This window comes from Helianthus annuus, chromosome 14, assembly GCF_002127325.2.
Source record: "Helianthus annuus cultivar XRQ/B chromosome 14, HanXRQr2.0-SUNRISE, whole genome shotgun sequence".
Classification (NCBI taxonomy): domain Eukaryota; kingdom Viridiplantae; phylum Streptophyta; class Magnoliopsida; order Asterales; family Asteraceae; genus Helianthus; species Helianthus annuus.
The window spans coordinates 100093622-100165710 of NC_035446.2; the positions used below are offsets into that span (position 1 = coordinate 100093622).

The 72089-nt window shown below is 37.2% G+C and overlaps 3 protein-coding genes and 1 long non-coding RNA gene across 4 annotated transcripts; 2 read left to right on the forward strand and 2 right to left on the reverse strand.

Moving 5' to 3' along the window:
* The first annotated feature begins 22861 nt into the window (after positions 1 to 22861).
* Positions 22862 to 24752, forward strand: LOC110903541. Its single transcript, XR_002572044.2, has 3 exons — positions 22862 to 23275; positions 24465 to 24520; positions 24610 to 24752. It is a non-coding gene; the product is annotated as an uncharacterized LOC110903541 (long non-coding RNA).
* Positions 24753 to 24917: 165 nt separating this feature from the next.
* On the forward strand, positions 24918 to 25778 carry LOC110902291. Its single transcript, XM_022148989.2, has 2 exons — positions 24918 to 25453; positions 25551 to 25778. The coding sequence occupies exons 1-2, from the start codon at positions 24998 to 25000 to the stop codon at positions 25776 to 25778; spliced, it is 684 nt and encodes a 227-aa protein (XP_022004681.2). The 5' UTR covers positions 24918 to 24997.
* A 471-nt stretch (positions 25779 to 26249) lies between these two features.
* Positions 26250 to 30214, reverse strand: LOC110902292. Its single transcript, XM_022148990.1, has 4 exons — positions 29353 to 30214; positions 28008 to 29273; positions 27198 to 27910; positions 26250 to 27092 (listed from the first exon to the last, which is right to left on the reverse strand). The coding sequence occupies exons 1-4, from the start codon at positions 30212 to 30214 to the stop codon at positions 26250 to 26252; spliced, it is 3684 nt and encodes a 1227-aa protein (XP_022004682.1).
* A 4376-nt stretch (positions 30215 to 34590) lies between these two features.
* Positions 34591 to 49721, reverse strand: LOC118486524. The gene is made up of 8 exons (XM_035983024.1): positions 49563 to 49721; positions 49445 to 49516; positions 47026 to 47044; positions 46776 to 46955; positions 46607 to 46694; positions 35000 to 35127; positions 34819 to 34903; positions 34591 to 34735 (listed from the first exon to the last, which is right to left on the reverse strand). The coding sequence occupies exons 1-8, from the start codon at positions 49719 to 49721 to the stop codon at positions 34591 to 34593; spliced, it is 876 nt and encodes a 291-aa protein (XP_035838917.1).
* Between the last annotated feature and the right edge of the window lie 22368 nt (positions 49722 to 72089).

The window sequence follows — 72089 nt, forward strand, 5'->3', positions numbered from 1 at the left end:
GGGCCACGTAAAACCCAAATTTTTGCTAAAAATTGAGCAATGCATGGGCTTTCGTTTGTGCTCGAAATTTTCTTTCAAAAACGAAGTTTGCTGCTCAAAATCATAATTTCCATTAGGGGGACGCTGCTATGATACAGGGTATTAACTCGATCGCTGCTACGATTCAATGTCCGATCGATTAAAAATATCCGATGGATGTTTAAGTGCTGCCCATATTAGGGCTATACTTTGTCATTCGTCGTAAATTCGATGGACGTTTATGTGTTGCACTTTGTCATTTGTTGTGAAGGTTTTAATCTCGTGAGTTATCGTAAATGATGTATTAGTTACTGACCTAGTTCGTGTGCATTGTTGTTTAAATTAGGTTATCAGGCTTATTAGTAGGCTAAACTCTGCCCGTTTAAACTTGCAATGTGAGTCATTCTCTTTTATTAACAATGTTTTACAATACTCAAATTGTTTTCAAAAGTTATAATTACAGGGAGTAAGTCTTGGTTATCTTGAATCACTGGCAAGTGGGGTATTGTGCACATTACAAATTTCTCATGGTTAGGCTTATAAATCCTAACAGTGATAATCATTACTACTTGGGTGAAAGGACCCAATAGTGGTATGACCATCGTCACCAGGAGGTGACACGGCGCTAGATAAAAATAAGATAAAAGTCATTGTAATCGCTCTTATGTTGTAATTAATACCTATGTGTCGTTTTATCAAATTTGAGTGAACCACCAGTATTTCCCCGCTGACAAAAATATTTTAAAACATGTTTCAGGTGACTTGCTGTGAAGCAAGGAAAAGTTCTACGGAGCACTAACAAAGCTTGAAGTAGTGGCTCAATTAAATAAATAAACATGTTTTGTAAAACAGGGAATTTTCTCGTGAAATTCCTCTATTGTAAATTACGGGGTTCGTCCCAAATTATGAAATAAAATAATTGGGCGTTTTCAAGTTTAAACAATCCTGCTAGACTTCTGCTGTAAACTTAAATACCACGGGTTTCTGTCCCGCGGCTTCTTGACCGGGTAAAACCGGGGCAGGGGCCGTGACAGAAAAAGGTGGTATCAGAGCCACTGGTTTAAGCCAATTAAGTATTTAGAAATACTTAATTTTTCTGATTGCCATTCTGTGATTTTTGTGAAATTTTTAATTTACAAAATTTTAACTTAAGATTGTTTGCGTCTTCGTGTGTGCTAACAGCATGAATGAACTATCAGAAGTTCTTCAAAATTTTACTATCCATAGCACATATATGGATACTACCGACACTGTCACTGGCTACCAGGCTGATGTTGAAGAGCCGATGGTGTTCCGGGCACAACCGCCGGAAAAACCAAAGGCGAAAAAGACGAGAAGGTTTGTAGGCTGGAGGCGTGTGCATAGGAAGAGACCAACGGTACAGAAAGTTGTAAAAACTAAAGACCCCAAGGATAAGGGAAAAGAAATAGAGATTGGGGAAAGTTCCAAACAAGCCCAGGAAATGCCGTCATGAGAGGATTTAGATCGTAAACTGGCACTTAGTGATCTCATCGGACCTGCCGATGAAAACCTCTTCAATTACCCAATTGAATCACTACTTCCAGTTAACCTAGAGCCTGCTATCCCAGATCCCATTGTCCACCCCCAACCTCTACCAGGAGAGCTGGAAGAATACTGGACCACTGACTGGCAATTTCAGAACCTTATAAATAACCCTAATACCTTTTTCCCTCAGTTCGACACAGAGCCTGCACCAAACCCACCAATGAGTAATGAAAACTTGGCTGAACTCCGCCGTTATGGTGAGGAGCTGGTAGGCGCAGGAAATAGAATCCGAGAAATGGGAGAACAGATCTCCTGGAAGTACGACGAGAGGGAACGTCGTTTCTGAAGTGCCAGCTAACGGGGATCGTATGTGGTTATAGGGACGTGTGTTTAATAATAATAAAATAATAAATAATATAATCTTGTAAAATAACTTAAAATAAAACTTTTGTAAGATAACGGGTGTGTACGGAGGCATATTAAAAATATATAAAATCTGATAGTCGCAAAGTCGACAATTTTGACTATACGTGTTAGTGTGATTATGTGTTTTCTGTGTTATTTGACTATTTGTTAATTTACAGTATGGGTAAGCAAAGAATTTCGGACATCTATCGTCAACTAGATAATTCACCAAAAGATAAGGGAACCTCCTCTCAATCAAATTCCTGAAGATACTCAGCAGATACTAGGGAAGGAATATTTATTCCTAAAGCACAGTTTGAGAAACCACTTACCGCTAAGAAAAGAAGTTGGATTATTAGAAAAATTCAAGAGAAAATAGGGAAGTCACAATCAAAAGGAGTGAGAATTAATAAGGAAACTCAAGAAATAGGTAATAAACCGCCATGGGAAGATGAATTGGATGAAAAATGGGCAGATCTCTATATGTTAGCCACTACAGCAGTAAATCTTGACTCTTAATTAAGATAAACTGCCAAACCTGGACCAACCAATGAAATTAGATCTCAACACCCTGACCCAGTACTAGCACCCATATCATCTATGAGCCAGAAACTTTGCCCATTAGATAAACAACTTAGTAAAAAGAATAAACCTTATATAAAAGCATGTTGAGCATAATATTCCTAGCTAGACTAAAATAATAAATGCAGCCCTTAGTATATTTTGAATTTCAGTTGTAATTTGTAATAAGACATATATATATATATATATATATATATATATATATATATATATATATATATATATAAGTCGCAATGTTCGTTATATTTTTATCCGGTTGTACCTAAATATTTGTACTAAATATTAGCCTGTGATAATTACTAATTGATTAATATTCAGATGGAACACGCTGTAAATGAACCAGTTAGTGAAGTTAATAAATCGGAACACAATAATGAAGATCACTTTCTAAATCGGCAAGATATAGAAAATATCGTCGCTCAGAGAATAGCCAATGCTATCCCAGCAATCATTGCTGCTGTTAAAAGCCCTGTTGAGCCTTCACAAGCTCACCCCAGTAAACACACGCGCGACGATAATTTCAGTAATAGTATTAACGGAGGCGGCAATAACGACAATTTAATTCAGGCCCCAATACTCAAGAGAATGAAAGCTGCAACACTTGGTTGCACTTACAAGGAATTTCTTGCCTGTAAACCAGCTGAATTTGCAGGCAATGAAGGGGCGACAGCCGCACTACGTTGGTTAGAGAAAACTGAAGCAGTAATTAAAATAAGTAAATGCGCGGAGGAAGACAAAGTCATGTATGCTTCTCACCTTTTCAAGGAAGAGGCATTAGAATGGTGGAATACGGTATTGTAAGCCAAGGGAAGTGACATGGCTTATGCCATGAATTGGGAAGAATTTAGGCAATTGGTGGAAAGAAAATTTTGTCCCGAATATGAAAAAGAACTAATGGCAAACAAGTTCCTGAGCCACCGAATGGTGGATGTTGACTGTCGAGGGTATACTTCGAATCTTCGAGTATGCCAGAATTGTCCCAACTCTGGCATCACCAGAGCCAATACTTATTTCTCGCTATATTTGGGGTTTGATTAGGGAGATTCGTGATATCGTCAAAGCTGCTAGACCCCGCACGATTGACGATGCGGTGGAATTAGCCAACACATTGACCGACAGACTGGTGCGCACACGAGAAGAAAATAGAAAGAAGGAAGTGGCCCAAAAGATTACTCAAGGATTTCGTGTGGGTAATAGTAGCAATTTTAAGAAAAGGGGAACTGGGCGATCTTCCACTGCTCCATTCTGCGGTACCTGCAAAAGAAAGCATTTTGGAAAATGCAAAGGGTATTGCAATTTCTGCAAAATTCCAGGACATCAAGAAGAAGATTGCAGGAAGAAGAAAGCAACAATCTACTACAACTGCGGAGAAGCTGGACATTTTAGGCCAGACTGCCGAAATTAGTTAAACCAGCTGATAACAAAGTCAAACCTGCAGAAGGAACTACCAAGAAAAACGTAAGAGCCTTCCAGTTGACTACTCAGGAAGCAGAACTAATCCCTGACGTGATAGCTGGTACGTTCCTAGTTCACAACGTTTATGCAAAAGTATTATTTGACTCTGGTGCAAACCAAAGTTTTATAAATACTTCATTCTGCCAAGCTCTTAACTTACCCTTAACCAACCTTAGGCAGATTTTTACAGTTGAAACGGCAGATGGTAATACTCTTAAAATAGATAAGGTTTTGCGAGAAGTAAAGATAGAGCTCTTAGGTCATAAATTTTCTGCAAACTTTTTACCTATGGATTTAGCTGGATTCGATGTAGTGTTAGGAATAGATTGGTTAGTAGCCAACCATGCTCGAATTCTCTATGATAAAAATTCCATAGAAATTCAAACACCCACAGGAGAATTAGTGGTGATTACAGGAGATAAGCCACGAAAGCCACTGATTCATTTCAGTAATGAAGTTGGCCAGTTATTCAAGTAAACAAGGAATAGCATATATGGTTTTGGTAGTTGTTAATACCAAAAGTAAGGAACTTAAGGACATTCCAGTAGTATTAGAATACTCGGATGTATTTCCAGAAGACCTACATGGGTTACCACCCGATAGGGAAGTAGAATTTAGAATTCATCTAATTCCTGGAACTACACCAATAGCCAAGGCACCTTATCGGTTAGCACCCACTGAAATGCTAGAATTGAAAAAGCAGTTAGATGAATTACTAAGCAAAGGGTTTATACAACCTAGTTCATCCCCTTGGGGAGCACCAGTGTTGTTTGTGAAAAAGAAAGATGGTTCGATGCGAATGTATATCGATTATAGGGAATTGAATAAAGTTACAATTAAGAAACGATACCCATTACCTAGGATTGATGATCTTTTTGATCAGCTTCAGGGAGCTAGATATTTCTCTAAGATAGATTTACGCTCCGGATACCATCAATTGAAGGTACAAGAAGAAGACATACCTAAAACCTCTTTCAGGACTAGGTATGGTCATTACGAGTTTACAGTTATGCCCTTTGGATTAACAAATGCTCCTGCAGCATTTATGGATATGATGAATAGGATCTGTAAACCATAATTGGATAAATTTGTAATTGTCTTCATCGATGATATACTTATTTATTCCAAAAGCCAGGACGAGCACTGTGAACATCTACATGCCCTCTTAACTTTGTTAAGAAAAGAGAAGCTTTACGCCAAATTCTCCAACTGTGAAGTTTGGCTCCAGGAAGTGCAATTTTTAGGGCACATGGTGAATCACGAAGGTATTCACGTAGACCCTTCCAAAATAGAAGCAATCACCAAATGGACGGTCCCACAATCAGCTATGGAAGTTAGAAGCTTTCTAGGGTTAGCTGGGTACTATAGATGATTCATTAAGGATTTTTCTAAGATAGTTGTGCCATTGACTAAGCTAACCTGTAAAGCAATAAAATTTGAGTGGGGGCTTAAGCAAGAAGAGGCATTCAAGATTTTAAAGCAAAGATTGACAAACGCCCCGATTCTTGCCTTACCAGAAGGAACAGAAGATTTTGAAGTTTACTGTGATGCCTCTAAATTAGGATTAGGATGTGTGCTAACGCAACGCAAAAAGGTAATTGCGTATGCCTCAAGACAATTGAAAAAGCACGAAGAAAACTATACGACTCATGATTTAGAATTAGGATCAATAATTTTTGCCCTTAAGATTTGGAGACATTATCTGTATGGAAGTAAGTTTACTGTCTATACGGATCATAAAAGTTTAAGGTACATATTTGGGCAAAAAGAATTAAATATGAGGCAAAGAAGATGGATGGAAATTCTAAGTGACTACGACTGTGATATCCAATATCATGAAGGAAAGGCAAATGTAGTCGCAGATGCTCTAAGTCGTAAGTATCATGAAAAGCAAAAGCGAGTCCGTGCTCTTAGATTAAATCTTCAAATAGATTTAATGGAACAATTAAAGAATGTTCAAGAAACAGCAATCAAGGATGATCCTGAAGGAATGAAAGGAAGAATAAAGGAGCTAGAGCAAGGTACCGATGGAATTTGGAGATTCCAGAAGAAAAGAATTTGGGTACCTAAACAAGGAAACTTAAGAAATAAGATTTTAGAGGAAGCTCATAAATCTAGGTATACCATACACCTAGGAAACAATAAGATGTACCAAGATTTAAGAAATAATTTCTGGTGGATAGGAATGAAAAAGGACATAGCTAGATATGTATCTAAGTGTCTAACTTGTTTACAAGTTTAGGCAGAACACCAGAAACCTTCAGGATTACTCCAGCAATTAGAAATGCCTGTGTGGAAATGGGAAATAATAACATTGGATTTTGTTACTAAGTTACCCAAAACTAGAAAAAGGTAACGACACGATTTGGGTGATTGTGGATCGATTAACCAAATCTGCTCACTTTCTGCCAATGAAAGAAACCTTTAGCATGGAAAGATTAGCCAAGTTATACGTAGACGAAGTAGTATCCTTACATGGGAGTCCCACTCTCCATTGTATTGGATAGGGATAGTCGTTTCACTTCACATTTCTGGATGAGTTTTCAAGAAGCAAAGGGGACCCGATTGAATTTAAGTACTGCCTACCATCCCCAAACAGACGGACAAAGTTAAAGGACGATCCGAACCCTGGAAGACATGCTCAGGGCATGTGTGATAGATTTTGGTGGAAACTGGGATAACCACCTACCCTTAATTGAATTCTCCTATAACAATAGTTATCATTCAAGCATCGAGGCTGCCCCGTTCGAAGCACTGTATGGGCGCAAGTGTAGAACTCCAGTTTGCTGGGCAGAAATAGGAGAAAGCCAATTATCAGGTCCTGAGATTGTACAAGAGACCACCGACAAGATCACTCAAATCAAGGAAAGACTGAAAACGGCTCGAGATCGCCAGAAGAGTTATGCAGACAATCGACGCAAGCCGTTAGAATTCCAAGTTGGAGATAGAGTACTCTTGAAAGTTTCTCCTTGGAAAGGAGTAGTTCGGTTCGGTAAGAAAGGAAAGTTAAGTCCAAGGTATGTAGGACCCTTTCCAGTAATCCAACGCATAGGACCAGTTGCCTATCGCTTAAAACTACCAGAAGAATTAACCAGGGTACATGACGTATTTCATGTATCCAACCTTAAAAAGTGTTTATCTGACGAATCCTTGGTAGTACCTCTTCAAGACATAGAGGTAAATGAAAAGCTAAAGTTTGTGGAGAAACCGCTTCAAATAGAAGACCGAAAAGTCAAGTTTCTCAAACACAAAAGACTCGTACTGGTCAAAGTCAAGTGGGAGTCGAATAGAGGACCTGAATACACCTGGGAACTGGAATCAGAAATGAAGCGAAAATATCCGCACTTATTCCAGTAAATCTCGAGGACGAGATTTTAAATAAGGGGGGAGGATGTAAGGACCTTCAAAAATGTCCATAAACGACCCGTAAGTGAAAACCCGGATCCTTAAAACCCTAATGTGCATGAAAAACCAAGAAATCAAGATTTCTTGGTTTCACGCGGGCCGCGTAAGAATAAGCATAGGCTTACGCGGGCCGCGTCAAAGTGGTCTTGACCGGATAAGCGTCCAAGGTCACCTATCGCACACGTGGCAGGCCTACCGATGACACGCTAGCCCTAGTCTACGCCTAGGTGGCCCTCGCGGGCCGCGTATGTTTTTATGAGGGTTTACGCGGGCCGCGTAAAACCCAAATTTTTGCTATAAATTGAGCAATGCATGAGCTTTCGTCTGTGCTCGAAATTTTCTTTCAAAAACGAAGTTTGTTGCTCAAAATCATAATTTCCATTAGGGAGACGCTGCTACGATACAGGGTATTAACTCGATCGATGCTACGATTCAATGTCCGATCGATTAAAACTATCCGATGGATGTTTCAGTGCTGCCCACATTAGGGCTATACTTTGTCATTCGTCATAAATTCGATGGATGTTTAAGTGTTGCACTTTGTCATTTGTTGTGAAGGTTTTAATCTCGTGAGTTATCGTAAATGCTGTATTAGTTACTGACCTAGTTCATGTGCATTGTTGTTTAAATTAGGTTATCAGGCTTATCAGTAGGCTAAACTCTGCCCGTTTAAACTTGCAATGTGAGTCATTCTCTTTTATTAACTATGTTTTACAATACTCAAATTGTTTTCAAAAGTTATAATTACAGGGATTAAGTCTTGGTTATCTTGAATCACTGGGAAGTGGGGTATTGTGCACATTACTAATTTCTCACGGTTAGGCTAATAAATCCTAACAGTATAATCATCACTACTTGGGTGAAAGGACCCAATAGTGGTATGACCATCGTCACCAGGAGGTGACACGGCGCCCGATAAAAATAAGATAAAAGCCATTGTAATCGCTCTTATGTTGTAATTAATAGCTATGTGTCGTTTTATCAAATTTGAGTGACCCACCAGTATTTCCTCGCTGATAAAAATATTTTAAAACATGTTTAAGGTGACCTACTGTGAAGCAAGGAAAATGTTGGTGCACTTCATCTGTCAACTTCGTCTTGGATCGAGTCATATGTTGTATTGTATAGATTAGGGCACAATACACGAGAAAATAGGCGAGTGTATGTTGTTAGCAAGATAGTTTCGCTTATGTGGTCATTTGTAAAAGTTTCGCTTATATGGTCCAAGGTAGTTTCGCTTATACGTACACAAGAGGTTTCGCTCTTGTGGACATGTACGTATAAGCGGAACATTCATCCCTATATAAACCACATAAGCGAACTCAGTTAAAAACTTTGACGATTTCCATACCGAGGTGCTGCCGGTGTGACGTTTGAGCTGTAATCATTGTCAAATCAATAAAACAGTAGATTAAGTGAAGAACAAGCTATTTCTACCTACGTTTCTTGTTGTTCCGCACCTGAAACATAGAAGAACGCCTCTGAACGACTCATTCGGGTCAATTCTTGATCCTACAAGTGGTATCAGAGCTTCAGGAAGAGGAGTTCTACAGAGATTTGCTGGATTTCATCAAAAATTCTTACTTCTACACATTCTTTCTTCATCAGAACGAGATTTTACGGTCGAAATTCGCTCAAAATTTCACAGATTGTGTGTTATTGATCATAGACAAATCCTTGAAAGTTTGGCATTGAAATTCGAATTAAAAATGGTAAAAATTGGGTAAAAACCAGGTTTCGCTTATTCGGACAACACAAGTTTCGCTCGAAATACATAGGTTTCGCTCGAAATAACTTGATAGTTTCGCTTATTTGAACAAATTAGTTCCGCTTATTTGAACAAATTAGTTCCGCTAATTCGAACAAATTAGTTCCGCTTATTCGAACAAGTTAGTTCCGCTTATTTGAACAATTCCGCTTATTCGAACAAGTTAGTTCCGCTTATTTGAACAAGTTAGTTCCGCTTATTCGGACACTGATAGTTCCACTTATTCGGACACTGATAGTTCCACTTATTCGGACACTGATAGTTCCACTTATTCGGACAAACACTTGTTTCGCTTATCTGAACATTAGTAGTTTTGCTCCAGTGGACATCAAGGGTTTCGCTCATTGTGCACTATCATTTAGTTTCGCTTATCTGTCACTGAAATTGAAAAACGTGCTAAGTCATCATGGATACCGAATTCTACAACGCGTTTGCAACACCGTCTGCTCCAGCTGCGATTGCTCAGGCCATGAACTTAGAGAACGAGACAGGAACCACCCAAAAGCCCCCGAAATTGATGAGTATAGAAGAATATTACGGGTGGAAAGATCGATTCGAGAACTGGGTTCAGGCAAATCATCTCAGGTCTTGGGAATGTATATTGAAGAAGTACGTGTTGCCTAGAACAGAGTTGCAAGTTCTTAAAGAGTTATCCGAGTTTACAGATCAAGAACGGGTTATGTATAAGGATGAGAAGATGGTGATCAGTTTACTGCAACAAGCGATCGAAGAAGACATCTTCATTTTGCTACAGCACGATAAAACTGCAAAGTCAATTTGGGATGCACTTAAAGTCAAATTCGAGGGTAGAGAGAATATGATAAAGAGCAAAAAGGCACTGCTTAAGAAAGAGTTTGATCTGTTCAGCAGTCTACCAGGTGAAGATACAAAGAAGTTGATTGAGAGATACTGTCATCTTGTGCGATCAATGTCAATGTTGAGTATTACCAAAGATCGTGAAGAGTGGGTAGACAAGCTGGCTGATGCCCTACCACAGAAAGAGTGGGGAACATATCTGATGATTTTAAAAAACACGGGTGTTTATGATGGGTTAACGATTTCTCAGTTTATCGAAAAGATCGAGAGTCAGGATCTGGAACAGCAGAAGATCGCCAGGATGAATAGTCCGAGTGGTCAACAGGATGTGAATATGTACTACAAGGGTAGCATTCCAATTCCAGAATCTGATAGAAGTCCGAAAATCCAAACTGCATTCAGTGCGGGTGATTCAACAGAAAAAGCTGATCAGAGTTCAACCAAAAGCAGCAGCGGATTCTCATCATTTCCGAGTGTTAATCCTAAAGAGTCAAACACAAGTTTTCAGTCTCAGAGCACAACAACAGGAAATGGTTATGTGATTCAGTGCAACATCGCTCTGAATCTTCCAGAAGGTCAAAGTTTTTCAGAAGACACTGCAAAAGACCACATGGCTCTACTTGGTTCTGTATTGTTATCATATGAGGGTCTTGTAGCTGGTCGGATCGGAAATCCTATGCTCACCAAAGAGGATTACGATCAAATAGACGCTGAAGAGATGGAACTAATGGATATCAAATGGTGTCTTGCTAGTGTTCTTAGGCGTGCTGAAAAATTCAAGACTATTACCGGGAGAAATGACTTTCTTGATGATCATGTATCTACTTTAGGTTTTGATAAATCTAAAGTTACTTGTTTTCGATGCAGGGAGAAAGGCCATTTTAAACGGGAATGCAAGAACAGAGAAGCTAGTGGTGCTCAGAATCCGTTCGGAAAAGACGACTATTACCGGAAAGCCATTTATCAGCAGGTTGGTCAATCACAAGATTCACAGACGGCTCATGGTAGAAAGATTGAGGATTCAAAGAGAGCATGTTTGGTGAACTTCAACTGGAGCAACTACATATCTCCTGATAGCAAAGCCTGTTTAGTTGATCAAGATGATGAACAACTACCTGAAGGTTTCAGCTGGGATATGTTTGTTGATGAAAAAGCAGACTTCAAAGCTTTCATTGCAAAGATTGTCAGAGAACCAGATATGTTTACTACTTGGATGAAGTTATTGGTGAGAATGTGAAGAGTGAGGAAGAGGAGTATGTCATGTCTGATGAAAATTTAGAAAGTACTGATAAAGGTTCACAAATTTCAGATGAGAGTGAACAAAATGTTGCTAGTTCAGAAAAGGAAGTTGTATTTGATCAAACACCGTCAGATTCTAGTTTATCGGATGCTGATTCTGAAAATCTGTACAGTTTGATCAGTCACCAGTTGATAGTAGCAGTGATGATGAGGAAGAAAAACATATAAATGTTGCAAAATCTCAACTTTCACCTGAAACTTTTCATTTCTATTTTGCAGATCGCTTGGAGAAATTGAAGGAGAAAAGAGCTGCTAAAGAACAACCAAAGAAATCTGAAGACGATGTTCAGAATGTTGAAAGTGTTGCTGAGAAGATTGCTGAAGATGAGAAAGTAATTGAAGCTGAGAAAGTGAAAGAAGAAGAAAAAGTGATAGAAGTGGTGAAAACAATCGAGGTTGAGAAGATTATTGAAATTGTCAAGCCTTGCACGAAGTGTTTGGAAGTTTGCAAGGGATGTGCAGCAAAAGATGAGATAATTACTGAGTATGAGAAGAAGAAGGAGCAGTTACTGCTCAACCTCAACTATGTGAAAGAATCCTATGATGTCTTGAACAAAACAGTAACTGGTCTCCAAAAGACAAACTCAGAGAGAGAACAAGCACTAACGATGATGAATGCTGTGATGATGACAAAGCAGAAAGCCATCAACTTTTACATCGAAGAAAGTGCTAAGTGGAAGCAAGAGTTGGAGACAGAAAAGATTGAGAATGAGAGAATTAGACGTTTATTACAAAGTTATTCAAGTTCTGATTATCTCATTGATCGTATTTACCCAACTGTTGCAGGAATGGAAGCTTTTCAAGACGAAAAGCAAAAGAAGAAGAAAGACTGTGGTAAGAAACCGACTGTTAGCTATAACAAGTGTCCGCTTCCAATTTGGGAAGGGTACTCTCCTAGAAAACCAAACGAGGAGAAATTGGAAAAAGCAGTCAATATAAAGCTTAAAACCGACACAACTGATGTATTACCAGATAACATTGATGTCACATTTTCCTCGTCCGATACTGATCATGAGTCTGAGTTAATCAAAAAGGTGGTCGATCAAGTGTTGGATACTGATGAGGAGTCCGAGTCAAAGTCTGAGTCTGGAAAGTCAAATTCGTCAGTCAACAGGGAAAATTCGTCGGTTAAACGATCTTACAATAAAGAATTTTTGTTATCAAAAGCAAATTTGAATGATGAAACATTCGAAGTTGTTTATACTTTGAATGGTTCTGACAAATTATATTACAATAAAGAGTTTCCAATAATGAGTATTAAAACAGAATTGATTAACAAAACTTTCAAACTAATGGAAATTAATATTCCTGAATTGAAAGTTTTGAAGAGTTTTGAAAAATCTAAAAAATATACTTCAAGAGTTCAACAACGGTTAAACAAGAAAAAAGGTTACAATTCTGGTTCCGGTTTTCAAAAGAAACCTAACCAAAATCGTAGCTACAAAAAGAAAGGTCTTGGTTTTATTCCACCAGAAAATTATAAAAATGATAAAAATTCTAATACAAAAACAGAATTTGTGTCAGGTGGAAGCTCAGAAGATGAACAGAAGAAACCATTTTGGAGACAGTCAAACCAAGAGTTTCTTGCTGAGAAGAGAAAGAATGAAACTGAAGTGTGGCAACCAAAACAAACTCGTACCTGTTACAAGTGCAATGAAGCTGGTCACATTGCATGGAATTGTTCAAAGAATGCAAAAACAAAACAGGGAGTTTCTCAGAAATTAAAAGAAAAAGTTGTTGATGTTGAACCACCAATCAATAGACTTAAAATTTTTGAAAACTCAACGTATGAGGTTGGTGAATGTTCGAAGAGGAATTTGTATGAAAAGAAAGGAAAAGACAACCAAATGTAGGTTGTTAAGAGAGTTGATGTGAATGTCGACGATGAATCTGGTTCCACAAAGCCAGAAGAGCCACAGGTTGAGGAGAAAATTTCAATGAATGATGATGATTTTCCATCATTGAAATTTGAAGAAGTTAAAAAGAAAGTTGGGAATGTTGAAATCTCAAATCAATTTTACAATGAGAAAACTAAATTTGATGTCGAGAAAACTTTTAATGGAAGTGTAAAGAAAATTTTTGGTAAAATGTTGAATGGGAAAGCAAAGGGGGTTAAAGATTTTTATGCGACTAAAAAGGCAACATACAACCCCACTGCTCAAGAGTTGAAAGCCATCAAGACTTAGAAGACTTGGATGGAAGTCTGTTTTCCTTAAAGTCTAAGGACTATGCCGGAGATGAATCGGCATCATTCATGTTTTGATGATTGTGAATGAAATTTTTTGATAAGTGTTTGAATGTTTACAGGTTGAATGACTACGCCGGAGCTTCCAGATTGGTAAGTGTGAAGCAGGAATCGGCATCTTGATTGGTAACATGATACATGTAGACGTAATAGTCCTACAAGTGGTATTGGTTGTGATCTTACAAGTGGTTATTTTTTACAAGTGGTACAAAGGTTTGTGAACTATGAATGGTAAATCAGGGACATTAAGTTGTACTTGATTTACTAAATATGGTTAAAATAGACAAGATAATGAACCACATCCCTGAATATGATGCTAACTTACAAGTGGTAAAAACAAACTCATTTTCCGGAAAAGTCATTTTGATTAAAACAAACTTAAGTGTTTTGAGATCTAAATGAGAAAATGGTTTGTGATAGGGGGAGTTCAGATTGTTTATGCTGAGTGAATAGAGATTTGATGCGATTCGATGTCAGTTGTCAAGTTTCTGTATAGTTTGTGTTGTTTTCTATGTTTACAAGTGGGTCAAGAGTCTAGTAGTTTTCAAATTTCCTTTGAAATGTGTTTGCATTTTAGGGGGAGTAGGGAAATTTCAGAAAATCCAAAAATATTAGAAAATTTGAAAAAGCCAAAAACATGATAAAATTCAAAAATGAGTTTTGTTGTGAAAAGAGGAAATGATAGTACATCAGTAGGCTGTCACAACATGCTAAAGAAATGTAAAGATAAAATGTGATAAACAATCTCACTGAGGATGTGCCAGTAGGTTTTTACACACTTAGTAAATTGTGACGAGATATAAACTAAATTTCAAACTTGCTTATTCTGTGGGTTAACACAAACTTTGATATATAGGTAACCCCTGAAATCTTGTTTGAAAGGTCCCTTATTCTGAGATACTAGGTCTTTATGCTCAGTGATATCTGGGGTATTATCCTGGGACTTCTGTTGTATGGAAGTACTGACCTAGTCCCCGGATAATGCTTCCTGCAAAAGCTTGAAACATAGCTTCGCCCTCAGCATGCTGATGAAACAATAAAATTGATAGTCGCTGCTGTTGAAATAAAAAGATCCTCTAAAAGGGACACACCAAAAGTCGAAGTCGTCATCTCTCTGCGTATACGGAAGTATCGACCTGAGCTCTCACGGCCCTCGTATCTAACCCCTATACAGATATCAGCTGTGGTATACTCACCTGTAAGACTGAATATTGGGATCTGGATACTGGAGTATATTCAAGTAGTGAGACACACGAATAAGTCAGTATCTAAGACATTAATATTGTATCTCGGATCAATTGAACTTTGTGTGAAAATTTCAGTGGACCGATATACTGACAATCTAAGTGAATTGTTTAGAACTTAAAATGTAATAAGCTTAACGGTGTTGGTGACATGTCTCATAAACTGATATGATCCTCTTACACGAACTCACAAAAATACTGCCTGTATATAATTCATTTCTGCTTCATTCTATTTTTACAAGTGGTGTCATTTACTTTCCTTTAGAAAAATCCAAAAAGATTTTCAGTGTGTTTTAGCATAAAGTTTAAAAATCCAAAAAGATTTTTGACAACTGATATTGGAAAGCTGATTTTCAAAATTCCGAGTGCTAGACATGATGATCTTGTTGTGAGGGGGAGTGTGTATTGAACAATCAAATGTACTTTGAAAATCAACAAGTGGTTCATTATGTGTGAATTTTTGAGGGAGAGTGTTGTTGATGCATGTGTTATGAGAGGAAGTTATCTGATTATATCAGACTGTTGGTGAATTAAATTTGTTAAATTCTAGAAAACTTATTACTGGGTTGAGTCTTTGGAGGTTAAGTTGTGTCAGGTCGATTCAGAGACTCAAGCTAGAAGATAGCAAAGTTTTGATCTCGAAACTGAACAAAAGTCAGGTTGCGATATATGAGGATTTTGATTGATGAAAAGTCAGACAACGACCCTGATTCAGATTTTGCTGAAGAACAAAGGAATGCCAGCAAATCGAGAGGGAGAGTCTGAAGATAGAGAGAAAGAAAAGCCCAGAGACTGATCAAGACTGAAGATGTGAAGACACAGTATTGTCGTGACTCGATGGACGACTCCGTCAACATCTGAGGGGGAGTCTGTTGGTGCACTTCATCTGTCGACTTCGTCTTGGATCGAGTCATATGTTGTATTGTATAGATTAGGGCACAATATACGAGAAAATAGGCGAGTGTATGTTGTTAGCAAGATAGTTTCTCTTATGTGGTCATTTGTAAAAGTTTCGCTTATATGGTCCAAGGTAGTTTCGCTTATACGTACACAAGAGGTTTCGCTCTTGTGGACATGTACGTATAAGCGGAACCTTCATCCCTATATAAACCACATAAGCGAACTCAGTTAAAAACTTTGACGATTTCCATACCGAGGTGCTGCCGGTGTGACGTTTGAGCTGTAATCATTGTCAAATCAATAAAACAGTAGATTAAGTGAAGAACAAGCTATTTCTACCTACGTTTCTTGTTATTCCGCACCTGAAACATAGAAGAACGCCTCTGAACGACTCATTCGGGTCAATTCTCGATCCTACAGAAAATTGCTACGGAGCACTAACAAAGCTTGAAGTAGTGGCTGAGTTAAATAAATAAACATGTTTTGTAAAACAGGGAATTTCCTCGTGAAATTCCTCTATTGTAAATTACGGGGTTCGTCCCAAATTATTAAATAAAATAATCGGGCGTTTTCAAGTTTAAACGATCCTGCTAGACTTCCGCTGTAAACTTAAATACCATGGGTTTCTGTCCCGCGGCTCCTTGACCGGGTAAAACCGGGGCGGGGGCCGTGACACACCCACAATAATATTGCGATTTTCATGCTCATCTCAGTTCCTCTTAACTCATGTCAAATGGTTCCTCCAACTCGAATGCCAATCAGAGGTTATCAAAATGATAAAACCATAGAAATCCAAGAACTATGACAAACTATCAATGCATCATAATGTAAGCTAGTAGTTCAGGTAATCATGCTATAACGACGAGTGTGTGTTTGTATGTTACGTCATAATCAAATGTGTACTAGTCATGTAATGTATGCAACAAGTGAGAAAGACGAACCTTGCAATCTGGAGCTGAGTGTCATGGTCGTATTCACGTATTCAGAACTGTTCGGTTATAGTCTGGTATTATAAAAACGTTTTAAAACCAAGTTCACTATAACCAGTGGCTCTGATACCAAACTGTCACACCCCCAAAATACCACATGCGGAAATCCCCGCGAGGCGTGTGACATACCAGGATCCAAGACACCAATCACATTGAATTCATAAATATATTTAAATAAAACTTTCATTCATTAACATAAAGGGTTACAAACGTTACATATCATTCATTGTGTACAGCGGAAGAAAAACTCATTTGTTAAGTGTTTAGTAAACCATGTGTACATAAATCATTTAGCTTGTGTTGAGATTCCATGTATCACGACCCATGACCACTCCAGCATCCCAGACAGCAAGTCCCAATGATATAAACCTACAATCCTGCAAGCATGCAGACAAGTGTGTCAGACGATGTTGGTGAGTTCAAAGTTTTGTTAACGTGTTTAGATACCAGTTACCAGATTAAAATGTTGCATAGTTTCGATGATTTGATTTGATTTTGTTATTAACTCGATTACCGCAATAGCTGCAAGATGTATTTGCCTAACCCCGATGTCTATATCAAAACATTGGTCATGCTTTAACGTAATTAGTTCACGCCCGTCCTCCCCGGTACGGTGTGAGGGTGCCAAACCTAATAACGCTATCAACTAATAACCTCGTTGCCTCCCCGGCAACTGTCGGTAGATGTAAGGGGTCTTATATGATAGAAATGAGTAATAACAAACATCCCATTAACCTGACATTCCTCCCCGGAACGTTACCCGATATCCCTCCCCGGGATGCATGCTTGGAAAAAGAGCAGTGAACTCACCTTTGGTTTGCTCGGTAAGATTAAAGTACGTGTTCCCAGTTGGTTAATTAATCCCTACTGTGGTTATCAATAACAGTTAGTTCTGTACACACGTGATATATGTGTTCTTTGTATTTATTACATAGACTACAAATAAGCAGAAAGCACATCATTACGCAAGTCTTAGCAAGTATATGGATCCTATTTACAATCACAATACTAGTTCATATCATACCTTATCACAAATAGCTCAGTTGACATTTACGTACACACGTTAATTGTGACAAGAAATCATGCATTGTAATTAGCCGGTTATCCTTGTGTAATCATCTAGCGATTGCCTGGGCCTCACTCGTGTTCACTAAAAAGGTGCAGCCCATGATTCAGATAAACAGTTAACAACTCAACATGTAATTCTCATAAGAATGTGGCCCATGTAATTCTTTTTGTTATGCAGCCCAATTATCAAAGGCCTAACCAAATTGTATGATAACAATTCATCCTAATAGTCCAAAACAGATTGTATGCCACTATTTCAATTCCGCCATTACCCTACCTATTCTAATCTATTTTCAGTTTAATCACGCATGCATAATTATTATCAAATAATCCTAACATCAAGAGTAAATTCTTATTACACATGCATATCTAATCGCACAAACAGTTTAATCATATCATCATGGTAGCTTTCTATCCTACAATCACATAACAATTTCTATGTATGAACCTATCACCCAACATCAGCGATTTAATACTAAACTTTAATAACCAACCCTCATGACCATGCACATGTTCAAACCCCATCCGATTAAGACTCACACATACGCATCTTCGACCGTCCCTTATGATAGTGGCTATGCACTATAACCATTAACTATTAACCTTACAATCAACCAGTTATAACAATAACAACAAAACAATTAACTAGATCCCCAACAACAAGAAGTACACGTTAAATCACGGGTTCGCACATCACTTGATAAACCGGGTCAGAATCACAAATATTAACAAGTAATACTAACCGTATTTAGGGTAGACTCAAAGTGTCTAGATCAGGAGGCTTCAAGAACAGGAGAAGAGCAGTCGTCGACCAAGAATAGGGAGGATAGGGTTCAGAGTTTGTTGTGTTTACAAGTTTGGAAGATTCATATTTGCCATATGAATGTATACGCATAATAAGGACACCTCGGCTCACTAATGGGCTCTAAATGGGTTGTGTTCCATATTCGAAAATCGCCCCACCATACAATCACGTGCACCCCTTTACTTTAATGATGATGATGATTCATTAAAATAATATTACCGCCCACTCTTATGCTGCCAATATTTCGAATGAATTAATTAATGTCTGTTGATAAGTTCCATCAACCCTCAAGTCTGCATGTCTTTAAGATGATGATGCTATCGGTTGACTTGTGATGATCAGTTGATTTTTGAGAGCCCTAGGTAATTAAATTGGCTGTGGACCAAAGTATGAACAGCAAGGGTTTTTGGGCTGGTGATATTCCATTCGGTCAGGGAGTAGAAGGTGATATGCGACCTTAATACTTGATGTGAAGGGTCTACATAACTCCCTAATACTCGTAGTTATTCATTACTACCTTAATACACTGGTCCCTTCAAGCGAGGCTCACGTAGACTATAATACACAACATCGTCCACAGGATACGAGTTCAAAAATAACCCATAAGCATTCAGTTAAGGGTTCCAGTCAAGCATTGCACATGTAGGTTATGAGGAGGGGTGACGCATGTGACGCAAGAAGTGTACAACTAGGCTTAACGAATTGTGAAACAACTTACACTTGCCTAATAATAACAATCTCATAGAGCCATCATATGGTTAACGTAACATACGCTCGGTCAGTATGTAGTGAGACATAAAATGTAATCATGCAAACTAGCAGTCAAGAAGTCAAGAAATACTAACCTTGAAGATTCGGGTTGTCACATCATCCCCAACTTGAAAGAAATTTCGTCCCGAAATTTGACAAGTAAGCCTAGAGGAGTGAAGTGAGAAATCAAGATTGTTGCGAATTTTGCTCAGGTACCACATCATCCCCAACTTGAAATGGAATTTCATCCCCGAAATTCACCAGTTGCATTGGAATTGATTCAGCAGATTCGTACGATTGCGGATACTTAGTCTTGAGTTCCAACGAACTCTCATAATTGGAATTTGACAGTGCTCGCAAACCTTAACCTCCTGGGGCATGATTTCAATAGGCACCTTGACAATTGCAACTTGACGTTAGACTCAGACTCTAAGAAGGTATCACAAGCGTTTCGTCGGAAAAACACTGCTTTAGACTCGCGACATAAATGACATCATGAACGTTACCCAATTCGTTGGGTAACTCGAGTTTTAGGCGACGTGGCCGATTCTTTCCAGAATTCCGAATAACCCAACGTAACGTAAATTAAGCTTGCCACGCTTCCCAAGCGTACCACACCCTCCCAGGGTGAGATTTTTAACATGATACGACCATCTACACGGACTCCCAGTGTTTGCTAAGCTTATCATCTTTCCTGGCGGTCCCTCGATGCCGCCAAACAATTTGGGATCCCAGCGATCTTCCCAAGAGTTTCGAGTACAAGTCCTGGACCCATGCCTAGGTGGTCATCCACCTCAATCCACGAAGAGGTTGGCATTATCATCCATGCGATGCCCCACACACAGCTACGGTAGAATTCAGCCAAAAGTATACGTCCTTTCAATTTACACTAAGTTAATCCCACACATGCTCGCATCATGTTTTCGAGTGTCAGGAGAGTTTGTTTTCTCTGATCGTTTGCCCAACGGCGATAAGCAATGTTCTGGTCCTGACGTGAGCCAAAGGTGTTGTGTATCGCCTGACATAAACCATGCGTAGATCAAACTCAGAGGTAACAGGAGTTGGCACCTCGTGCCTAAAAGCCGCCTCTCCTAGAGAAACATTCACAACTGTGAAAACTCGTCTGTTTTCTTGATTGCAAGAAAGTGTGCTGGTAACGTGAGTCCATCAACGATTACCCAGGTGATAATGTTTCCGTTTCGAGTTGTAAGTAGACCAGTGACAAAATCCATCGCAGTTTGTTCTCATTTCCATATATGTGTTTCTGGTTGCCAATATCGAGGCCCGTGTGCTTCGCCTGCACCAGTTCCCTAAGGTTGCTGTATAGTGAGGTCCATATTTGTTCCATGAAGTAGCAAATATCGTCCGACCTGCCAAAGGTTGCTTCCTCATGCCCCGCATGGGTCAATCTTGAGAAATCTATTCCTTCAGTTCTTCAATTTGAACAAGGCGAGACTGATCAGGTATGTTAAAGTCGATAGCGAGCTGCAAAGCTCGTGCACGTCCAGGTTTCACGATCGTATTCATTCAAAAGTTCCACCCAGCGTTGCTATCACATGTTTAGCTCTTTTGAAACAAGGGTACACGGGAGGCCCTTGTGATCGGTCTAAGTGGTGCATTCGGTACCATCCAAGTAATGCCTCCGATTTACATCCAAAGACTACGGTCTTCGCCGCAGGTTGTGACTCATGCCATTCTTCTTGTGACTTCACTATGTAAGCCATCACCATCTCATGTTGCATCGGCGGGTAACTGGAACTCTGAGTCATACCATAATGGTACACCACCAGATCATCAGTACTCTCGGGTAGAAGCGATATTCAATGCATTGCAGAGTTGGGTTTCCAAAAGTGGAAAAGATGCTAGTCTGTTCTATCACTCACAAGTACACAGCACCCTGCTGTGCTAAAGAGGTTAAAATTGCGCAATCTTTGAAAATTCCACGATGTATCTACGATAGTATCTAACTAGACCAAGAAGTTATCGTATCCCCGATGGATTCTTTGGTGCTGATCAATATCTAATAAAATGGATCCTTAGCGAGATCCACGCGTATTCCCAATTCGTTGACTATGTGACCAAGAAAGTGTACTCCCGAGGTCACACCTTGGTAGACTTCGTGTAGAGTTGCTCCTCCCCTAGAAGCCCTAAGATAAGTTACACACGCCGCCCATGATGTTCCTTTCTCCTGGAAACGATTGGAAACGTTATCACTAAACACGGTCGATTCATGTGGTCCATAAAGCTGTTGGTGTGTTGATTAACTCAATAGTCATGGTGTACAAAGTTGCAATGGTCGTATTGCGTTCGATATGTCGTTTCAGGAACATTCTCCTCTTGGTCTTTCGTCAATACATGGTTGAGGCAAACAGTTCTTGATTGTCGCCTTTCTGAGTTCTGGATAATCGGTACACATACGAAAAGGCTTTATCTTCCCGAATATAGCTGGGACTCCCCAAAGCGAACAAAAACTATGTCCAATAAAACTCATGTCCAACAGTTCCTGTGTTAGTGCATACATCTGTCGACTTCGTCTTGTATCGAGTCTTACACTAGATATGTTAGATCGAGTCACGTAGTTCAGGAAAATAGAGTTTTAGAGTTGATTTCCCACGAAATGTTGATTTCCCACGAAATGTTGATTTCCCACGAAATGTTGATTTCCTACGAAATAGACATGACACTTTCATGGGGAATTAGAAATATTGCACTTTCATGGGGAATCAGAAACACTATAACTAGGCTAGTGATCTTTTCATTTGGTGGGGAATCAGGATATTGTACCGAAGTGCTGTCGGTATTTCTTGTAACTGTAAACTCTGTCATTTCAATATACAAGAAGGTTAAAGTGATATTCAAGCTGTTTCGAGTCTATACGTCTGTTTCCGCCTTTCGTATAGTCTAAGAACTCTTCTGAACGACTCGGTTGGGTCACAAATCGATCCTACATCCTGTAGATAGTCCTTGCAACCCTCCTGGTGCAAGACGGTATGTAGCACGAGTAATCAGGGCTGCCCCTGTCGTGAGATCAAACCTGAAAGTTCCTCGTGTAGCACACCGAGAGGAATCATGAACAATTTGGCGGATCCTCGATCCTCTTCTTTTTTTTCCTAGCCTTAACATTGGTAACGGTTGTTAACATAGTGGAGTAGTCCCTCCGTAGACGCTCCTGGCTTTCATTGCTGAAATGATATTATCCTTTACACCACACTGATGCTTTAGAACAGATAAGGATTCTCCACTAAGGAGAGGGATACGCAAAATCTTCTCCTCACAAGGTATATCTGCACAACACCTGGATAACCAATCCATACTGTCTACTGCATCGAAACTATCAAGAATAGCAGAAGGAAGGTCGATATCGATCACTTGTCCCACAAGGTCGAGTTTGCATCCCAATGAACATAGGAGGTTTCCTTTGACTTGCCATCAGTCGGTTCCACAACAGGTTTGGTTTCAAGAAGCATCAGGGTCAAACAAAACAGAGATGAAGCGATTAGCTACCATACAAGCTACCATGTTGCTATAACTAGGTGTACACCCGTGTGAACACACGGGTTTGTTCTAATAACAATCGGAATCAAAGGCTAAAAAAATATTATAACATATTATTTAAATTTTTGTGTTTAGTTACATATCTTTATAAAACAATGTTAAAGATAGTTTGTTTTAGTCTACATGTTTGATAAGCATGACCTAATTTTATGTTGTGTAATAACTTCTTATATATGACATTAATTTATTTTGACACATTGTTAGTGTAAAATTCAGTAAAAGTCCATTGTTATTGTATAATTCAATAAAAGGCCTATTCATTTTAGGTTGTAAATAATCAAATTTCAAAATGGGCCAAAGAATTTGTATCCAATTAGAAGCTGTTAATGGGCTTGTGGGTTGAAGGCCCTGTGTTTGAAATATAGCCCTAAAGACATTTTGAATGGAACATTTACGTCTTTCGGAACTAACTTGCGAGAACGAAGAGAGAGCTTTCTTCAAGATCTTTGGCAAACGAATCCACAGGTAATCATCTATATGCATCAATCGAAGAGTTTGTTGTTGTAAAATCTTCTCTTCTGGTAATTTATTATACCACGGTAGTATATATTCGGCTCTTGGGTGTTTATTCTATGACTTATACTTCTGATTTTCATATTGATGAACGATTGAAGTTAATAGTTGTAGGCATTGATGATCGATTGAAGTTAATAATTTTAGTATTTGTCAAATTATTTTATTTCACCTCAATTAGGGCAATGTTAAAAAGGACTGTTTATTAGACTTTGTATGAAGATTTTGTACGATTATGTATGGAATGATATTTGCTGAACTGGACCAAGTTACCGCAAGTCTAGACTAATAACAGATTATGCTCGAGTAACAATATGTATTTTAATAGAATTTTGATTTGATTTTCTAAAAAATAGTGTAATTCTGAAATGCTTTTTGACTGTAATTCTGAAATGTCAGCTACTTGTGGATTCTAAAATCGTTCTAAATCGTATCAAGTTACATGGGAATTATAGTGCAAATTTAATATACATTTTATGGATGTATGATTGAAGATTTGTAATGTACATATGACTGGCTGTTATGTAATGGTCTAAATTTTGTTAGTTGACCTTTTAAAACAACATATATCAGAAATCAAATATGTAGAAATAATGAAAATCTGCAAGTTTATGTTGTTTAGTCTTCAAATTTTGTATAAAGATTTTGTATAAAATTTTGTATAAAAATTTTGTAACACTATGTTGTTTATTATAATTTTAGTTTGTGTTTTTGATATTGAAATAGTGCGGATATATACTTTTGGGTTGGAACAGTATATTGTATTATTGCTTAGCAACAGGGTTTTATATCAACAGTTGATTGTATTAAACAGTAGATTGAGTGTGCGTTAGGAACAGTAAATTGCACTCAATAGTAGATTGAATGTCATTTAGGAACAGTAGATCGGCTTCCTGGGTAGCAACAGGAGTTTTGGTTGATTATTCAATCAATGAGCTAGATGATACATTTATGTTTTCAAGTCTTTTTTTTCGTCATTCATATTCAACAGTTATTGGCACTATTTCAGTTTAGATGATACATTTATGTTTTCAAGTCTTTTTTTTTTTTTGTATTCTTAACATTTTTTTGAATAATCTTTTAATATTTTATTCTTTTATTTATTAATGATATTAATACAATTTTATTTGATACTTCAAAGTTATAAGGATGTATGGTTTTGCATGTTACATGGAGGACAACCAAAGAAAATGTTTGGTTAGTACCCTGCTCTCGGTTATGGTAAATTTAGTTTTCTTTATAATATCATATTACACAATTTCTAATTTTAATTTATTTATGCATAGGTTCTCCCAAAAAAATATAAAGAATGGATAACAGACTTTAACTATCCATTGGGCTTTGTGAAAATGCGGACAACGAATGGGCAGGTCTTTGAAGTGAAGGTATATGAGTTAGCAAACTTCTGTTATTTTTACAATGGGTGGTATTCTGTTGTTAAAACTTTGAAGCTACAATCTGGATCCTGGCTTGTATTTCAGTATGAAGAAGCATTATCAAGTTTCCGAATATTTTATTTCTATGACAATATTGAATTTGCTCCATCTGATTATTTTTACTACAGACCCAATGGTGCTTTTGATAAACTGGATGCTATGGTATGTAGTTCACAATCTGAATTCATTATATTGATTATGGTTTGTTATTTATTTATTGTTAGTATATATATTACTAATGTCTAACTTTTTTTCATTGAAGCATATCAATCGTTTATTTGTACATCACAAGATGGACAATACCATCCCAAACTATCCAGTAGTTATTAGAGGTCCTGGAAAGCTTAAAGTGTTTGTTCGAATGGAAGTTTTTGACAATCAGCTTTACATAACAACTGGATGGGATCGGATTAAGAAGAAATTGTCAATAACTGATGAGCATATGCTTGTGTTTGAAATGATTGATCTTCACAATTTTGATATGTTCGTTTTCAATTGTTCAAAGAATGCTGATTTAGTGTTGCCGCCGGAATTATATGCTGCTGCTGTTAAGGAAGAAATTGAAGAAGACGTTATTAGTATTTCTGATGCTGAAGATGTGGATGAGGTTAGTAATCGCACAGAAGCTAATATGCTCCCTGTAGCCAGGAATGAGGAAACTATTCCAATAGTTTTCCGTGTGGACAATCATTTTGTAAGTTTATGTAACCAAAAAGTACTTACGATCTTTAGGATGTATTAATGATATCATTATATTATCTTTGTTAACATAATTTGTTTTTTTGTTACAGCGCATTAAAAAACATCTTGCTAAAAAAATTGTCTTGGATAGGAAGAGGTGTTTAAAGATTGTAGATGCTGAAGGTAATGTTTGGGATGTTCAAGTGGGAATCGAGGCTCCGGATGGTCGGTTTTACATAAAAAACATGAAGAATTTTGTGAAGGACAAAAAGATGGTTCCTCGTGAAGAATTTACCCTTAAGTTCGTGATGGGTAAAGGTATTTTCTTGTTTGACTAAATGCTTGTATGGCTGTTGGAGTTGATGTTATGATGTATGGAAACAATGTTTTTTGTATATGGTTTTTGGTTTTTGGTTTACTTAAAACTGTTTTGTAATAGTTGAAACCGACAGTTTTGACCCTGTGGTACGAAGGGTGTACATACAGATCAGTTTTTTTTTGGTTAATCAAATACTAAAATTTCAATGTATTAAAAGCATGTATTCTTCCTAATGACTAATGAATGGAAGTATTACTCGCATTAGTGATTCCTTGTGTTTTGTATATATTATTATTATTATTTGGCTTTTATTGTCTTATAACTATTAAATCTATCACAGTTTAAACATGTCTACTTTTTGTTAAAACAATATTAATAACAATCATTATTATTAGATAAAAGAAACATGTTGATAGGATATTCAAAAGATTATAACATATTCATTCATACATGAAAAAGAGTTTTATACAAAATGATATTTTTACGAGCACTACAGATTTTGTAGAACTTCTTTGTAGACCACATTAGTTGTGGTTTTAGATACTTGTTTTTCGCTGTCACATATCAAAATCTTCAAACCACTCCTGCTCTTTACTCGAGATACAGCTACGTATAGTTGCCCGTGACTAAAAACTGGACGTGGAAGATATAGTCCTACACATTCAAGTGATTGTCCCTGGCTTTTGTTGATGGTCATTGCAAAGCACAGGGATAGTGGGAACTGTCTTCGAGCAATTTTCACTGGTAATCTTTTATCACTTGGTGTCATTTTCAATCTTGAAATCAAAGTATGGTGACCTATATTAGTTCCGGTAATAATCTTTGCTTCAATTACAAGTTTTCTAAGTTTTGTTACTTGAAGCCGTGTACCGTTACACAAACCATTTGTTTGATCAATGTTTCTAAGTAACATTACCGGAGCTCCAACCTTAAGAACCAATTTATGGTTAGGTAATCCTGACAAATGAATTTTGTTTAGCACATCCGGAGGAAACAATGCCATGTCAAGGTCAGAATGTTGTTCAGTATCACATAAAGAATCCGAACTTAGATATATCTTCTCTTGACCAACGATACTATTTAACAGTTCTGTGTTTATTAAATCAACAACATCATTTGTGGGAGCAAGAATGGCTCTTTGTTGAAAGTAATTTGAATCCCACATAAAGTTTTGCATATCCGGATATGTGAATGAGATCAATGAAGATATAGGATTGACTTCATCTAATATAAGTAGATCATCTGGAATTTCAATCTCCACCTCTCCATCATTTGGATCACCAAGTAGACCATCACCAAGGCGTAAAATCCATTCAGCAAATTCCTTGATCTCCTAAAGATTACTTGCTTTTGTACCGACTCTTAACCTCATGTTTTGAGTTAGTTTGAGTAATTGACAATCATGCCATATATAAGAAAAATTCAATGAAGAATTTACAATCATGCTTCTAGTACCTTTTGGAATGACCGGAAGGATTTGTCTAAAATCACCGCCAAAAAGGACTATCTTTCCGCCAAAAGGCTTGGACTGCAAGGACGAATTATTGGAACGGACTATATCTCTCATTGTTCTATCCAAAGCTTCAAAACAATGCTTATGTGTCATTGGCGCTTCATCCCAAATTATCATCTTAGTTTCTTTTATTAAGCCTCCTAGCTCACTGTTCGGTTCTATAGAACATATAGAATCCTCGTTAACGTTTATCGGAATAACAAATCTGGAATGAGCTATTCTACCGCCATCTAATAGGAGTGATGCAATACCACTGGATGCAACATTCAAAACAATTTCACCCTTGGAGCGTAACGCAGCTGCAAATGTTTTCCATAGAAATGTTTTCCCAGTTCCACCGTAACCATATAGAAAAAAAACACCTCCATTTCCTTTAGCAACTGCATTCATGACAGTTTGATACACTTTGTGCTGTTCATCAGTTAAAGATTTTAAGAAAGATGCAAGTTCCTTTTTTAAGCTACTCCGATCATAGGAAAGTTCTTTCATTATCATTTGATTGTTCAATGCTGAAATGTAGTTCCCAGGAACATTCGGCATGTCTGAAAAGCAGCTTAACGTACTTCCATAAGCAAGTAACAATTTTTCAATATGTGATAGGCAAATGTTTTCAATCTCTTCCTCTGGAAGAACCAAATCTGAAAAATAAAACAGATGTTTGGTAATTAGCATATAAAAATATTTAATTACAAACAGAATAGAATATTTGAGCTTTATTTAAAGTTTTAAAATTACCAGAAATACCAGTAACCTTCCGTTGCTGGTATAATATATCTTCACACAACAGAGATTTTGTTTGTCTCCAGAAATGACCAGGCCTAGAAATGGAATTTGACATCAACAGCATTACAAAAAATGTACGCAAGAAATCAGAAGTGGACCATGTGCTTGCTTCCTCCATGGCAATTATATACTCATTATCATCATCCAACAGACCGCGAGTGAGGCACGCATCTTTAAAGGTAGGATAAATTTTTCCATCAACTGTTTTTATATCATCGAAACTCATTGGTCCTATAACGTGATTCAATAAAATTCTCAAGAAATAACAATCACCACGTGATGGAGGTACATAATGTATCCTACCAACGGCACCAAAAGGTCTTTTTCTACGAATCCACTTTCGTTCTTTACGTATCCATACAAAGTGTCTTGGAAACTCTATATACTTCAATGTTCTAGCGAATGCATCCATTTGGTTACATTTCATCCATTCTGTAAACATAGACATTTTCACAGTTGGGTTACTAACCACGTCACACAAGTTTGAATTATCGTCATAAACAATAGCCTGACCATCTTCGCAATGAAAAGGCAATATTTCAACAGATGGAAGTCGATAGTGTATGTCAAACTTGAAGATTCTCCAAGCAGCTTCACATGCTGAAACATATCTACAATCAAGATATGCTTTAACTTCATCTACTTCTGTTTTGTTTGACGGATTTTGATTATTGGTCATTTCCTCATTTTCCTTGTTCTTGCCAGCAGTTGTCGTACTTTGGTAAACAGAAGTTGTCACTCTATCTGGACCCTTATTAATGTATTTGAACAAATATTTGATGGATCCTGTTTGGTTACACCACTCAACATTTATGTGACACTGATACTTTTTTAGTAACATAGCATTGTATGGAACTACAAACCTATTGTCAAGCAACACGCCATTTTTTTCTACAGTGTTACATGTTTGACGACGACGGTAGATAGGATATCCTTCAGAATCAACACAAGTCTCATCTACATACTTTTTCGGAAACTTCTTTGAACATTTTAAATTAACCATGCATGGACAATGAGGGTTGTCTGTACCACACGGACCGTGCATCATAAACTGTTTGACAAGTTCATACAGTTCAGAATCCGTCTCTTTGTCAGGTATTTCAGCACTAATAGCCAAATCAATTTCTTTAGCAGTTGGAAACTTGTTCTTGGCACTTAAGAACAAACATATATGAGCATGAGGTAGGCCACGTTTCTGAAATTCGATTGTATAAATAACTGAAATATTACATGAAAAAAACTGTTATTAAAGAATTTATGGTTGACAAATTAATTAAAACATTTCACAATCACTTACTTGCTTGTATCTCACCAAAGAATTTATGTTTCTTGAAATCTTGAATTAGGTGATTGATTTTAATTTTGAATACACGTGAGATAATATCCGGTCTGTCTTGAGGATTCAGCCGTTTGTCTTTTAAACATCTATAAATCTCAGGCCAGTTGGGATTACAGGTGACTGTTATGAAGAGATCCGGATATCCTACAGCTTTGCAGATTGCCATAGCATCTAGGTACTTTTGCATCATATATCTCGATCCGTCGGTAAATGATGAAGGCAACAAAATTCGTTTTCCACAGTTTGACGCATCGCTTTCTCCACTTTGATTTAAATTCTTAAAGGTTTGACTTCTAAGTTTGGGTTGTTGTGTCTTTATGTAAGCTAACCGTGCAGATTCTATCATTGTATAAGCATCAACCACAAACTGTTGGAATAGCTTTTGAGCATTGAGTAACAATGAAAAGTGGTTGGGTCTGTCTTGTAGTCTGTAACTAAAAAATTCTCTCATTGTCGTGCTGGTTCTAACTATATCAGAATCAACTGAAATACCTCGATGTTTAATACCAAGTCTAAATCCATCTTCTGCATATGGGAAAATAAGTGGATATTGCAATGCAAGATAAGAGGGATGAAGCTCACTAATTCTCTGAAGACCGCCTGATCTTGTTTGGACTATGATATCTCTTTTATCAAAGGCTCCATCAAAATCACCAATTATTAATGCAGCAATTTCTTCAGATGTAGGCAAGTTAAAAGTTCTACCATCCTTATCCCTTGTTCCAATGAGCTTGAGTCTTACATCTTGCCACTCATTTTCTTTAAAACAATCTCGTACCATTCTAAATGACTTCACAAGTGGATTACGAGAATCCAACATTTTTTTAACACTGGATATGATGGAAAGATCAAGGAGTTGTTTTGTAGTTGTTTTGGAACCTTCCTTGACACTATGTAGAAAATTATTTTAGTACATATAGGAGATATAAATAAAAGAGATATTCAAACGAATATTTAGTGAATTGTTAATTTACCTTACAGCCTTTTGACGATTAAAATCCCTGTTTTGGGAATCATAAATATAAAGCTGTGAAAATTTGGGCTCTTCACCCTCATTTGGTAGCAGAGTACCAATGCGATGGTAATTTTGTCCTTGTAATCCAAAAACATAAGGACCTCAAACCTTGCCACCAAGAGATGTGAAGGAAAACATCATGTTATATGCTCGAATATTATTCATGAAATTGCGGCTTTCAGACGAACTTCTTCTGTAAAGTTTTTCAAGAAATGGAGGAGGATCAGGTGAGGGCGGCAATTCAACGTCTCCGTTCGAACAACAAAGAGAAAAAGCCGATTTCTTAGAATCCAAATTCCCCCTAAGCATTTCATCTTTCCAAAGCATTGCATGATAGTAAGAACATGTAAAAATAGCATCTCCATGATCAACATACTCTACAAAATTATATAGATACATAAAAAAGATGATTATATAAGAGAAATATTAGGAGATGTCAGTGTTATCTGGAAAAAATACTTTGATAGGTTAAAAGAGGGTATGTACCTCTTGCAATTCCGGAAATGTTTTTTACAACAGAAGATGGTAAACGATCAGAAGAATTGGAATCATCACAGTTAGAGCTTTCACCAGGGTAAGAGTTTTCTTTTCCTGTCGTTTCATTTTAGAAATGACCATTAAACTCAGTTTCAACAGGCAGGAGGATATGGAATACATTATTCAAAATACAATGAATCGGAAACGTATATTTAGTCAGATTGCTAAAAATAAACCACATACCATTAGTACCTACTACCGAACACTTTGGCAAACGTCGAGAAGTTCTAATATCAATATTCGGAGGAGTTGGAATATGACTTCCACGGGAACTTACTGTAACACGATCCACTTGCAAGAAAAAAATATACAAATGTTATACAACTTCGAGCAACATTCAATGAATGATTAACAGTAATAAGAAAACTCTAAAGAACTTACAGTTTGTAATATTCATTAAAGGACTGCTCTGAATATGATGATTGGATGATGCAGGTGGTGTAACCATTGAAGTTGTCCTCCTTTCATCACCTTCAATAATTTTCAATCTTTGTTTCCTCTTTCTAGACTCATGCACACCATAATTAGCATTTTCCAATTGTCCTAAAAATTGAAACAAAGTGACAAGGTCAAATATGATATCATACCTTAAAAAATATGATTTATAAACTTACCAAAACTGGATGAAGTCAAATGAATCCTACTAACACATGATGGATCTAACTTGGCAGGCGTGTGACATGCTGTACATGACGAGATTTGGTTAATTCCAGCAATAAATAGTTACAATTTTCACATTTTTTACAATCAGTATGTAAAACAATTTGAAAAGTACCAATAGAGTTGTTTACCCATATTTGTAGAAGAGGATTCGGACGACATTACAGTTTGACTGTGATTTAAGTTCCTTGGCTTGTAATATAGACTGGAGGGTTCATACAGACCTTTTGATGATACTGGTTGTTATAGATACGCAAATAGATTTCAGTTAATATAACATTAAAATTATATACGTATTATGAAAAACAATCATCAAAAACAGACCTCCATTATCGTTTGTAGTAATAAGAACATTGGCCGGAAGTGTATGAATAATAGGAGATGTCTGTAGAGAGTGAGACACACCACTGTTTCTACGCTTATCCAGCATAGACTTTCTTATCCTCCTTGACTCTTTGGACATTTGGGTACTGCATTGTGGAAAACACTTTCTATCTCTTGCTATAAAATTCTTATTATTCTCCATAACTATACATAAGAATTGGGAAAATATAGTTGATTTAGGGCTAGCTACAAGTAATTATTGTAACCACTATCCAAAAAATCAATTTTTTTAACAGATAGTGATGATTGAACATCCACATTAAAAACCTAAATAAAAAAAACAGTCAAAGAAGACAAAGCTGCAGAGAAGATTTCCAACTTCTGGAATAGAAAAACCTACAATTAAATGTTGATCGAGTGCTTCCAAAGTGTGAGGGTTTTCAAATATGCATTGAGATTCTGGCGCTAATTTTTGATCTTCAGTTTGATACAGAGCGAGTTAATAAGAGGGTATGTTTAGCGGAGGTAATGAGATTAGGATTTAAGAAAACTGATTAAAGTTTTGGGCCTTATGGGTTGGTTTTATAGTTCACAACTTATGGACCATAAATTATTGAAAGGCTTATACCATTTAGTAGAAAACTGCAGCCGAATTAAAGGACCTTTAGTTGTATTTATTTTGTACTGATTTTATTTCTTTGTTTCTTTACAAACTGTTTTTTGGATGCTCCATATCTAAATAATTTAAATTGATACTTAACGTAATTTATATGGATTTAATTAATACATATTTTGTTAATCATGCTTGTCTTGGTTTTATGAATCTATTCATTCTTACAATGAAGTTACCATACCTGAGATAGACCCGATTTATATTTGGATTTGAAGTTTGATGATTCATTTTAACGGAGTCACACTTTCAATTAATTTATGTGATCCTTAATTTATGTGCATGGAGAAAGTTCTATGGATTTAAATGCTACATATTTTCCAAACATCCTTCTATTCGTCTTATCAATCTATTGGTTCCTACATTAGTTTACAAAAGGGTTGGTTAATATTTATGAGTTATCTATATTAAATTATCAATTTGTCATAAAGAAAACTTACTTCTGGAACTTTAATTTAATAACTTGTTTGACATAATTAGTGGATATTAACAATTTCTTTATAATGTGGTTATAAACTAAGCATACATTGAAACGTACCATTAAAAAGTAGAATTTATACTACGACAAAGCATACTAAGCATCGCATAAACTATATTGCAAAAATCAAAACACAGATTATAAGCAAAGATTATAGTTAGCAGCATAAAAACATAGTTTATAATACAAAAAATTAAACCACATCATGGTTTACCACACAATCCAAGTTCATAGGCTTACCAACATCTAACACATACATACAAACTATTTCAGTAGTTAACACTTACCAACAACAACCCAACTTCCAAAAAACACATACTTAAGTACAGACCAAAAGTTAGACTCGCTTAAACATCAAAAGATAAAGACATGAAAGGAGCTAGGTTTTAACCCTAGATGACCTCTTCCGATTATTTTTGCTGCTAGAAGACAGTTCCCCAATATTTTGACCTTCCACATCCTGCAACGAACGTTTACCATTCGGACTGGTGCCCGAATCCTTCTCGGCTTCGACAACAGAAGGGTCGGCGGTAACAGATACAACATCCTTGAATTAAATCACAAAACAACTACTAAAGTATCAAATAAGGTAATATAATCTACAAACAAGAAAAACAAAATCATAGAATCCATATTCACCTTTGAAATAGCAGCACCAGCCATCTGTGAGGACTCAGATAATCTCTCAACTTTGATTTCTGAACCTTCTTGACTAAACACCTATTATCAAAATATTACCAAAAAAATTCAACTAAGTTATTTAAGCTACAAAAACTGGAAACCAAAAACACATCAATAAAAGATATCCAAAAACTATTACCTCATCAACAACCTCAAGACCATTACCAGCAAACAACTCAGCAAGTATGTCCGGATCATCACATAATTTTTGGATAGTGTAAACATGATAGTCATGGTTAAGGTTGTAATCAGAAACTTCAATTTTAAAAGCCAACTTTTTTTCAACTAACCGAGATATTTCATGTGGAAAACTCTCAGTATCATTGGCCTTCACTTGGCGTTCCCTTATATCACTCGCAGTTGAACCAATGAGCTTCGTTACATCTTTATCAAACATCACGAAAGAGATACTACCGGTTTCATCTTGGACTCTCAAATGTACCTTGAACCTGTAATAAATAGTAGTTAAATTACATTCACATTATAGGAAGCAATAAACCTAAAAAGCAACATTAACTTACTTAATGGTTATCGATGTACATTCTTTATCGCATTTCGGACAAACCAATGAAGTAGGAGACAGATTCATGACCTCATCAGAAATGATTTTAGCATATTGTAAGTATTCAGTTTTAGTCAACACCTTCTTGTTACAGTTTCGACATGCCGGATAAAACCACCCATAGTTTTCTTGAACAATTTTGATCGTTGCAACTACCACACATGACATTACCTATAAAATGAAAGACAAAACTTTATTAACATACTAATATTATAAAACATAGAAAACAGTAAAGGAAATTAAATGACTTTGAATGGATATAGAAATATTCATACGCTTTCAATCTCAATTATTTCATCAACATGTTTCTTAGGAGTATCAATTAGAAATTTTTGACGGACTGGAAATACACTCTGAGATGAAAGAATGGTTTGAGAAGAAGAAGCACCAGCTTCAAAGTGTTTCACTAAAAGCCTATGAAAACAACATTCGTGTTAATACTCACACTCGTATTAAGAAAAATATGAAAAATAAGAAATATAATTCAGTAATAGTACCTCCTACGAAGTTCATTAACCTCATGAATTTCTTCGTTGAGAAACAGTCGAGTTCCAAACTTATCATTCTGAACGGTATATTGTCCTGCATGTAACAATATACATATACAACAAATTCATTACAAATGAAAAAAACACATTGCAAACACTAAAGTAAATGAATCAGTCAAATGTAAATTACCCTGCCACAGCTTAATCTTCGCATGCTGAATGACAGCCATGACATTCTCAATCGGATTGTTTTGCGTCAAGAAATCATTAAATTGTTGTGCATATCCATTCCACAAAGTACAACGAACTACTTCTCCCCTACAACAAACAGATAAAAAAAACAGCATTAAAAGTTCCACTAAAATATATACTATCTATTAAAAGAACAATAATCAGTCACAATAAATAATGCCAATGATTTAATCTGTCTTTGTATTAAATGCTGTAGGTCCCTTTTCTCGGAGGATCGAGAACAAACCTAAACCTTGTTATACTAACCCACTAGCGAGTGCGGAATCCAAGCTAGCGGGCAAACCGGAATGATGCAAGAACAAACACAAGAACACACAAAGTTCACCGATTAACACCACTGTATTAATACGTATGAAGGTTTACGGTTACAAGCACAATGTTTACAATCTTGTTTGCAAACTCTCTAAAGTGTGTGTGTGTGTGTTTTCCAGCAGAGTTTCACTAACTCTCCAAATGTGCATCTATCTCACACTAACACAATGCATGGGTATTTATACCCATACACAGCAGGTCTTGGTCGAAGGATCGATAGATGGTCCGAAGGATCATCTGTCGATGACAATGTGTCCGAAAGATCAGCATGGACATCGAAGGATCATCCTTCGATGCCTAATGTTCGAACCATGGTCGAACCATATCTTTCGAGCACCTCGAAGGATCAGTTGTATCCTTCGAGGCTATCCTTCGATCCAGACAACATCATGTTGTCCAAGTCAAACTAGGAGGATAGTTGACTTGGTCAACTTACAGACTGATTTAGGACATCGTTTACATACAGACTGAATACAGACAAAGTACAGACACAAGTGCACCAACAAACTCCCCCTTGGCTGTAGCTTTGTCTTTATCTTGTCTTTATCTTCTATAGATGTAGACTTGTCTCGAACTTCGACAGTCTTTGGTCTTCGAGTTTCCAAAACTCTGATGTCCTTTCAAGTCTTCATGGTCGGAGGATCTTCAAAGTCTTCACGTCTTGAAAGCAGAGAGTGTATCAACAAACTACCCGTATCATGTAGGCAGTGTGTTAACAAACTCCCCCTTAGCATAAGCTCCCCCTTGAGTTATGCTCGTGAAATACTTTAACTTTATGAAGTGAGATCCTTGTGGTGTTGATGATGGCCAGCGGCAACTCGATCATCTTCATCTTCATCTTTAGAGCGCCTTCTCGTCGTGTCTTCATTCCAAAGTTAGTCATCGACCATGTTCTCCTTGCCTTTAGAATCTGCACATGCAAGAAATCTAAACGCGTAATGAGAACAACTGCTTGGAATATAGTATAAACAAATGACACACGAATGACCATGTCATAATCAAACACCGTCCGACAGTTTGAAAGTTTAATAAATTTGTCAATTTAAGTCTTTAACTTTCAAAACTTGCAAATTTCGACCGTTTATGAAGGTTTAGTCAATTCGGTTTTCGTTCAGGTTTCAGGTAACGAAGACTCGAGCTCCAACATCGTACGATCGAAAATAAAGTAGAAATAAAATCTTTTTGGCTTTTATAAAGTTTATATTAAAACACGCCTAAAATCTTTTTGGTATTTTTGAAAGAAAAAGACAACAATTTAAAATCCTTTGAGTGTTATCAAACGACATCACCGCTAATGTCGTGCTGATATGCACCAAACGACGAAACTGTTTAAAAAAGAAAACAAATAAAAGTTAAACAGTAAATAAATATATACAAACATTCTTTTTGCGAGTTTCGAGGGTAAGAGAATCATATCAGTGTACGGTCATGCCAAAACACTCTTGTTGTTCAGTTAGTTAACATTAAGATAAGCATCCTATAACAATTATCGGTATTGTTGTCCACTTAAGCTCAACTTATCAGATGTAATCATGGCGAGAGGATACGTTAAGGTATGATTTATACTTACCAACCGGTGTTCATCCACATCACGACACATTCCCGTATCAAGGTATGCACGAGAGTTCATCTTACCGGTGAGTATACCGATTATCATCTGTTTGACCGTATAAATTGTGAGATACTCACTTATTTTGATTTGAAAACAAGTCCTTTGTGATATAATCACTTATTGATGAGGAACTTGATTTTCATATGCATGAGGGCACAGGTGCAAGTCCGTGAACAGGTCAGTACTTCCGTACAGCAGAGAGACGAACTTGACACCCGGATAAATGTGATATTTTATCACTTATTTGTTTTGGACATGTGATTGTTTATCACTTATTGAGGTCGAATGCAGTATGCAATATGTACACGTATGTATAGTATCATGGAAGATCTAGACTTGCGTCCCCGTTATTTTTCGGTAAGGATACATGATACCCAGATGATAAGCAGCATAAAGACCGAATATCTCAGAACCTCGGCAATCTATCAAACGAAATTTCGGTACTAAGACCATATGCCAATGAATGGTTCCCACCTGGTCTTCAGTCGATTAAGATTTATATCACCCTGCACACTTTAAAAATGATTGTGAGCCTACCGATACATCTTATATAGAGCTGCTTATCATTTTGCATTTAGGGTTTAAAGAGGTTTGGATAGACCACTGATGTACTATCATTTTCTCTTTGGCTCGCCAGGAAACTCATTTTTGTTTTTCTATTGTTTTTGTGTTTTTGAAATTTTTCGATGTTTTTGTATTTTCCGATTTTTGGATTTACTCCCCTAAATCAACAAACTAAGATAAATTTAAAAACACACAAAGATATTTACAAAAATGATTGTCCGATGTTGGTTTTACTCTTGCTTGACCTTAATGCCGTTTACCAATAATAAAAAGGCAAATCTTGATTTGTCAAATGCTTTGGTATGGTAAATAAGTCGGCACGTTGGTCATCGGTGTGGACCTTAACAACATCGATTAGCCTTTTCTCAAAGCAATCACGTATGAAGTGATATTTGATTTCGATGTGTTTGGTCTTTGAATGCTGCACAGGATTCTAGTGATATCTAAAGCAGCAGAATTATCAACGTAAATAGGAGTAGTTAGGAATTCAAAACCGTAGTCCCGCAATTGTTGTTGGATCCAAAGAACTTGTGAACAACAACTTGAGGCAGCAATGTATTCAGCTTCGCATGTTGATGTAGCGACACACGTCTGCTTCTTGCACTGCCAGGTGACTAGGCGATTTCCTAAAAACTGACATCCAGCCGTTGTGGATTTGCCGTCGATTTTACATCCGCCAAAAATCAGAATCACTGAATGCGACCAAGTCAAAGTTATTATCCTAGGATACCACAGACCGGTGTCTGGATAAGCCTTCAAATAACGAAAAATCCTTTTGACAGCTGCAAGATGTGAGGCCTCATGTTGGGTACATTATATCTGGCCTTGATGCTGTGAGGTACATAAGGGATCCAATCATCGCGCGATAGTATGAAGGGCTAACAGGTTCACCCTTCAAGTCAGGAGTTATTCCGTGATTAGTTGGCAGTGGGGTACCAATGGGCGTTGCATCGGACATCTGGAACCGGCTCAAGATGTCTCCAACATATTTAGTCTGATGGATGAATATCCCAGACTCCGTTTGTTGCACTTGTAGGCCCAAGAAGAAATTCATTTCCCCCATAGCACTCATCTCGAATTTATCCTGCATAATGCGCTCGAAATTCCTACACAAAACATCATTAGTAGAACCAAAAATAATATCATCAACATATACCTGAACCAGAAGAAGATCTCCATCTTGTTCTTTGATGAAGAGAGTACAATCGATAAGACCTCTTCGAAAACCGTTCTCCAGCAGATATGTAGATAAGGTTGCATACCAAGCTCGTGGCGCTTGATGAAGACCATAGAGAGCTTTGTTGAGCAACCAAACCCGATCGGGATGAACAGGATCTTCAAAACCTGGAGGCTGTTCGACATATACCTCTTCTTCAACCACACCATGTAAAAATGCACTTTTGACGTCCATCTGGTAAACTTTGAATCCTTTGAATGAGGCATAAGCCAGAAAGATCCGAATAGCTTCCAGACGTGCAACTGGTGCATAGACTTCGTTGTAGTCGATCCCTTCTATCTGACGAAAACCTTGAACGACTAAACGAGCTTTGTTTCGAATAACTACTCCACGGTCGTCTTTCTTGCATTTGAAGACCCATCGAGTGCCAATCTTCTTGTAGTTCTCGGGTTTTTCAACAAGCTTCCAAACACCAAGCTTGTGAAATTGCTGTAATTCTTCCTGCATGGCTTCAACCCAAGCACTGTCTTTCAATGCTTCCTTCCACGACTTTGGTTCTTCTTGTGACACGTAACACGCGAAGGACCAGTCATTTTGTTGACCAGATTCTCTTATAGCTGAATACAAACCAGCATTCCGGTTGTTTCTCAGCTGATTACGCGTCTGCACTCCGCGATGGACATCTCCTATGATATTCTGCTGTGGATGGGTATCGTGAATCCTCATTTCAGGATTATCTGGCACACGAGCATTGATACCCAAATTATTCAGATTAAGATCAACAACCAGCTCCACACCTGGAATGTGAGTAGAGGTGGATGCATTTCCTTCAGCAGTATCTACATTCTGCGTATGAGGTGTATCACCAGAGGCACCTTGAACAGGAGCAGCTGGAGCTGAAGATCCTTCGGCTGCATCATGATATTCATCATCTTCAGAAGAGTCATTATAATCAGCAGCATCTTCATAAACCTCATTTTGAACCATATTGTTGACTGACGTAGAAGCTTGAGGATCAACAACAATAGGTCTAACCAGTGGCGAGACAGCAGCGTTGTCACTTTCCAACAACATTCGAGCCGCTGCTGATTCTTCGTCAAAGGTTGGCAGATTGAAGGAGTCAAATAGCCCATCATAATCGAACATCCACGGATCACCCGGAGCCCTAACAGGACTCGTGTACCTTTGAACCCTAACTTCGCTCCATAGCTCAATCTTCTTGGTAGCTAGATTCCAAACACGAAAATTAGGAGTAGCATATCCAAGGAAGAAACCCTCGATAGCTTTTGCACCAAACTTTCCATCCGGCTCAATCATTGTACAAGGAGCACCAAATGGTTCAAGGTAAGAAAGATCCGGTTTCCTTCTCTGAAGGAGTTCGAAGCAAGTCTTGCCATGTCTCTTAACTGTAAGAACTCTGTTCAACGTGTAGCAAGCAGCCGATACAGCCTCTCCCCAGAATTGAATAGGGAGTTCCGACTCTACTAACATTGTTCTTGCAGTTTCAATAATAGTTCGATTCTTCCTCTCAGCGACACCATTTTGTTGTGGAGTATAACGAGAACTGTACTCATGAAGAATGCCTTTAGAAGTACAAAACTCATCCATAACTTGATTCTTGAATTCTGTTCCATTGTCGCTTCGGATCCTTTTCACTTTCAACGTATAGAGATTTTCCAACATTGTAAGAAGATCCTTGAGGATGCCAGGAGTTTCACTTTTGTGTGCCATAAAAGATACCCAAGAAAATCTAGAGTAGTCATCAGTAACTACTAAACAATAAGCATCACCAAACGTTGTCTTGTGCTTCATAGGTCCAAAAAGGTCCATATGAAGACGTTCGAGAGGCATGCTGACAGTGTTGATTTTCTTCAAAGGGTGAGACTTCTTCGTTTGCTTCCCCTTTTGGCAAGAGACACAGATATCTTGTAGATGAAAACTTCTTACAGGCACACCATTCACAAGATTATTTTTCACCAAATGGTTCATTTTTCTCAAGTGAATGTGTCCCATTCTTCTGTGCCAAGATATAGACTCCTTTTCTGTGGCTTTTGAGACAAAACAAGTAACTTGTGCAGATGTTGTAATCGCTTGGCTCATGTCGAGAATATAAAGATCATTAACTCTCGGAGCCGATAAGAGAACCCATTCTTGTGGAATTTTGAAACCAGGCTTCAGCACATAACAGCCAGCATCATCAAAAATCACTGAGAACTTTTTATCGCAGATTTGCGACACACTGAGAAGATTGTGATCAATTTGCTTCACATAATTGACCTTATCAAAGCACACGATGCCATTGGAGATACTTCCTTCTCCAGTGATGTACCCTCCTTTATCACCCGCAAAAGCAACATACCCTCCTCTAATATTTCTCACGTCATACAGGAGCCGTAAGTCGCCAGTCATGTGCCTGGATGCTCCACTATCAACAATCCAATGACTATTAATAGTTCCTCCTAGAACATCCTGCACATGTCAAATAAACACATCAGTTGAGAATGGGGACCCAAGCCTTAGTGGTCTTGGGTCGTCCCTTGGCATCACGATACGTAAGCTCTATCTCTTGATGGTTTTCAAGAACAACTGCTCCCCCTGAATTGTCACCCGACTTAGGTAACCAAGTTTGTCTGTGCCTACCAGTTTTTGAAGATTCTGGTTTTACAGGTTGTGACACTCTTGGTTCCTTTTGAACTGTTTTAACTTCAGATTTTAAAGCTTTTTCAACAGTTTTTATGTTCTTACGTCGTTGCTTAGTTTCTTGTTCTCTTACAGTTCGTTTATCTTGTTTAGGTGAAACTGACCGACGTTGAGGGTGAACTGCTTCAGGTGGAGCCTTTTCAACAAACTTCTTCTTTGGAGCGTTTGGGCAATTTCTGATAATGTGCCCAATTTCTCCACATTTGAAACAAGTTCTCCTTTCAACAGACTTAGGAGAACTTGATCGACTACCAGATGTTGAGCTTGTAGAACCTGAGGTACTTGCTTTTTCATCACACCCGTTTGTGTGTTGGGTGTAATTGTTATCACTGTTTCGTTTCAAAATCTTGACTTGTTGTACAAAATCAGTGTTTGATTTGTTTTCAAAAGTCTCAATTTTATCTGTACCTTTTGATGCTACAAACTTAACATCTTTTCCTTTCTTCATGTAACGAGCTCCTTTTGTTTCAACTTTAGCCTTTGGCTTTGGAGCTCGTTGTGGTTGTTTACCCTTAGAAGCAGTAGGTTGTCGAGTGGTTGGAGATTTTTGATTACCAAATTGTTTCCTAATCTCAGCCTTAGGAATTGGATCACATTGTGTTACCACAATTCCCGGAAGTGTTTTTCCCAAAAATTTGTTTGTATTGTCTTCAAAGACTTTGTCAATCAAAGATTTATTTACATTTTTAATTGGAAAAACATGATCTGAGTAGATTTTATTATCTCCAACCAAAGTGTACAACACATTACTGCTTTTAACAGTAGACACACTTGTCTTATCAACCTCGACAGGATCAATCACTTGCTTCTCAACAGATGAAGCCTCAGGAGTATCAGGATCACAAAGGATGTGATTCTCAATGGGAATGACAACTCCTTTCATCTTGTTAAGTGAGTTATCCTGTTCACTCACATCCACTTCTGATTCATCATCCGATGACTCACAGTCCTCGATGATTGGAGGACTTTGTTTCATGGATGTTGAAGCTTCCTGTTGCTCTGTGGATGTATTTTCAGAATTCTCCGGTTTGAACCCTAGGCCAGTAGAAAATTCCTCAAAGTTCAAAGGCACACTGGGTTCATACCGGGGCATTTCCTCTTCATCAGGCATCTTGGTATAGTTGTCCATCAAAGGGGGTGGACACGCCTTATACCCTACACCTTTCACGTTACCTTTCAGTTGTTGAACGTCTATGATGTGATCAAGCACAAATCGGGAGTTAGAATAACTATCCAATTTCTGTTTGATCGCATCATGCTTGCATTGGGCAATGGCTAATTGCTTCTTAGTTTCTTCCACAAGATTAATGTATTCATTTATACTTACTTGTTTGTGGTAAACTACTTTGTTAACCTCGGACACATTTTTCTTTAATGTTTCTATTACAGATTTAAATTCTTTTTCATTCCGGGTTAAAGCCATGTTTGCCTCTTGGCATTTTGACAGTTCAATAACCAAATTCTGATTATGACTATGAAGCTTTTCTGATTCAAGCTTCATATCTGCACATGATTTACAAATACTAGGAGCAGGAGGTTCAGAAGTTACCTGACTAGTAGAGGCTGAACCATTTGCCATAAAGGCAGTTTGAAAAGAAAAAGCTCCATCTTCAGAGAATAGCTTTTCCATTTCCATTAATGTATCAGCAGCCTTCCTAATCAGAATTGATTTCTGACATTTAAGCTCATCAGCTTCATTCAGTAGCTCCTGTATATCATCATCTCCTTCTTCATTCACATCAGGCTCTGAGTGATTATCCCCAGAAACAGAGCCTTCTTCATCCGAACTGCCCGAATAACCAGAACTGTCATCGCTCCCAGAAGATTCTTCCTTTTGAACCTGCTCGATGACTTTAGCATACAATGCAGTTCCACTTCCTTGATCACCTTCACCAAACTGCACTGACCAGTCACATCCTTCATCAGCTTGAACAGCCAAAGCCCGATTGTGATTGGTAGCTCCAGGCTGTCCCTGATTGTTGTTCACTGCCACCATCCTCCTCTCACGGTTTTCTTGTTGGGCATTCGCATTAGTCTGGTTTCTGAACGGGTTGTGATTGCCGTGTTTTGTTGGTCGAGTGCACTCACGTTTAAAGTGCCCTTTCTCGCCACAATTAAAGCACGTGACGGCATTAATATCAAACCCATACTTCGTGTTTTTCTTTCCTTCCAACGAAGTTCTTCCAGTTCGTGCCATGAAATCTTTTGCCCTTCTAACCGCACTAGCAAAAGCCCATTTAATATCCATCAACTCCATTTCTTCCTTGTCGATCTGATCATAATCTTCATTGGTCATGTTGATGTTTCCAAGCTGACCAGCTACCAAACCACAGTAAGCACTGACCATGGTGTTGATAATTTCCATATGTTCCTTAGCAACTTCAATGCTAAGGTGTGAAAGATTTGAGTTGTCGACTCGGATTGTGTGATGACTTTGAGGCTGAGGTTGAGGATTGCTTGTATAGTGAGCTTGCTGTTGTTGTTGTTGAGGTTGTGGTTGTGGCTGTGTTGGAACAGGAATATAGGACCTCGGATCGAATTGAGGTTGTGGTGCAGCAGCTGTTGATTGAGAAAATGGAAAGGAACTCGTATTGGACACAAAAGCAGTTTGAAGCTTCGGTTGCTGAACAGAACTAGCTGAAGGACCAAAACCAGGCAAATACATTTCTGTATTTTGAGGAGCTGGAGCACGCCTTGCTTTCCTAATTTCTTCATCATTTTTATGTTCCAGCTTCTGAATGAACTCATAGATGTTAATCTCATCTAGAGCTTTAGTATGCTTCAACAGCTCAATAAACGAACTCCATTTTGGGGGTAGGGCGTCAGCAAACCTGTTCACCATGTCTTGTTGAGTAGCTGCCACCCCATAAGCACACATTTCACTAATCAAATGATAGAAACGTGTGGTCATATCATTCAGAGTCTCGTTTTCCAAAAACTGGAAAGATTCAAATTCTTTCTTCAACAAATCATGCCTAGACTTTCGAGCAGCTGCATTGCCTTCTCCTCTAGCAACTAAGGCATCCCACAATGCTTTCGTGGTCTTGCAATATGAAAACTGATGGTAGATGTCTTTGTTGAGTGCTTGAGTAAGTATGGCATAGGCCTTTTTCTCCAATTCATAAGCCTTCTTGTCATTTTCAAGCATGTTGGCGTAACCTTCTGAAGTGGATGCTCTACTTTCAAGACTTTCGTTGAATGCATTGACAAAACACATCCAAAGATCGGTGCTTTGTCCTTGAACATATGTGTGAAAGCGGCCTTTCCATGACGGAAAATCGTTCATGTGGTTCAGCTTTGGTGGACGATTGTTACTGCCCGTTTCACTTTCACTAATCAGAAGATTCTGAAGACTTTGACTTTGATTGGAAACCAAAGCCCATTGACATGAACTTATTGATTGTTGTTGTTTTGGAATGGCACTCGTCATATATTCAGCCATCGACATCTGTTTCAGATCTGGTTGTGGATCCGTACTCCAATCCCAAGGACTTGTGCAACTCATTGTGATCAAAAATTAACAAATAACCTACACACCACAAACTGTTAACAACAAACAGACAACAATTGAAAGATACAATCTGATCGAAAGATCAAGACTTGTTCGAAGGATCAACAGTGATCGAAAGATTACTGTTGAGTTTCGAGCAATAGTCTTCGAAAGATTCTCAATGAAAGATCCTTATCTTTCGACTGATTATCACGAAAGATTCAATGTTCGAAAGATTTATATCTTTCGAATACTGATCTCGAAGGATTCACAATGAAAGATCCTTATCTTTCGAGATGTATCCTTATCTTTCGGACAACCAACTTTCGAAAAGATTCCAACTACGAAGGATAACCCTTAGACTTCGAAAGACTACTCGAAGGATGCTTATCTTTCGAGCTGCCTTTGATCGAAAGATGTCGAAGGATATCTTTCGATGTCGAAGGATATCTTTCGACAGCTCTGACACACTGACACAAAGTACGACGGGTTGGTGAAAAAGGTGATGTGTTGATGTACCAACTTTCGGCAGAAAGGATGGTTCTGCAACAACTTTTCACCAACTTTTTGACTTTCAAAAAGTTTACCCAAAAAGGCAATCTTATCCCCAAGTCCAGTCACCGGAAAGATGATCGGAATACGGCCGGAAAAATCAAAGTTTCACAAAAACAGTTTTTATGTTACCCAAACCGACCCCGAACACTCCCGATAGGTTTAGTACGCGTTTTTATGCAGAAAACTACCAAAAACGGGTGCTAAACCAAGTGTCCAAACACACCAAGAACTTGAACAAACCGGTTTTAAACAAGGTAAAGAGCGAGGCTCTGATACCACTTGTAGGTCCCTTTTCTCGGAGGATCGAGAACAAACCTAAACCTTGTTATACTAACCCACTAGCGAGTGCGGAATCCAAGCTAGCGGGCAAACCGGAATGATGCAAGAACAAACACAAGAACACACAAAGTTCACCGATTAACACCACTGTATTAATACGTATGAAGGTTTACGGTTACAAGCACAATGTTTACAATCTTGTTTGCAAACTCTCTAAAGTGTGTGTGTGTGTGTTTTCCAGCAGAGTTTCACTAACTCTCCAAATGTGCATCTATCTCACACTAACACAATGCATGGGTATTTATACCCATACACAGCAGGTCTTGGTCGAAGGATCGATAGATGGTCCGAAGGATCATCTGTCGATGACAATGTGTCCGAAAGATCAGCATGGACATCGAAGGATCATCCTTCGATGCCTAATGTTCGAACCATGGTCGAACCATATCTTTCGAGCACCTCGAAGGATCAGTTGTATCCTTCGAGGCTATCCTTCGATCCAGACAACATCATGTTGTCCAAGTCAAACTAGGAGGATAGTTGACTTGGTCAACTTACAGACTGATTTAGGACATCGTTTACATACAGACTGAATACAGACAAAGTACAGACACAAGTGCACCAACAAATGCAATGAATGTCCAACTCCCACATTAATTAAAGACAATAATAAAACAACAATTTGTCTTTACATTATTTCCAATGAATATGCTAATAATAACATAATCATTAAAGAACCATAAACAGATATAAAAAAACATAAATAAGAAAAATCATTTAATGAATCCTCAATACATTAATTAAATACAATAATAACACACAAACAAATTTATTTAAGTGGGATAGAAAAATTTACTGCACATCTTGAAGATCAAAGTTCATCCTTTTTCTTTCATTCGGAAAGACTTCCATATCTCCACACGACACAACAATTCCAGCAACATCTAAAATGGCAAACATAGCAACAGTCATCAGATTCAAAAATGTAAGCAAAATATATATCAGACTATGAGAAACAGTCCTACCAACAGTGACCAGATTCTTTCCCTCTCCTTTAAGAATTTCCCGAATGTGCCAAGAAGTTAAATCCATAATCAACCCCTTCCCAACCACTGGCACGTGTAACAACCGTACAACGGTAAAAGTTAATCTTGTAACCATGATTAACAACTTTGTAGGTATCACTGTTTTCTCCAACACCAAATCTGGATAGAATAACAACCTAATCCTCATGGAGTTGAGAGATAAACACAGGTATCAATGGAGCCTTAATACCTGCTTGAATTTTACGACCCTGACCATTGCAGTGAAATACCATAGTTTAGAAATAATCAACCAAACGATACCTCATTATTTCTAAACTTCTGAAACAATTAGTAAGATACCATACCATTAAATTTAATAAGACTAAAACAAAGAAAGACCAAATAATATTCAACTCAGTTTCATGACATGAAACACTAAAACAAAACACAAAATATACACAAAAGATTGAACTCAGTTTGATGAAATGAAACACTAAAACAAAACACAAAATATACAAAGAGAAAATATACACAAAAGTAAATTACACAAAAAAAAAAAACTTTCAAAAAAAACCTTCCATTTCATTTCATGTAACCAAGAGAAAAAGTATGCATCTTTCTTTCTTTATAACTCACCCTAAACTCATCTAACACTAAAACAAACATACTTTTGAGAAGTTTAGAAATAAACAACCAAACGATACCTCAAAAAAAATATAAAACATACTTTTAAGAAAATATAGATAAGCCCAAATAACACAAAACAAAGAAACAATTAGTAAGATACCATACCATCAAATTTAATAAGACTAAAACAAAGAAAGACCAAATAATATTCAACTCAGTTTCATGACATGAAACACTAAAACAAAACCCAAAATACACACTAAAACAAAACATACTTTTCAGAACACAAAATATACACAAAAGTAAATTACACAAATCACAAAAAACTTTCAAAAACAACCTTCCATTTCGTTTCATGTAACCAAGATTAAAACTTCAAAAAACTTTTCATCTGTGATTCTTTATAACTCACCCTAAACTCATCTAACACTAAAACAAACATACTTTATGATTCACAGAACAAACATCTATCGATTTGATCAATAACCAACTAAACAATATTCATGTTCAGTCCTTTATATCTAACCCTAAAACATGTAAGAGTATCAGAAAATATAGATAAGCCCAAATAACACAAAACAAAGAAACAATTAGTAAGATACCATATCATCAAATTTAATACAAAACACACAAACAAATTTATAGATAAGCCCAAATAACACAAAATATAGATAAGCCCAAATAACACAAAAATATAGATAAGCCCAAATAACACAAAACAAATAACACAAAACAAAGAAACAATTAGTAAGATACCATACCATCAAATTTAATAAGACTAAAACAAAGAAAGACCAAATAATATTCAACTCAGTTTCATGACATGAACTGTTTTTATATCAGAACACAAAATACACACTAAAACAAAACATACTTTTCAGAACACAAAATATACACAAAAGTAAATTACACAAATCACAAAAAACTTTCAAAAACAACCTTCCATTTCGTTTCATGTCACCAAAATTTCAACTTCAAAAAACTTTTCATCTGTGATTCTTTATAACTCACCCTAAACTCATTTAACACTAAAACAAACATACTGTATGCTTTCACAGAACAAACATCTATCGATGATCAATAACCAACTAAACTCAGTTTCATGACATGAAACACTAAAACAAAACACAAAATACACACTAAAACAAAACATACTTTTCAGAACACAAAATATACACAAAAGTAAATTACACAAATCACAAAAAACTTTCAAAAACAACCTTCCATTTCGTTTCATGTCACCAAGATTAAAACTTCAAAAAACTTTTCATCTGTGATTCTTTATAACTCACCCTAAACTCATTTAACACTAAAACAAACATACTTTATGCTTTCACAGAACAAACATCTATCGATGATCAATAACCAACTAAACTCAGTTTCATGACATGAAACACTAAAACAAAACACAAAATACACACTAAAACAAAACATACTTTTCAGAACACAAAATATACACAAAAGTAAATTACACAAATCACAAAAAACTTTCAAAAACAACCTTCCATTTCGTTTCATGTCACCAAGATTAAAACTTCAAAAAACTTTTCATTTGTGATTCTTTATAACTCACCCTAAACTCATTTAACACTAAAACAAACATACTTTATGCTTTCACAGAACAAACATCTATCGATGATCAATAACCAACTAAACTCAGTTTCATGACATGAAACACTAAAACAAAACACAAAATACACACTAAAACAAAACATACTTTTCAGAACACAAAATATACACAAAAGTAAATTACACAAATCACAAAAAACTTTCAAAAACAACCTTCCATTTCGTTTCATGTAACCAAGATTAAAACTTCAAAAAACTTTTCATCTGTGATTCTTTATAACTCACCCTGAACTCATCTAACACTAAAACAAACATACTTTATGCTTTCACAGAACAAACATCTATCGATGATCAATAACCAACTAAACAATATTCATGTTCTGTCCTTTATATCTAACCCTAAAACATGTAAGAGTATCAGAAAAAACACAAACCTAAACTGTCCAAAGAACACAAACACAAACATCTATTACACAACCAAGAAGCTTAGAAATAAAAAACAAACCCAAAATCATGGGGATTAGAGAATCATCTCTGTATAAACACTAAAACAGTAAAATAAGAGAATCATCACTACACAAATACTAATACCTTCTCATCGATCAACACGAGATCCATCCGAAAGGGCTGAATCCATTTGCGGATGATTCGACACTTGATAGTCCACATATCTTTGGATGGATTCAAATCGTCTATGAAACTGAGTGACAAACACTGTGATTCACCGACGGATTTATTCTCCGATGACATTTTGCCGAGAATGCTTTGTAACAGAAACCCTAGATTTTCTTGAGAAATCGCTTGAAATGAAGAAAGAGAGAAATGTAGAAATTTGAATGAAGAAAGCTTTGTGCTATATGTTTCAAAATTGAGAAGAAAGAGACGGTGATATGATGTGCATTAAATGGGGATTCAACTCCCCATGCATTTTCAAATTTACCTCCTAAAATAAACATGATTTTTGTAATTTTTGAAATTGAAATACTTGATTTTTATATACATTGAGATTTAAAATGATTAAAACAAAATCGGATTTATGACATCAGCGGAATGACATCAGCGGAGTCTATGTGGCATCCTATGTGGCATAGCTAATATCATGACAAGTAAGCAAAGTGATGTCAGCTTCTAAGCTCCTTTTATAGATAGTATAGATGCCTGGCGTCGTCCATGCCGATCCTAAATGCCCTTCCATGAGCATCATTCCTACTACTGTTGTTACGGTCACGTGGATTTCCCAATATTGTCATTGTTCCCTTGGTTGTTGACTTAACACAGTCAACCCTTGCCGATGTCACTTTCGTTTCCATACTGCTGGCTACACTTACAAGTACCTTGATGTCGCCCTGACCGTTACCTCTAACGTTGTTGTTTGAAACGGAGCCCTACGATCTTTCACCAACAGGGTCCATCCTTTCACCTTCCGTGCCACGTCCTAAGGCGCTACTCATTGTGCTGGCAGTTACACATTCCACACTATGATCAGTTGTCATCGCTTATATCCTGATTAATTCGTAAGAGTTGACTCCTATAAGTCGCTGACTAGGGTTAAGGATTCGATCGAAGTCAATTTGTTGGTGATTGCTGCCGGTAGACAGGGTTGTCCAAATACTAAGGTCGGTAAAGTACTGCGCTCATCCTCTTATCCATCGATGTTGCAAGTTGACTGAGTAATACAAGGTATGTTTCCAGAGTGTTGCAGAAGGGATCACACTTCGGGATCTAAGACGTCAATACATTGAGTTCCAACAAACGAAGAGTAGTGAGAAAGGTATCGACCAATCGTTCGACTCTGTGACATCCAACTCATGGACGTTTGTACTAGCACCTAACATTCTACACAGTTCGCTAGGCATTCAGATGGGTGCTCAGGTAATACTCGATAGCATCGAGATTCGAAAGGATTCAGAGAGGGGTGAAAGATCACGTTCGAGTAGGAGACAATTACTACTATGACTCCTATAGGCTTGTTACGTTTCACCTTGATCAAATAACAGAGCAGAAGCCCCTTTCCACTTGTTAAGCCTCACTGGGTGTCACACCCCAACCGATGGCGGAATCATCGGGGCGTGGCACTGAGCGAAACAGATTGTCCAGAAGTTTCCACAACAACTATTCATAAAATCCAGTTATAGATACGTCCCATACCGTATCCCGAATAAACAAATACATTATTACAGATAACATCCAAACAAGTAATTCTGTTCCGACAACTCAGATTTAACATAAATAATTATTGTTCAATGCTTCTAAGACCCAGCCTGACAAGATCTACAGACAACTATGCCCTAGTTGCTTGTTCCTGACAGACAACTATTTGTTGGGGGCCTCTAAAGCTTTATTCTAGCTTCACTTCCCTAGCAAGCAAATATATTAAACACCTGTCACATACGTTAAAATAAAGTCAATACATAAAATGTAAAGGTGAGCATACAAGTTTAATAATAGCATATAGAGTTCGAATAGTTTACGCATAACCAGCACGTACACAGGGGGAAATGATGCATGTTAATTATCGACATGGATCTATCGATACCAACGACTGCGGGTTGACTGTCCGAGACAGTTCGCAATACATGATTACCAACGTAATCCATGCAAGTAATTGTCCTTAACAACCCCCGTGAGAACGAGTGCTGAGTCCAAACTATAGTACTATGTTGTTAAGGCAGGTAGACAGCATTCCACGTGTAAACATAACAACAAGCATTCATTTAGTCACGTAATACATGCAATCAGTTAGCGTTCAAATAGTTTGAATAGTGTGTTCGATTGTGATTTTGATAAGTAACGCATGTAACACCCAAAAGTGCTAAAGCAAAAAGGGATTCGAGTATACTCACTGTGATTGATTATGGATTGAAGGGAGCGCTGAGAGTAGGGTTAGCCTGAATAGTTCGATAGCATAACGATGAGTAACGCGGAAATGCAAACAAGTGTAAATGGATCGAATAGCCTGGTCGATCGAACAGCAGGTTCGATCGAACGGGCTGTTCGTTCGGTCTGAAAGTCCATTTGAACAGTCCTGTTTGATCGGCCGGTAGGCTCGATCGGCTGGACCATTCGAGTGGATTGTTTCTTCCTCTGAGAAGGATGTGTTTATGTATGATGTTTGAACTTTTGAAGTTTTTGTTATAGCATTTGAGAACACTGAAGTGTTCTTACCTTTCAGGTCGATCGATCGAACGGTCTGTTCGATCGGCCGGCTTAACCGATCGGTTAGGAACTTCAGAAGTGATCCTCAGCAGGATGTCACTCGATCGAACAGCATGCTCGATCGGGTGGCACTCCATACTACGAACGAGTTGTAAAATCGATTAAGCGTTGAAGCAAAGTATCTCATGATCCTAAGAGTAATGTTTACCAATCGAGTAGCATCTTCGATCGAACATCACCTCGTCAATAGCATACTTCATGAAGTTTGAAAGAGTGGGACCATGTGCTAGCCGATCGGCTGGCCCGGTCGATCGGCTGGTATGTCCGATCGGCTGGGCTATTCGTTCGGACAGCCTAGCCGTTCGGCCAGCAATTCTGACCAGGTCGGCCTTTCGTCTACCATTTGGCTGTTTTGATTGTTTTGATATGATTTCAAGGTATTTTGACAGCGAGTTAAACCACAAAACGTGGGTTCTTACTTGCTTTACCGGTTCGGACAGGAATCACCCAAGTCCGGCCGGTGAATTGTTCGGAACGGTAGTTTGATGTTTAACCCGAAAATGTTAAGATTCTTGCAAATCTTAGTTTGTTTATGTGGAAATCGGTTAGATATAAGCTATTCATGGTTGAATGAGGCCAAGGTATGATGTTCTTCAAGAACACCATGATGACATCATCCAAGAACACTTAGATCTTGGTGATTTCACGGTTAGAATTCAAGTTTTGAAAGATAGAAAGGTGTAGAATCGTGTAATGATAAAAAAACGTACAAGAATTAGAGTGAAAACTTACCGGAGTTGAGAGAAATCTGAGAAAAGGTGAAGAACAAAGGCTGGTTCGGTCAGAGCTTTCCAAAAGTAGAAAGAGTGACAATGACAGGGCTATTTATAGGCTCCAAAAGAGGAAAGTGTCAACCGATCGGCCAGGACCTCCGATCGAATGGCCTGCTCGATCGAACAACCTGTTCGATCGGCTGGCCTGTTCGATCAGGGTGCTTCCTGTTCGATCAGCAACCCTTTTCGAGTGTTTCGCGATGGTTTTCGATATTTCGATTTCGATGGACAATGATACGGATACGATAGAGTTCCTAGTCAAATTACTTTCAGTCCCACTACTATATCTAACATACAATCATCTGTAATTCGCGTTTTGATGTCGGTTTCGATTGAGTTTGATTGCTTTTCGAGTTTTGATTCGAGTCTCGATTAATCACCATACAAATCATAAAGTAAACACGCACAGGTAACACATAAGGCGCACACACACGTATAACCATACCAAAATTCACGTAATTCGAGTTTCGAGTTCGATGATAGTTAGATCGGTTTGATTACTGATTAGTTAATTTTATCGCATTGTTACTTCCTACTATTCACAGTCGTAAATCGGTCGCTTTGGTTAAACATTCGATTATTTCATTTGGACAACACTTACTCCACATAATACAAAAGCAAAAGAAACATTAATAGTCAAAGTTGACTTGGACTTTGACTTTGACTTTGACTTTGACATTCGAAAACACGGGGTGTTACACTGGGACTCACATGCACCCCACATTATTATTGTGTGTGCACCCTGTAAGGACCTTCAAAAATGTCCATAAATGACCCATAAGTGAAAACCTGGACCCTTAAAACGCTAATGTGCATGAAAAACCAAGAAATCAAGATTTCTGGGTTTCACGCGGGCCGCGTAAGAATAAGCATAGGTTTACGCGGGCCGCGTCAAAGTGGTGTTGACCGGATAAGCGTCCCAGGCCACGTGTCGCACATGTGGCAGGCCTACCGATGACACGCTGGCCCTAGTCTACGCCTAGGTGGCCCTCGCGGGCCGCGTAAGTTATTATGAGGGTTTACGCGGGCCGCGTAAAACCTAAATTTTTGCTATAAATTGAGCAATGCATGGGCTTTCGTCTGTGCTCGAAATTTTCTTTCAAAAACGAAGTTTGCTGCTCAAAATCATAATTTCCATTAGGGAGACGCTTCTACGATACAGGGTATTAACTCGATCGCTGCTATGATTCAATGTCCGATCGATTAAAACTATTCGATGGATGTTTAAGTGCTGCCCATATTAGGGCTATACTTTGTCATTCGTCGTAAATTCGATGGATGTTTATGTGTTGCACTTTGTCATTTGTTGTGAAGGTTTTAATCTCGTGAGTTATCGTAAATGCTGTATTAGTTACTGACCTAGTTTGTGTGCATTGTTGTTTAAATTAGGTTATCAGGCTTATCAGTAGGCTAAACTCTGCTCGTTTAAACTTGCAATGTGAGTCATTCTCTTTTATTAACTATGTTTTACAATACTCAAATTGTTTTCAAAAGTTATAATTACAAGGATTAAGTCTTGGTTATCTTGAATCACTGGCAAGTGGGGTATTGTGCACATTACTAATTTCTCACGGTTAGGCTAATAAATCCTAACAGTGATAATCATCACTACTTGGGTGAAAGGACCCAATAGTGGTATGACCATCGTCACCAGGAGGTGACAAGGCACCAGATAAAAATAAGATAAAAGCCATTGTAATCGCTCTTATGCTGTAATTAATAGCTATGTGTCGTTTTATCAAATTTGAGTGACCCACCAGTATTTCCCCGCTGACAAAAATATTTTAAAACATGTTTCAGGTGACTTACTGTGAAGCAAGGAAAAGTGCTACGAAGCACTAACAAAGCTTGAAGTAGTGGCTCAGTTAAATAAATAAACATGTTTTGTAAAACGGGAATTTTCTCTTGAAATTCCTCTATTGTAAATTACGGGGTTCGTCCCAAATTATGAAATAAAATAATCGGGTGTTTTCAAGTTTAAACGACCCTGCTAGACCTCTAGTGTAAACTTAAATACCACGGGTTTCTATCTCGCGGCTCCTTGACCGGGTAAAACCGGGGCAGGGGCCGTGACAGAAAAAGGTGGTATCAGAGCCACTGGTTTAAGCCAATTAAGTATTTAGAAATACTTAATTTTTCTGATTGCCATTCTGTGATTTTTGTGAAATTTTTAATTTACAAAATTTTAACATAAGATTGTGTGCGTCTTCGTGTGTGCTAACAGCCTGAATGAACTATCAGAAGTTCTTCAAAATTTTACTATCCATAGCACAGATATGGATACTACCGACACTGTCACTGGCTACCAGGCTGATGTTGAAGAGCCGATGGTGTTCCAGGCACAACCGCTGGAAAAACCAAAGGCGAAAAAGAGGAGAAGGTTTGTAGGCTGGAGGCGTGTGCGTAGGAAGAGACCAACGGTACAGAAAGTTGTAAAAACTGAAGACCCCAAGGATAAGGGAAAAGAAATAGATATTGGGGAAAGTTCCAAACGAGCCCAGGAAATGCCGTCATGAGAGGATTTAGATCGTAAACTGGCAGTTAGTGATCTCATCGGACCTGCCGATGAAAACCTCTTCAATTACCCAATTGAATCACTACTTCCAGTTAACCTAGAGCCTGCTATCCCAGATCCCATTGTCCACCCCCGACCTCTACCAGGAGAGCTGAAAGAATGGTGGACCACTGACTGGCAATTTCAGAACCTTATAAATAACCCTAATACCTTTTTCCCTCAGTTCGACGTGGAGCCTGCACCAAACCCACCAATGAGTAATGAAAACTTGGCTGAACTCCGCCATTATGGCGAGGAGCTGGTAGGCGCAGGAAATAGAATCCGGGAAATGGGAGAACAGATCTCCTGGAAGTACGACGAGAGGGAACGTCGTTTCTGAAGGGCCAGCTAACGGGGATCGTATGTGGTTGTAGGGATGTGTGTTTAATAATAATAAAATAATAAATAATATAATCTTGTAAAATAACTTAAAATAAAACTTTTGTAAGATAACGGGTGTGTACGGAGGCATATTAAAAATATATAAAATCTGATAGTCGCAAGGTCGACAATTTTAACTATACGTGTTAGTGTGATTATGTGTTTTCTGTGTTATTTGACTATTTGTTAATTTACAGTATGGGTAAGCAAAGAATTTCGGACATCTATCGTCAACTAGATAATTCACCAAAAGATAAGGGAACCTCCTCTCAATCAAATTCCTGAAGATACTCAGCAGATACTAGGGAAGGAATATTTATTCGTAAAGCACAGTTTGAGAAACCACTTACCGCTAAGAAAAGAAGTTGGATTATTAGAAAAAGTCAAGAGAAAATAGGGAAGTCACAATCAAAAGGAGTGATAATTAATAAGGAAACTCAAGAAATAGGCAATAAACCGCCATGGGAAGATGAATTGGATGAAAAATGGGCAGATCTCTATATGTTAGCCACTACAGCAGTAAATCTTGACTCTTAATTAAGATAAACTGCCAAACCTGGACCAACCAATGAAATTAGATCTCAACACCCTGACCCAGTACTAGCACCCATATCATCTATGAGCCAGAAACTTTGCCCATTAGATAAACAACTTAGTAAAAAGAATAAACCTTATATAAAAGCATGTTGAGCATAATATTCCTAGCTAGACTAAAATAATAAATGCAGCCCTTAGTATATTTTGAATTTCAGTTGTAATTTGTAATAAGACATATATATATATATATATATATATATATAAGTCGCAATGTTTGTTATATTTTTATCCGGTTTTACCTAAATATTTGTACTAAATATTAGCCTGTGATAATTACTAATTGATTAATATTCAGATGGAACACGCTGTAAATGAACCAGTTGGTGAAGTTAATCAATCGGAACATAATAATGAAGATCACTTTCTAAATCGGCAAGATATAGAAAATATCGTCGCTCAGAGAATAGCCAATGCTATCCCAGCAATCGTCGTTGCTGTTAAAAGCCCTATTGAGCCTTCACAAGCTCACCCCAGTAAACACACGCGCGACGATAATTTCAGTAATAGTATTAACGGAGGCGGCAATAACGACAACTTAATTTCAGGCCCCAATACTCAAGAGAATGAAAGCTGCAACACTTGGTTGCACTTACAAGGAATTTCTTGCCTGTAAACCAGCTGAATTTGCAGGCAATGAAGGGGCAACAGCCGCACTACGTTGGTTAGAGAAAACTGAAGCAGTAATTAAAATAAGTAAATACGCGGAGGAAGACAAAGTCATGTATGCTTCTCACCTTTTCAAGGAAGAGGCATTAGAATGGTGGAATACGGTATTGCAAGCCAAGGGAAGTGACATGGCTTATGCCATGAATTGGGAAGAATTTAGGCAATTGGTGGAAAGAAAAATTTGTCCCGAATATGAAAAAGAACAAATGGCAAACAAGTTCCTGAGCCACCGAATGGTGGATGTTGACTGTCGAGGGTATACTTTGAAATTCTTCGAGTATGCCAGAATTGTGCCAACTCTGGCATCACCAGAGCCGATACTTATTTCTCGCTATATTTGGGGTTTGATTAGCGAGATTCGTGATATCGTCAAAGCTGCTAGACCCCGCACGATTGACGATGCGTTGGAATTAGCCAACACCTTGACCGACGGACTGGTGCGCACGCGAGAAGAAAATAGAAAGAAGGAAGTGGCCCAAAAGATTACTCAAGGATTTCGTGTGGGTAATAGTAGCAATTTCAAGAAAATGGGAACCGGGCGATCTTCCACTGCTCCATTCTGCGGTACCTGCAAAAGAAAGCATTTTGGAAAATGCAAAGGGTATTGCAATTTCTGCAAAATTCCAGGACATCAAGAAGAAGATTGCAGGAAGAAGAAAGCAACAATCTGCTACAACTGCGGAGAAGCTGGACATTTTAGGCCAGACTGCCCGAAATTAGTTAAACCAGCTGATAACAAAGTCAAACGTGCAGAAGGAACTACTAGGAAAAACGTAAGAGCCTTCCAGTTGACTACTCAGAAAGCAGAGCTAATTCCTGACGTGATAGCTGGTACTTTCCTAGTTCACAACGTTTATGCGAAAGTATTATTTGACTCTGGTGCAAACCAAAGTTTTATAAATACTTCATTCTGCCAAGCTCTTAACTTACCCTTAACCAACCTTAGGCAGATTTTTACAGTTGAAACGGCAGATGGTAATACTCTTAAAATAGATAAGGTTTTGCGAGAAGTAAAGATAGAGCTCTTAGGTCATAAATTTTCTGCAAACTTGTTACCTATGGATTTAGCTGGATTCGATGTAGTGTTAGGAATGGATTGGTTAGTAGCCAACCATGCTCGAATTCTCTGTGATAAAAATTCCATAGAAATTCATACACCCACAGGAGAATTAGTGGTGATTACAGGAGATAAGCCACGAAAGCCACTGAAATTCATTTCAGTAATGAAGTTGGCCAGTTATTCAAGAAAACAAGGAATAGCATATATGGTTTCGGTAGTTGTTAATACCAAAAGTAAGGAACTTAAGGACATTCCAGTAGTATTAGAATACTCGGATGTATTTCCAGAAGACCTACCTGGGTTACCACCCGATAGGGAAGTAGAATTTAGAATTCATCTAATTCCTGGAACTACACCAATAGCCAAGGCACCTTATCGGTTAGCACCCACTGAAATGCTAGAATTGAAAAAGCAGTTAGATGAATTACTAAGCAAAGGGTTTATACAACCTAGTTCATCCCCTTGGGGAGCACCAGTGTTGTTTGTGAAAAAGAAAGATGGTTCGATGCAAATGTGTATCGATTATAGGGAATTGAATAAAGTTACAATTAAGAAACGATACCCATTACCTAGGATTGATGATCTTTTTTATCAGCTTCAGGGAGCTAGATATTTCTCTAAGATAGTTTTACGCTCCGGATACCATCAATTGAAGGTACAAGAAGAAGACATACCTAAAACCGCTTTCAGAACTAGGTATGGTCATTACGAGTTTACAGTTATGCCCTTTGGATTAACAAATGCTCCTGCAGCATTTATGGATATGATGAATAGGATCTGTAAACCATAATTGGATAAATTTGTAATTGTCTTCATCGATGATATACTTATTTATTCCAAAAGCCAGGACGAGCACTGTGAACATCTACATGCCCTCTTAACTTTGTTAAGAAAAGAGAAGCTTTACGCCAAATTCTCCAACTGTGAAGTTTGGCTCCAAGAAGTGCAATTTTTAGGGCACATGGTGAATCACGAAGGTATTCACGTAGACCCCTCCAAAATAGAAGCAATCACCAAATGGACGGTCCCACAATCAGCTATGGAAGTTAGAAGCTTTCTAGGGTTAGCTGGGTACTATAGATGATTCATTAAGGATTTTTCTAAGATAGCTGTGCCATTGACTAAGCTAACCTGTAAAGCAATAAAATTTGAGTGGGGGCTTAAGCAAGAAGAGGCATTCAAGATTTTAAAGCAAAGATTAACAAACGCCCTGATTCTTGCCTTACCAGAAGGAACAGAAGATTTTGAAGTTTACTGAGATGCCTCTAAATTAGGATTAGGATGTGTGCTAATGCAACGCAAAAAGGTAATTGCGTATGCCTCAAGACAATTGAAAAGGCACGAAGTAACTATACGACTCATGATTTAGAATTAGGATCAATAATTTTTGCCCTTAAGATTTGGAGACATTATCTGTATGGAAGTAAGTTTACTGTCTATACGGATCATAAAAGTTTAAGGTACATATTTGGGCAAAAAGAATTAAATATGAGGCAAAGAAGATGGATGGAAATTCTAAGTGACTACGACTGTGATATCCAATATCACGAAGGAAAGGCAAATGTAGTCGCAGATGCTCTAAGTCGTAAGTATCATGAAAAGCAAAAGCGAGTCTGTGCTCTTAGATTAAATCTTCAAATAGATTTAATGGAACAATTAAAGAATGTTCAAGAAATAGCAATCAAGGATGATGCTGAAGGAATGAAAGGAAGAATAAAGGAGCTAGAGCAAGGTACCGATGGAATTTGGAGATTCCACAAGAAAAGAATTTGGGTACCTAAACAAGGAAACTTAAGAAATAAGATTTTAGAGGAAGCTCATAAATCTAGATATACCATACACCCAGGAAACAATAAGATGTACCAAGATTTAAGAAATAATTTCTGGTGGATAAGAATGAAAAAGGACATAGCTAGATATGTATCTAAGTGTCTAACTTGTTCACAAGTTAAGGCAGAACACCAGAAACCTTCAGGATTACTCCAGCAATTAGAAATGCCTGTGTGGAAATGGGAACTAATAACAATGGATTTTGTTACTAAGTTACCCAAAACTAGAAAAGGTAACGACGCGATTTGGGTGATTGTGGATCGATTAACCAAATCTGCTCACTTTCTGCCAATGAAAGAAACCTTTAGCATGGAAAGATTAGCCAAGTTATACGTAGACGAAGTAGTATCCTTACATGGAGTCCCACTCTCCATTGTATCGGATGGGGATAGTTGTTTCACTTCACATTTCTGGATGAGTTTTCAAGAAGCAACGGGGACCCGATTGAATTTAAGTACTGCCTACCATCCCCAAACAGACGGACAAAGTGAAAGGACGATCCAAACCCTAGAAGACATGCTCAGGGCATGTGTCATAGATTTTGGTGGAAACTGGGATAACCACCTACCCTTAATTGAATTCTCCAATAACAATAGTTATCATTCAAGCATCGAGGCTGCCCCGTTCGAAGCACTGTATGGGCGCAAGTGTAAAACTCCAGTTTGCTGGGCAGAAATAGGAGAAAGCCAATTATCAGGTCCTGAGATTGTACAAGAGACCACCGACAAGATCACTCAAATCAAGGAAAGACTGAAAACGGCTTGAGATCGCCAGAAGAGTTATGCAGACAATCGACGCAAGCCGTTAGAATTCCAAGTTGGAGATAGAGTACTCTTGAAAGTTTCTCCTTGGAAAGGAGTAGTTCGATTCTGTAAGAAAGGAAAGTTAAGTCCAAGGTATGTAGGACCCTTTCTAGTAATCCAATGCATAGGACCAGTTGCCTATCGCTTACAACTACCAGAATAATTAGCCGGGGTACATGACGTATTTCATGTATCCAACCTTAAAAAGTGTTTATCTGACGAATCCTTGGTAGTACCTCTTCAAGACATAGAGGTAAATGAAAAGATAAAGTTTGTGGAGAAACCGCTTCAAATAGAAGACCGAAAAGTCAAGTTTCTCAAACACAAAAGACTCGTACTGGTCAAAGTCAAGTGGGAGTCGAAAAGAGGACCCGAATACACCTGGGAACTGGAATCAGAAATGAAGCGAAAGTATCCGCACTTATTCCAGTAAATCTCGAGGACGAGATTTTAAATAAGGTGGGGAGGATGTAAGGACCTTCAAAAATGTCCATAAACGACCCGTAAGTGAAAACCCGGACCCTTAAAACCCTAATGTGCATGAAAAACCAAGAAATCAAGATTTCCGGGTTTCACGCGGGCCGCGTAAGAATAAGCATAGGCTTACGCGCGCCGCGTCAAAGTGGTGTTGACCGGATAAGCGTCCCAGGCCACGTGTCGCCCACGTGGCAGGCCTACCGGTGACACGCTAGCCCTAGTCTACGCCTAGGTGGCCCTCGCGGGCCGCGTAAAACCCAAATTTTTGCTATAAATTGAGAATGCATGGGCTTTCGTCTGTGCTCGAAATTTTCTTTCAAAAACGAAGTTTGCTGCTCAAAATCATAATTTCCATTAGGGAGACCTGCTACGATACAGGGTATTAACTCGATCGCTGCTACGATTCAATGTCCGATCGATTAAAACTATCCGATGGATGTTTAAGTGCTGCCCACATTAGGGCTATACTTTGTCATTCGTCGTAAACTCGATGGATGTTTAAATGTTGCACTTTGTCATTTGTTGTGAAGGTTTTAATCTCGTGAGTGATCGTAAATGCTGTATTAGTTACTGACCTAGTTCGTGTGCATTGTTGTTTAAATTAGGTTATCAGGCTTATCAGTAGGCTAAACTCTGCCCGTTTAAACTTGCAATGTGAGTCATTCTCTTTTATTAACTATGTTTTACCATACTCAAATTGTTTTCAAAAGTTATAATTACAGGGATTAAGTCTTGGTTATCTTGAATCACTGGCAAGTGGGGTATTGTGCACATTACTAATTTCTCATGGTTAGGCTAATAAATCCTAACAGTATAATCATCACTACTTGGGTGAAAGGACCCAATAGTGGTATGACCATCGTCACCAGGAGGTGACACGGCGCCAGATAAAAATAAGATAAAAGCCATTGTAATCGCTCTTATGCTGTAATTAATAGCTATGTGTCGTTTTATCAAATTTGAGTGACCCACCAGTATTTCCCCGCTGACAAAAATATTTTAAAACATGTTTTAGGTGACCTATTGTGAAGCAAGGAAAAGTGCTACGGAGCACTAACAAAGCTTGAAGTAGTGGCTCAGTTAAATAAATAAACATGTTTTGTAAAACAGGGAATTTCCTCGTGAAATTCCTCTATTGTAAATTACGGGGTTCGTCCCAAATTATGAAATAAAATAATCGGGCATTTTCAAGTTTAAATGATCCTGCTAGACTTCCGCTGTAAACTTAAATACCACGGGTTTCTGTCCCGCGGCTCCTTGACCGGGTAAAACCGGGGCAGGGGCCGTGACACACCCACATAATATTGCGATTTGCATGCTCATCTCAGTTCCTCTTAACTCATGTCAAATGGTTCCTCCAACTCGAATGCCAATCAGAGGTTATCAAAACGATAAAACCATAGAAATCCAAGAGCTATGACAAACTATCAATGCATCATAATGTAAGCTAGTAGTTCAGGTAATCATGTTATAGCGACGAGTGTGTGTTTGTATGTTACGTCATAATCAAATGTGTACTAGTCATGTAATGTATGCAACAAGTGAGAAAGACGAACCTTGCAATCTGGAGCTGAGTGTCATGGTCGTATTCATGTATTCAGAACTGTTCGGTTATAATCTGGTATTATAAAAATGTTTCAAAACCAAGTTCACTATAACCAGTGGCTCTGATACCAAACTGTCACACCCCCAAAATATAACATGCGGAAATCCCCGCGAGGCGTGTGACATACCAGGATCCAAGACACCAATCACATTGAATTCATAGATATATTTAAATAAAACTTTCATTCATTAACATAATGGGTTACAAACGTTACATATCATTCATTGTGTACAGCGGAAGCAAAACTCATTTGTTAAGTGTTTAGTAAACCATGTGTACATAAATCATTTAGCTTGTGTTGAGATTCCATGTATCACGACCCATGACCACTCCAGCATCCCAGACAGCAAGTCCCAATGATATAAACCTACAATCCTGCAAGCATGCAGACAAGTGTGTCAGACAACGCTGGTGAGTTCAAAGTTTTGTTAACGTGTTTAGATACCAGTTATCAGATTAAAACGTTGCACAGTTTCGATGATTTGATTTGATGTTGTTATTAACTCGATTACCGCAATGGCTACAAGATGTATTTGCCCAACCCCAATGTCTCTATCAAAATATTGGTCATGCTTTAAGGTAATTAGTTAACGCCCGTCCTCCCCGGTACGGTGTGAGGGTGCCAAACCTAATAACGCTATCAACTAATAACCTCGTTGCCTCCCCGGCAACTGTCGGTAGATGTAAGGGGTCTTATATGATAGAAATGAGTAATAACAAACATCCCATTAACCTGACATTCCTCCCCGGAACGTTACCCGATATCCCTCCCCGGGATGCATGCTTGGAAAAAGAGCAGTGAACTCACCTTTGGTTTGCTCGGTAAGATTAAAGTACGTGTTCCCAGTTGGTTAATTAATCCCTACTGTGGTTATCAATAACAGTTAGTTCTGTACACACGTGATATATGTGTTCTTTGTATTTATTACATAGACTACAAATAAGCAGAAAGCACATCATTACGCAAGTCTTAGCAAGTATATGGATCCTATTTACAATCACAATACTAGTTCATATCATACCTTATCACAAATAGCTCAATTGACATTTAAGTACACACGTTAATTGTGACAAGAAATCATGCATTGTAATTAGCCGGTTATCCTTGTGTAATCATCTAGCGATTGCCTGGGCCTCACTCGTGTTCACTAAAAAGGTGCAGCCCATGATTCAGATAAACAGTTAACAACTCAACATGTAATTCTCATAAGTGTGTGGCCCATGTAATTCTGGCCCATTGAAATGTGTAGCCTAACTCAAGTGTGCGGACAAAACTGTTTCACACAGCCCAGTTGAGGTGAGACGGTTCTTTTTGTTATACAGCCCAATTACCAAAGGCCCAACCAAATTGTATGATAACAATTCATCCTAATAGTCCAAAACAGATTGTATGCCACTATTTCAATTCCGCCATTACCCTACCTATTCTAATCTATTTTCAGTTTAATCCTGCATGCATAATTATTATCAAATAACCCTAACATCTGAAGTAAATTCTTATTAGACATGCATATCAAATTGCACAAACAGTTTAATCATATCATCATGGTAAGCTTTCTATCCTACAATCACATAACAATTTCTATGTATGAACCTATCACCCAACATCAACGATTTAATACTAAACTTTAATAACCAACCCTCATGACCATGCACATGTTCAAACCCCATCCTATTAAGACTCACACATACGCATCTTTGACCGTCCCTTATGATAGTGGTTATGCACTATAACCATTAACTATTAACCTTACAATCAACCAGTTATAACAATAACAACAAAACAATTAACTAGACCCCCAACAACAAGAAGTACACGTTAAATCACGGGTTCGCACATCACTTGATAAACCGGGTCAGAATCACAATCATTAACAAGTAATACTAACCGTATTTAGGGTAGACTCGAAGTGTCTAGATCAGGAGGCTTCAAGAACAGGAGAAGAGCAGTCGTCGACCAAGAATAGGGAGGATAGGGTTCAGAGTTTGTTGTGTTTACAAGTTTGGAAGATTCATATTTGCTATATGAATGTATACGCATAATAAGGACACCTCGGCTCACAATGGGCTCTAAATGGGCTGTGGTCCATATTCGAAAATCGCCCCACCATACAATCATGTGCACCCCTTTACTTCAATGATGATGATGATTCATTAAAATAATATTACCGCCCACTCTTGTGCTGCCAATATTTCGAATGAATTAATTAATGTCTGTTGATAAGTTCCATCAACCCTCAAGTCTGCATGTCTTTATGATGGTGATGCTATCGGTTGACTTGTGATGATCAGTTGATTTTTTAGAGCCCTAGGTAATTAGATGGGCTGTGGACCAAAGTATGTACAGCAAGGGTTTTTGGGCCGGTGATATTCCATTCGGTCAGGGAGTAGAAGGTGATATGCGACCTTAATACTTGATGTGAAGGGTCTACATAACTCCCTAATACTCGTAGTTATTCATTACTACCTTAATACACTGGTCCCTTCAAGCGAGGCTCACGTAGACTATAATACACAACATCGTCCACAAGATACGAGTTCAAAAATAACCCATGAGCATTCAGTTAAGGGTTCCAGTCAAGCATTGCACATGTAGGTTATAAGGAGGGGTGACGCATGTGACACAAGAAGTGTACAGCTAGGCTTAACGAATTGTGAAACAACTTACACTTGCCTAATAATAACAATCTCATAGAGCCATCATATGGTTAACGTAACATACGCTCGGTCAGTATGTAGTAAGACATAAAATGTAATCATGCAAACTAGCAGTCAAAAAGTCAAGAAATACTAACCTTGAAGATTCGGGTTGTCACAGTATGCATGTATCATTGTTCATAGTAATGTATCACATTTATGTAAGTGTCACTTTATGTTTCAAGTAGCATGCATGAATAATAACACCTCAACACTTCATATAGTTCACTTACATCATGCAAATTACATAAATTTACACTAAATAACACAACATATCAACATAACTACAATTAACAATATGAATAACACAGTGGACGTAAAGTTAACACAAACAATATCATCTCTAGTGAAGATTTTTAGATGCATTATATTAAAAGACTTTTTAGCTTTCTATAATATGATCAACGCAAACATTATGATGCTGGTTAAATAAGCATGATGTCAATATTGATCATGATGATTTTAATCTTAAATCATAACTAATAAAAAAAATATCAAGAAAAGCGTAAGTTAATTTTCAAGTTTTATCATATCAACAATCAATGAGAATAGAGAAAATAAAATTAAAACAATTAAGGGTTTTCATACCAGATCAACAATTTTGTCTTTTATCTCTTTCGCCAACGTTGATACGACATGGCGTCTTGTGTTGATACAATCCAACTTCAAAAGCAATTCGGGTTGATAATATGTTGTGAAACAACGACCTACTAGCAATGTATAGAGAAGAATGAGAGAATGGAAGATGGGTTTCTTATTGATGTAAAATATGGATCACATATGCCTTCATTTATCGGCTTACAAGATAAGAGTTAAGTACATGAAGAGATGGGAGTTAAGTACATAAGGAGTCATAATATAATGATAAACACAAATGGATAGTCATACAATAAATAAATATTAATTAATAACAAAAACCATTTACTACATCTACATTTACCTTCAGGGGATAGTTATGTTTTCTTATTGGCCAAAGATGGCGGCAACCAACAAGCAACTTCTTCTTTTTTTTTTAACTTAGCATATAATAGTTACAATTACGATTTTGCCCCCAGTTGAAAATAACATTTTGGTTTTGCCCATAGCTTAAAATTACGATTTTGCCCTCAATTAAAAATTATGATTTTGCCACCAGTTCAAAATAAAATTATGCCCCCCCCCCCCGGCTCTAGTTCAAAATAAAATTTTGCTTTTGCCCGCAGCGTAAAACTACGATTTTGCCTCAGTTAAAAATTACGATTTTGTCCCCAGTTCAAAATAAAAATATGGTTTTGCCCTTAGTTCAAAATATGATTTTCCCTCCATTTCAAAATTACGATTTTACCCCAGTTCAAAATTGTAATCTTGCTATCGTTTTTTTTTTTTTTTTTTTGGACAAAACTATGGTAGTGTTTTATTTTACTTCGTTGAGTCAGTGTAGTTTTTTTTCGTGCCAAACAGCTTCATAGCACTCACTAATTGGTCCTAACAAATTATTGTTTTGCCCCCAGCTCTAAATTACATGCTTCCCATCTTTTTAGTTATTATTATTATTTATTTTTTTTTGGCAAAACTATGGTAATGTTTTGGTTTAGTTGGTTGAATCGATGTATCTTTTTTATAGATCGTGTTATAAATAGTATGATTTTACATGTTATTACACTAAGAAATATTCGGTTTAGCGCCCCGCAACGCGGGCAGCGCATAACACTAGTTATGTAAACAAAAGGCACATATGTGTTTAACAAAGAACAAAATTAAATATCATAAGGGCTTATTGATAAAATGTGAATCTACATCAATATCAATATCAATATCTATACTAGATTTTTTATCCTTAAAATAATTTATACAAATTATTAAAATGGCATATCAGAAGTCAAGAACAAATCTACATTAAATTCACATATTTTTGTAATGTTCTTCCATTTCTACCCCTTGCTCACTAAAATTCACATATGAAGGTAATTTCCAAACAATATATCTTTGGCTCGTGTCAAAAAGTTACCTAGCTGTTAGTCATCAGATGAGCACATAGAAACAAATAATATCCATTAATTGTATTTAAGGATATAGAATCTTATTTTACATTTTGCATAAGGTACTTTCGTTGAGAAGAATGTATATATGTTTTTGTAATGTTGCGTGTAAATTATAAGATGAATATTAAAATTATATTTTAAGTATTTGTCCATATTTAAGATGCAAACTACATGACACCAAACACCAAAACAAAAGCATCATCGCATCATTAATCACTACTAAATAATAAATATATCTTTATTGTATCAAACATGTGTTTAGATGACAGAAATGTAGGTTTATAGCTATTTTGAAATTAACATTGATATGAATTTTTACCATTAAGGAAAAGCTCAACAACTACATGTTTGCTTGTCTGCACATGGGTTAAGGCTGCTACTAAATTTGATACTATAAGATGGTAATGGATTTATTAGTGCTTGATGGTGATATGAAAGATTAATATTGTATTTTCACCTTTTATTCTCATAAATATGTTGTTGTCGTAACGAATAGCCCACAAACGTCATACAGATACCAGAAACTCCAATAACAACTACAATGCGACAAAATAGACGTACTCAGTGCAACGCACGGGCCTTCCCACTAGTAATCTATAACTTATATAAAAGAAGGTGGCAAGGGGAAATAAAAAGAAGTTGGCGTCTGCTATATAGTGTGGGATAAAGCTCTTTATCTCGCTACATTATTGGCACGTAGACAATACGTAAGCGAAAACTTTCATTGTTAACTTATATGTTGTGGAATAAAGTCCACTTTAAAACTATATAAAAAAGAAAGAAAATAAACAAATAATATTGATCGCAATGGACCCCACATACCTTCTCCTTTGGTGCTCATTATACTGATTGCAAAGCTACCCATAGTGCCCCTCCATAACGCACCCGCATCAGTGTTTAGGGCGATATGGAGGAGATGTGGCACGGGGCATGAGCCCGCACCATGAAACCTTAGAGTAAATTACAAATTTTGTCCTTTATATATATACCTAATTTCAATTGTTCTCTTTTGGTTTTAAAATTGATAGGATTTGTACTTTATGTTTCAAAGTCTTGTACATTTTGTCCTTCGACACTAACCCGGTTAAATTTCAACATTAAATTAGGTCACATGGACTCCACATGAGGGCAAATCAGTTATTTTACCCTTTTCATACAAGAATTCAAAAAAAAAAGTAACACCATCTTTCACTCTGATGTATGATAAAATACACATATTTGTCCCGTGTAAAGTGTATAATTATTGTATAGTTTTTATTTGTTTTTATTTAGTTTTAATGTTATATTATATTATTTTGCGTTGGGTCAGTTCCCGGTGCAAATGAAGCAAAAACGAGTAATATAAAAATAACCAGCCAGTTGGACAGAATAGGGTGCCACTTGCAAATTGCCGTTATTTTTCTTGAGTGGGCCGAACTCACTATCTCTACGTATACATAGACGCTGCCATGTATGATAATAATAAAGTGGTGGGTCAAGCCTAATTCTAGTGGAGATGGCGATTATTATTTCGTTGGGGGGAGACCAATTAGAAAAGAGTTAAGAGTTGGATTGCATTTATAATTGTGGTGGACGATTTGTATTCAAAAAAGAAGCTGCATATTATTAGGGTAAGGAGAATAGGGTCTGTTTGGTATGGGGTAATGGAATGGATGAGAGAATGGAATGGACCAGGTAATGGAATGGACAACGGAATGAAATGGATCATTCCATTCCATTGTGATGTTTGGTTACTCATATGTGAATAGAATAAATCATTACTTTGTACAATTTAATAAGCAAAAAAGATGAAGTAACGAAACACAATTGTATTAAAACCGACAAAAATATTTTTTTCCCGAATAGTAAAAATATAATTTCCTCAATAATAATAATAATAATAATAATAATAATAATAATATATTGATGGTAAAAAATTAATAATAATTTTCTTGATATATATTAATATTAGTATGAATAATAATAATAATAATAACAATAATAATAATATATTTCTTTTCATTCCTTGAAGGAATGGAAAAAAAACACCCTCATACCAAGGAATAGAAATTGTTATATTTGGAAGGAGTTACATTCCTTTGGAATGCACCATTCCATTACCACATGATAATCAAACATGTTTCTTTTCATTCCATCGGAATGATCCATTCCATTCCACCTTTTATTCTTTCGTACCAAACGCTACCTAGGAGATATTATATTGAGAAGACAGGCTGCCACATTAATATTTTGTGGTTGGAGTTCGAGGATCAAAAGAAAAATTATTATTCTTAGGGCCGCAAAAGGGTATCCAGCCCAACAGCTTTCGTAAAACTTGGTTATGGGCCTTTGGAAGTTATACATTCATTATGATTTAACCCATACAAAGGATTTAAAAATAAGAAGGGTAAGAAATCATTAGAGAGTGACAAGTGTCTTAGAGTATTCACATTCTATCCATCAAAATATGTGAGGGGGAATTTTTATATTATAAAAGGTATAAAAAGTGGTTGTGAGTGGAGGAGAGAGAAAATGTTACTGTTCATCTGTATATTTGAGGGGACACTGTTCACCCACTATAATTTTTTTAATATATATTGAAAGTGGTTGTGAGTGAAGGAGAGAGAAAAATGTAATGATAATATTATTTAATTGAAAAGGAGAGAGAAAAAGTATTTGTTTTTAGTGGAAATATATTGATATAGGAGTTGTTTTTTAGTGGAATGTATGTATAATTTGATGAATTGGATGTGAATGCTCTTAGAAGGAATTAAATGAAAAGGGTAATTTTGTCAGAGAATCACATGCAAGTCACATGTTATTTCCCCCTCAATTTTTAAACGTCCGTAACTTTTTTATACATCTTTTGTTTTTAAAAAAATTATACCATAAAATCGAACGTTTTTTTATCTTTAATATGAGTATCATATTGTTATATTTTTCAAAAAAAAAAAATTCAAAAACACAGTTGCATATTACACAATAGACATGATGTAAAACACAATGTAAAGTAGATAAAAAACACAATCAATGACAACATATAAAGACACAATGGATAACATACTAAAACACAATGATCATAACTTATAACACAATGGCGATAACATATAACACAATAAGTATCAGACTAAATAAAAACACAATTGATAACAACAGATAAACGACACAATTAATGACAGCAGATAAAAGACACAATGGAGAGCAGATGAAGACACGATGGAAAACAAACAAAAAACACAATACATAACAAACTAAAACACAATTAACAAGATAATAAAAAAATGAACAAACTATTAAAACACAATGGACAACATATTAAAACACAATGAATAACATATTAAACACAATGACCTGAACTAATAACACAATTTATAGAAAACCCAGATATAACACCATCTTCATTGTGTCATATATTGTGTTATAGGTTCTTATAAAAACGCAATGGATAGAACCCAAATTAACATTGTGTTATAGGTTTTGATAATAACACAATGTATAGAAACTCTACTGACCAAAACCCAGTTAAAAGACACAATGAGCTGAACCTTTAACACAATGAAAAAAAACCCTGTAAAAATGAATTTTTTTATTTTATTTTTATATGATAATATAGTACTCATATTAAAGATAAAAAACGATCGTTATTATGGTGAATTTTTTAAAAAAAAAATGTCGTATGAAAAAGTTATGGACGTTTTAAATCGATGGGGAAATTGACATGTGCCTTGCATGTGGAGAGAGAAAATCCATAAATATAGGATTTCCTTTATACCCTTCTATTATCTTCTTTTCCCTACAACTAATCTCAACCCTCCAAATCTAAGATCAATGGACTAGAATCCTTCTTACCCTTCTTATTTATTTTTATCCTTTGTATTTGATCCTAACCCTTGAACGCTAATCATACATAGTCGACTAGATACAAATTTAAATCATACTTGGACGCATACAACATTCTGGACGCCAGGGGGCAGACGAAAATTTGAGGAGAAGGGTTGATTCAAGAACGAAGTCGAGTTCGAAGGGTTAAAGATTTGACACATCGTTAGTATTTATTTTTCGATTCTTTTTCGTTTAATCTTGCTTCATTCATGATACTTGCCACTAAATATTATTGTTTTGATTCAGACATGTTTCTTGGCTAGTTTTATCTTTCCAGCTAGGTTGTGATAAACTTAGAACCTTTGTTTTGATTTTTATATTTGACGTTTTCGAATTTAAGATAATTTTTATTTGTTGCTGGATATGATTATATGTGCTAGTTCTTGGCTGTGATTATTGTTTGGTAATTGATTTTGATGTGTTTAGAAAGAAGAAATTCACCCTAGACGTATTCTAGTCACTTATAGGTCGTTTATTCTGGGTTCTCGATCTAGAGTTGTTTTAGAAATAATCTAAGGTGACCAAGTTAATTAGATCAACTAGGTTAAAGTGTGCATCCAATCTTGATGACTAGAA

What these genes read in the sequence shown, in the direction of transcription:
- LOC110902291 (XM_022148989.2), top strand. Translation starts at nt 24,998, where the DNA reads ATGTCTAACTTTTTTTCATTGAAGCATATCAATCGTTTATTTGTACAT. An exon ending in TCCGTGTGGACAATCATTTT is followed by an intron (nt 25,454 to 25,550) that starts GTAAGTTTATGT and finishes TTTTTGTTACAG; the next exon opens with CGCATTAAAAAACATCTTGC.
- LOC110902292 (XM_022148990.1), bottom strand. Translation starts at nt 30,214, where the DNA reads ATGTTGGATTCTCGTAATCCACTTGTGAAGTCATTTAGAATGGTACGA. An exon ending in CTTTGGTGAGATACAAGCAA is followed by an intron (nt 29,274 to 29,352) that starts GTAAGTGATTGT and finishes GTAATATTTCAG; the next exon opens with TTATTTATACAATCGAATTT. An exon ending in GAAGGTTACTGGTATTTCTG is followed by an intron (nt 27,911 to 28,007) that starts GTAATTTTAAAA and finishes TTTATTTTTCAG; the next exon opens with ATTTGGTTCTTCCAGAGGAA.
- LOC118486524 (XM_035983024.1), bottom strand. Translation starts at nt 49,721, where the DNA reads ATGTCATCGGAGAATAAATCCGTCGGTGAATCACAGTGTTTGTCACTC. An exon ending in TCGTGTTGATCGATGAGAAG is followed by an intron (nt 49,517 to 49,562) that starts GTATTAGTATTT and finishes TTACTGTTTTAG; the next exon opens with TGTTTATACAGAGATGATTC. An exon ending in GTTAATGAACTTCGTAGGAG is followed by an intron (nt 34,736 to 34,818) that starts GTACTATTACTG and finishes TTGTTTTCATAG; the next exon opens with GCTTTTAGTGAAACACTTTG.